Genomic DNA, 68838 nt, shown 5'->3' with positions numbered 1-68838 from the left:
CCAGTGGAGCAAACTGTGCTAGCTTGAAGTCCCTGAGTTCAAACTGCAATACCATTAAACACACACACACACACACACACACACACACACACACACACACACACACAATTATTCCAATAAATCTACATCTTTCAAATAGACACGCCATTCTTTTATATCCTCTAGGAAATAAAATGCTATTAAGACCCAATATATTATCACTTAGAACTTTTAACTTTAAAAATTTTGTGTGTGTGTGTGTGTGTGTGTGTGTGTGTGTGTGCTGGTTCTGGAGCTTAAACTTGGAGCCTGGGCGCTATCCCTGAGCTTTTGTGCCAAAGGCTAATGCTCTACCACTTGAGCCACAACTCTATTTCTGGCTTTTTGGGGTTAATTGGAGATCAGTGCCTCACGGACTTTCCTTCCCTGGCTGGCTTTGAACTGTGATCCTCAGAGCTCAGCCTTCTGAGTAGCTAGAATTATAGGTGTTTGTGAGCTGCTGGCACCCAGCAAAGTTTATAGTTTTTTTTTAATTTTTATTTTTTTATTATGAAAATACTGTATAGAGGGTTTACAATTACATGGGAAACTTTATAGTTTTGTTTGGGATGGTGGGGCTTAAAACTCAGGGCCTGGGCACTGTCTCTGAGCTCTTTTGCTCAAGGCTAATGCTCTACTACTTGAGCCACAGCTCCACTTCTGGCTTTTTTGTTAGTTGATTGGTGATGAGAGTCTCATAAACTTTCCTGGCTGGGCTGGCTTTGAATCTTGATCTTCAGATCTCAGCTTCCTGAGTAACTAAGATTGCAGGCGTGAGCCACTGGCACCCGGCAAAGCCTGAGCTTTTTCTTTTTTTTTTTTTTGGGTCCGGTCATGGGGCCTGAACTCTGGGCCTGGGCGCTGTCCCTCAGCTCTTCAGCTCAAGGCTAGTGCTCTACCACTTGAGCCACAGCACCACTTCTGGCTTTTTTTCTTTTTGCTTATGTGGTGCTGAGGAATCGAACCCAGGGCCTCAGGCATGCAAGGCAAGCGCTCTACCACTGGGCCACCTTCCCAGCCAAGCCTGAGCTTTTTCATACAATGTTTTCTTCTATGCCAGCCAAATGTTGGTAGTTAATTGGTGATAAAAGTCTCACAGATTTTCTTGCCTGGGATGGCTTTGAACTATGATCCTCAGAGCACAGCTTCCTGAGTTGCTAGGATTATGTGTGAGCCACCAGTGTTTAGCCCAGGTTGGCTAAGTACCAGAGGATGAATGCTGGAATTACAAACATGCGTTGACACTCCTAGTTTCTTGCCCTTTTATTTATTTATTTTGGTTGGTCCTGGGGCTTGAACTCTGGGCTTGGGCACTGTCCCTGCACTCTTCAGCTCAAGGTGAGCATTCTACTGCTTGAGCCTCAGCGCCACTTCCAGTTTTCTAGTGGTTTTTTGGAGGTAAGAGTCTCACGACTTTCCTGACTGGGCTGGTTTTGAACCACGATCCTCAGATCTCAGCCTCCTGAGTAGCTAAGATTACAGGCGTGAGCCACTGGCGCCCGACTCTTGCCCTTTTAAAACTGGGTAATCTATCTATCTATCTACCCATCTACCCATCTATCTATCTATCTATCTATCTATCTATCTATCTATCTATCTATCTATCTATCTATCTATCTATCTATATCTGTCTGGGTTATTGACTAACACCATCATTATTTGGCCAAAAAGAGTTAGAAAGGTATTTATGACCCAAAGGCAAAGTGAGGAAGAGAAAGCTCATGTCTGCACCCCCGGGGGAGAGGAGCTGCGCCCCCACCCAGAGGAAATGAATGGGGGCGGGGCCCTGGACACTGCACCTGCCTCTGCCTGGGCTGTGAAGCTCAGCCAAAGGCTCCAGGGCTGCTCTGCGCTGCACCTGGCTACATGGGAGAGGCGCCAGGCCTAGGGCTGGAGCAAGGCCCAGCCGGGAAGTGGCTCAGTACCCCCATGGGCTGGGGATCTGGGTGGGGGAACTCCTCTTTTTTGGGGGGAGGGCTGGTCATGGGGCCTGAACTCTAGGCTTGGGTGGTGTCCCTCAGCTCTTCAGCTCAAGGCTAGCACTCTACCACTTGAGCCACAGCACCACTTCCAGCTTTCTGGTGGTTTATTGGAGATAAGAGTCTCATGGACTTTCCTGTCTAGGCTGGCTTTGAGCGGTGATCCTCAGATCTCAGCCTCCTGAGTAGCTAGGATTACAGGTGTGAGCCACTGGTGCCTGGTGGAGCCTCCCTGCCTCCCCGCCCCCTTTTTGCTTCAGGGACTCCTTACCCACAAACACGTGTCTGGGAAGAGTAGGGGACAGATGGTTTGTCCTGTGCTGTCTATTGGGGCTATCTGTTCTGGACAGGACTCTTCTCAGGCTGTCCCCTCCTGTGGCTGTCCCTCGCATCTGGTGCGTGTGTGTTGGGTGTGCCGTGCTGAATGTGACGCGTCCCACTTGCCCATCCTTGCTGATGTGTCGCTCGATTCCAGAGGTGACTGTCCCGGCTGAGTCTTCCCCAGGAGCTCCTGGGCGACCCTCAAAGCTTCCAGGCTGATGTGAAAGTCCTGGTGAGCAGCAGGGGTCCTGTCTCCATCTCCTCCACAGACTAGTGCTACTTCCCCGGGCACTGGCTGCGGCCGGCCGCAGCGGCCCTCACTCCAGGGTGAGCCCGGCGCCTTCGTCAACATCAGAGGGGCTGGCTGTGGCCAGGTGGCCCTTTATCTTCTGGATCTTCCAACCTGTTCCTTTGGTCTTGGTGTCTGGTTTTGTTTCCATGGCCTTGTGGTATAATTTGAAGTCAGGTATTGTGGTATTTCTTGCATTTACCGTTTGTACCCAGGGTTGCTTTGGCTATTTGGGGTCTTTTATACCTCTATATGAATTTTAGGACTGACTTCTATCCCTCCTTTCCTCCCTCCCTCTCTGGCTCTCCCCACTTCTCTCCCCCCTCTTTTTCTCCCCTTTCTCTCTCTCTCCCTCCTTTCTTCCTTCCTTCCTCCCTCCCTCCCTCCCTCCCTCCCTCCCTCCCTCCCTCCCTTCCTTCCTCTTCTTTCTTTCTTTCTTTCTTTCTTTCTTTCTTTCTTTCTTTCTTTCTTTCTTTCTTTCTTCCTTCCTTCCTTCCTTCCTTCCTTCCTTCCTTCCTTTCTTCCTCCCCCCCCCCCCCGCCTTTGTGCCATTCCTTGGGCTTGAACTCAGGGCACTGTCTCTGAGCTTTTGTGCTCAAGGCTCTCTCACTTGGGCCGTAGCTCCTCTTCTGTCTTTTTGCTGTCTGCTTAGAGAAAAGAGTCTCACAGACTTCCCTGCCCAGGCTGGCTTCAACTTATGATCCTCAGATCTCAGCCTCCTGTGTAGCCAGGATTATAGGCGTGAGCCACCGGCTTCTGGTTTAGGACTGACCCCTAGTCCAGTGAAGGACGTTACGGGGATTGTGATGGGACTGCACTGGATCTGTGGATTGCTCTCAGTAGTGTAGTCATTGCCACCACACTAATTCTGTGCCAGCAACCCTGGAGCCGCTAGAGCTGATTGTACATACACATGCGTGCACGCACATGCATGCACACGCACACACACACACACACACACACACACACACACACACACAAAGTATGTGGGTGTCCATGTCCTCTATACTGCCTTAAAATACAGAAGTCAGGGATGGACTCCTTGTCAACAAATGAGTCAGGTGTGCTGGTGAATGCCTGTGATCCCCGCTACAAGGAACAGAGAGGAGGATCACACACTGAGATGCTACGCAAAAAATAACTAAAGCTACAGAGCTGGGAATATGGCTCTGTAGTGAAGGGTTTGTCTAGCAAGTGCAAGGCTCTGAGTTCAAATCCCTGTACCACCAAAGAGAAAGAAAGGAAGAGAGAGAGAGAGAGAGAGAGAGAGAGAGAGAGAGAGAGAGAGAGAGAGAGAGAGAGAGAGAGAGAGAGAGAGAGAGAGAGCACCCAAGGAAAAGCATGAACAGAGAACCTGATAGGCAGGAAGTGTCCTGGGAGACGTGGCGTGGCGTGGCGTGGCGTGGCGTGGCGTTGGGGCCACCTGCTGGCGCTCATGGTCAGCAGACCCATCCTGGGTCATCTCCTTGGAATAATGAGAGGCTGGCCGTAGGCCCGCTCCGGTTCTACCCAACGCGAGGCACTCACGTGTGAACTCCCTCACACGAGTCTTCCCCGAGTGTCGCTTCCCCGCTCCTCCACGACCTTGGGCTTTTCAGTGGCAATGGAGGGCATGGGGGCTGCCTCAGCAATGGGGCACTCAGGATTTTCATCTCTTAGAACTGTGATTTCTCAGAATGTGGGGCTCTGAGGACCATGAGATGGGTGATTTCAGCATCTGGGGTGACGGCACTGAGGCTTGTGTCTCGGGGCCCGAGCAGCTCCTGTGTTCATGGACAGGGTGCAACAGACGTGGGCGATGGGGAATCTGGTCGCACGTCTTCCTGATCTTCCGGATCTGTCCACATCCAGATGTGGGTCTTGTGCCCATGGAGGTTGCGGCCCACACATGGCACTCGCGATCGGCTGAGCGCGTCCCTGGGCTGCACGGGTGTGGACGGTGGATATGTCCACATCCCTGGGCAGACATCTCCTTTCTGTCATGGACAGCTGCACGGAGACTGTGTGGATCTGCGCTGGGAGCTGTGGCCGGCCTAGCGTGGCACACAGGGAGGAAGGAGGGCCGTGTGTACCGACCTGCACCCTCCTCCAGGAGGCCCTCCCGACTGCCTCTTCCAAAGTTGCCTGCACGTTGCTAAGCTTCCTCCCTCAAATGCTCTAGTCTTAGTGTTTTTGGTCCAAGACAGGGACTCAAACTCAGTTCCTGATACTGTTTTTGCTCATTGGTGAGTGTTAGCGAAAGGAGCGAGTGCTCTACCAACCGAGCCATGCCTCCAAACCTTGTTTTAGTTTCATAGCACTTGCGATGATCTGGAATCATGTAATATATCTATCTTTGTTCATAGCCTTCCTCCCCTCTGGCATGAGCTTTTGTTGTTGTTGGTGGTGGTCGTGGGCCTCGAACTCTGGGCCTGGGCGCTGTCCCTCAGCTCTTCAGCTCAAGCCAAGAGCTCTACCACTTGAGCCACAGCGCCACTTCCATTTTCTGGTGGTTTATTGGCTAAGAGTTTCACAGCTTTTCCTGCCCGGGCTGGCTTTGAACCACCATCTTCAGATCTCAGCCTCCTTAATAGCTAGGATTCCAGGTGTGAGCCACCAGCGCCGGGCCGGCATGAGGTCTTTGGGGGCTCCCCGAGTCCTGATGGGGTGCTCAGCTGCCGTGTGCTGGAGTGACAGTCTTCCTCTCAGGGAGAATAGAGGGAAGTTTGGGGCTTCGTGTGGAGCATCCATGCCAGACGCCATTTCTGGGGGAAGTCAGGGGGTAGGCCAAGGTGGGCCATCTTCCTGGTAGCTCCCCCCGGGCCCCTCAGCCCCTTGCTGGCTGTTTGTCTTGGTGGGTCTGGCACACGCCTCAAGGAAACGGAACATTTTAAATAAAACCTCCAAGTCAATAGAGGTGGACGGTCTTGGACGGTCTCGGGTGCCCTCCCTGCCGGGCTCCACTGTTGACTTAAGAAATCAAAAGGTTGGGGTGTTGCCAGGCTCCCTGTAGGCCAGGGAGATACAAGCTAGAGAGGCCAGGAGCTTCCAAAGGCTCCCCAAAGACTAGCCCCCATCAAAGGTCCGTTCAAAGCCACACCAGAGCACTGGAACCAACCCAGGGCCTCTGAGCGTGTCCAGGGCCGGTGTGGAGTGCCCGCCACCCGGCCACCCTGCTAGCCTCAGCAAGAACCCCCCAGGTTAACGTTGCTTTATGAGGATAGGGCCTGAAGTTGTTTTCATGGGGCAAAACATAAAAGCAGAAGCTATCTGGGCAGACACCCTACCATGTGTGGGGGTCTGGGTGAGGACGGGGATGGGTGGGCTGTGGTGTACCCAAAGGAGCCAACGATGTGACTTTCCATTCAATTTCCCACTTTGTGGAATCCTAGAACCATGCTTCTGCTTTTCAGACGCAGAGTAAGCCGGGCACTAGTGACTCACGCCTGTAATCCTAGCTGCCAGGGAGGCTGAGATGTGAAGATCACTGTTTGAAGCCAGCCTGAGCAGAAAAGCCCATGGAGACTTGTATCTCCAGTTCACCACCCAAAAGCCAGAAGTGGAGGTGTGGCTCAAGTGGTGGAGTGCCCGCCTTGAGTGAAAAAGCAAGCCTGAGGACACAAGGCCCTGCGTGCCAGCCTCAGTACCGAAAAGAAAAAAGCCAGGTGGAGAGCCACGCACACGATGTTCTGAGGCCAGAGCCCTGCCAGGGAGCCGCAGCCCACCCTTCCCGAGTCCTTTCTACTTCTGCTTCTAAGCAAAGACGCGTTCTCGCTTCTTCTTTCTCCTCTCCTGATGACGGCCATGGCAGAAGATTGGGTCACAGAGCGTAAGCACGTTCCCTTTCCCCGCCACCTGGCGCAGAGCTTACTTCCAGCTCCCGCTGGCTGGAAACGTAAGCCTGCTGTCTCTCACTACTGCTTTGCCTTGGCAGGATTGGGGTGCCCGGGGTGCACCTGTGCCCTGCTCCCCGGTTTCTTCTCTGTGAGATGATTAGGACTCAACGCACTGAGCTAACAATGGGAAAGTATTTGGATTATGACTGGCAGGCATTCAGTATTAACTATCACTGCCATTACGATTGGCACACCTGGAGTTTGAACTCAGGGCCTCGAGCTTGCTAAGCAGCTGAGCTACGCCTTTAGTCCCGCTGGCTTCTCCTTTTTCTTCCCTGCTGTCCTTCGCAGCTTGGTCCTATGCCAGGTTCCTGGGCGTTTGTATGGGAGAGCGTCTATTCGCATACCTGCCTGATGATTCTTTTGTTTTTTAGTTTTTCTTTTTTGCCAGTCCTGGGGTTTGAACTCAGGGCCTGAGCACCGTCCCTGAGCTTCTTTTTACTCAAGGCTAGCACTCTACCACTTGAACACAGTACCACTTCTGGCTTTTTCTGTGTATGTGATACTGAGGAATGGAACCCAGGACTTCATGCAAGCCAGGCAAGCACTCTGCCACTAAGCCACATCCCCAGCTCTGCCTGCTAATTCTTAGATTTCTTTTCTTTTTTTTTTGGGGGGGGTGTCTGATTGTGAGGCCTGAACTCTGGGCCTGGGCTCTGTCCCTCAGCTCTTCAGCTTAAGGCTAGCGCTCTACCACTTGAGCTACAGCGCCACTTCCAGCTTCTTTTCTTATGTGGTGCTGAGGAATCGAACTCAGGGCCTCAGGCTTTATGGAAGGCAAGCGCTCTACCACTGAGCCACCTTCCCAGCCCCTGCCTGCTAATTCTTAACCTGATCGTTTCCTACTTTTTCCTCCCCATCCTATCTGAAGTGTGCCCCCCCCCCCCCACGGTGCGTGCCCTGGCCCTCGCTGGGTCTACCACCTGTCAGTCCAATGGCTGTCCTGTGAGCATCGGGCTATGGCTTCCCTAGCTCTTCCCGGCCTGGTAAATGGAGCTGGGTTTCTGGCCTTGAAGAGAGCAGCATGGGGCTGTGGGGCTCAGCAGCTGCCCTGTTAGGACCAGGGAGGCAGCTCTGGGAAGGGACTGAGGGCTTTGGCCCCTTCGCAGGCCAGCTTAGAGAGATGCAAATACATAAAACACACAGCACAGGGGCTAGGAGGCCGGGATCGGCCCCCAGGTCCTCTCACTGGGACCACACAGGTGGGGCACAGGCCCCAGCCCCGCCCCCCCCCAGGCCTGGCAGGCTTTGGTCACCACATCCGCTCCTTTCACCAGCCCCCCAGCCTGGCCCCTTCCACGGCTTCGTTTCTGACAGAGGATGAACCTGCCTCCGCACTGTTTGCATCCCCAGGCCCAGCTGGGGTGCTTGGTGTGGTAGAGAGTGGCCCAGGGCCGGGCCAGGGGCCCTGGGTGCCATTTACGGGGCGCAGTCTGGAGCAGGGGAGGGGTCTGGGCTGAGGAGTGAAGCAGTCAGGGTCTCCACATTTCCTCCTCCGTGAGTCACGTGACACGGTCTCCTCTGACCCTCAGTTTCCCCTCAGGTAAACCCTGCTAGGACAGCCATTTCCCAGCGTAAGAGCCTCGTGGCCCCTTGGTGCCAGCTGCTGTCCCTTCAGCCCCGTCTCCCTCGGGAGGCGCCGGGCACAGCCCAGTGTCCAGGCGGCCACCCTTCCCCTGCCCCTGGGCCAGCCCCAGACTGCCCACCCCGGACTCAGGGACCCCAGGCTGGGAAGCCGATGGTCTCCCCACCCCAACGGGTGCTCCAGGCCCTTGATTCTGGGGCAGCCCAGGGGAGGTGGGCAGCCTCCCCGAAGCTGGGCTCATCCCACCCCAGACAGCGGCCCTTCCCTTCAGCCTTAAGTCCCTGTCCAGCTGGGCCTTGGGATCAGGGCCTGTCACCCTGCCGTGCTCCGAGCGGGGTGGGGCTGGCTCGCCCCAGTAGTGAGGACTGGACTGTCCAGGACTGTCTAAGGTGACAGAGGACCGGAAGTTCTTTCTAATACCTCTGCAGCTCAGGCAGCCCTCCCCACGCCCGCCCCCACTCCCGCTGCGCAGCCAGGCCCCACCCACCGCCACCTGCAGGCCACTGCCAGTACTGCATGCTTCCTCACGGGCTCACGGGGGTGCTGGGCTAGACAGGGTCTCCATTGCCCCTTGGCAAGTGGGGTACAGGTGCTGGCAGCTTCAGCACAGGCTCCAGAGGCCACAGCTCTCCTGCCAGCCGTGGGGGCCAGGCTTCATTACCAGGCGACTCCAAATACACACAAATACAAGGAGGGCATTGGCCACGGTGGCACTGCTTCCGGGTCAGCTCTGCAGATGCCAGGGCGATCCACCCAGGGCCCACCGAGGAGAGGCTGCAGCTCTGGGAGATCCGCCCAGGGCTTGTTGTGGAGGGATCCTATAGCTACAGGAGATCTGGCGCAGACCCACTGTGAAGGGATCTCGGCTGTGAAGGACCCACCCAGGGCGGCTCACCCCGTGACCTAACGTGGCCCGGCCCAGGCTGGGGGCGTGGGGGGCAGGGGTCGCACGGCCGTGCCATCACGCCCATCTCCTGGCTGTGGTCCAGCTCCGCCCTGAGCAGCTCTAGCTATGGAACCTGACGCCTTGATGGCATCTCGGTGGCTCATCTGCAAAATGGGCGTGAAGGCAGTTGTGGGGCTGTGGCCCGACTTCCCAACTGCCAACATGTCACCCCCTGGAATCCAAACCCGGAGGGACGTCTGCATGGCCTGCTGTCACTTCCACCTCTGACTCTGGTAGGAAGTAAGTGCCCTGCCGCGCGCTTCCTCCTCTGTGACCTCTCTGATGTTCATCTGGGGTCCTGGGCATGCGTGCGGGGGGAGGGGATCTCTCCAGCTGTCCCTGGGCTGCGATCTCTGGCTGGATGGCAGAGCATCTCTGTCACAGCAGGCTCAGCCCTGTCCCCACCCCAGGCCCTGCCGCTTCGGCTCCTGGGCAGGAGGTCTTCCGCCCATCCCTCAGACACACAACCCTGAAACCTGGCACAGGATCCTTTAACACATTCAGTTTATATTATTGTAACAAATCGGTCAAAATTCCACTTTACAGTTAAATAGTACAGAAGACATTTACTGTACAAGCAAGTTGTGCATCAGAAACACACCAAGCGGACGCTAGTGCAAAGCAGTTCCACCCTCCCTTCCCCTGGGCTCCAAGCGGCTTCTGGACAAAGCCACGGAGGATCCGAACTGCTCACAGCAACACTGTGTCAGAACTTTTTGCTCTCTGGTGCTTCCTATTCAGTGCACTGGCCTACCATGACTTTAAAGCAGCCTTGCAAATAAGGACCCATTTTTACCAGCCCGGCTGCTGACACTGTCAGGCCTGAGGGGGAGGGGGAATTTTACTTCCTGTCCCACTAGGGCTTGGGTACCAGGAAGGGGTAGTCATTTCTTCTGGGGTGGGCTACAAAGTGCTGGGTACCAGGAACCCAGATGCCTCCCTGGCTGGCCTGGCCCAGGTCACAGCACAGACTGGGAGTAGCGCAGGCAAGAGGGCAGTGGCCTTGCACCTGCTTCCTGAGACGGGGCCAGAGAGCCCGCAGGTCACCCCCAGCCACCAAGTTAAAGAGGCGGCCAATGCTTTGCCCAGGGAGGGCAGGACAAGAGCAACTACAGCAGGAGAGGTGTGCACGGATCAGGACCCCCCAGCCTGCCAGGCACGTAACGTGGCTGTGACCACAGTTGGGGGTGGCATGGTGGCCCTCACTGAGGAATACTGAAGGGGAGATTTCCACAGCCACGGAGCCTGGCCAGCCCTGGGCTTTCCAGGACTAGAACTGAGACAGGACCCCCAGCCTGAGCCCCTGGGCCAGGTCTGCTCTCCCAGCCACGATGGTCAGGTGCCTCCCTCGGTCCCCTGCACGTAGAAACGTGAGTCTGGGGGAGGGAGGTGGGGGTCCCGGCAGTGAGCTGCTCACAGTCAGAGAGCTTTTATCTGTAAAGAGGCCTTGTTTCAAAATGTCTGGTGAAGCTGCTTTTCCTGAAATCAGTTTTAAAAACTGGTTTTGGTTCTCGTTGGCTTTTGGAGTGAAGAACAGGGTGGAGAGGCGAGCGCAGGGGTCTGGAGGCTGCGGGTGAGAGCAACAGCTCCAGAGAGCGAGGGGACAGGGACGTCCCCTTTCTGCTGGGACCTGTCTGGCCTTCAGGTTCTCTCTCAAAAATGGCATGGGTCAGACCTTCCAGGAAGACCTGTGGGGCGGGCGGGAGGAGCAGTGGGGTCTGGGAGGCACGTAGAGGGCCCGGGACAGGGGCCGCGCGGGTCTGCTGTGGGCTGGCAGGAGCTATGGGGCAGGCAGAGGACTGTCTGGGGGGGCGTCCTCACCCCCTCCACAGAGAGAGGGTGGGGGTTGGAGGGGCTTCCAGTTCTGACTCAGTGGGTGTCAATGCAGAGGGTGGGCGTGGCCCATGGAGCTTGGGGTGGTGGGCGGACCACAGGGGTTCCCTGGCTTCTTCCCAGCTGGGCAGCGGCCGGGTCTGGGCTGGGCAGTGTCCTGGGGACGTCAGTACATCCGTGAGGCCGGGCTGCCACGGGAACCTCTGGACCCAAGTCCTGTGGGCGCAGGGTCGCCGGGCGGAGGGCTGGGGTCCGGGCAGCCGCGAGGCCCCCGCACGGCGGGCAGTCAGTAGGGCCGCCACACGGCCTCGTCCATGCGGCCCGGCGTGCTCAGGGCGGTGGGCGAGTTGCTGTGGCTGCCGTCGGCCTCCACGCCGTCCGCCTGGCCCAAGCCGGGGTTCATGAGGTGGCCCGCGGCCACGGAGGCGGCGCTGCTGGGGCAGGAGGCCAGCATGCGGGTGGGCGAGCGCTCGCCGCTGCCCGCGGCCACCATGGAGAACTGGTAGGAGCCGGAGGAGGCGCTGTAGTAGAGGTGGTAGGGCGCGGGGTTGGCCTGGAAGGGGCCGCTCTGGCTCTGCGGGGCCCCGGGGTAGGGCGGCGGGAGGTAGGTGTGGTGGAAGCGGCTGGCGGCTGGCATGCCCGCCACGCCCAGGCTGCCCAGGCCGGTGCCCGAGGGAGAGGCGCTGTAGGGGAAGGCAGCTGACATGGCGCCTGGGTAATGCATCCTGGGGTCGGAGAAGCGGCTCTCGGTGAGGGTGGGCAGCGCGGGGAAGGAGCGGTCGAACTGGCGGGGGTCCGGGAAGGTGTTCAGGTCCGAGGTGCCTGGGGACACAAGGAGGGAGTCAGGGCAGCCCGGGACACCCCAGGGCCTCTTTGTAGGGGGGCCTTGGGGTCCTGGCGCTGCCCCTTTCCACCCAGCCTGGCAGGCAGGGGCAGGCTGAAGACGGGGTGCGAGGTCTGGACGTGGTGTGAAAGGGCCTTTAGGAGGCGCTGCACCCCCCACTTCTGAAGACACCATGGAGGTGGGGAGAGAGGACTGGTGCTTGTTGAACGGGCAGTTGTGAACTCGCCGCGGGGGGGGGGGATGGGGGGTGGCCATGCGTGAGGGGGCGCAGCAGCCTCCCGCCCCCAGGCCCTCCCATGCCAGCCCAGTGCAGCCTGAGAGCTTCGCAGCCTGCACCCACACTTTTGTAATCACAGCATTGAGTCTCATCGCGTGAGTGGGAACACGTGAGGCCCAGAGACAGCGAGCGTGAGGGGCCACACTGGATCTAGGGCAAAACCCCATCATCTCTCTGCCCAGCCGTGTGGCATCTGGAGCAAGACAGCTACCCGCGTTTCACCCTCGCTAGCTGTGCATCCTCGGGCGAGTCATATACCCTCTCCGAGCATCTACTTCCCGGGGGCGACACCAGTTAGTAAGAATCAAGTCCCCACAGGTTTCCAGTGGAGCTGGGCACAGCGCAGTCGTTGCTGCAGACACGATGCCACTCAGGATCCTGGAAGGTGAGGTCCCGACCCCTGTACTCTGGCTGCGGTGGGGCTCAGGTGATGCCTGCCTGGCCCAGCCCCATGGTCTCTACCCCGTCAAGGGCCGAGGGCCAGGGGAGGACGCTGAAGACCAGCCAAGCGGCTGAAGCCTGTGCCAGTCCTGGTCGGGCCCGCTGGCCATGGTGGGGTTTGGATGGCCTCCAGCTGCCTCACCTCGGCCTGAGTGCTAGCTGACCTTGGGGAACACCTGTTCTCCTCGGGTCTCTGGTCCCGGCTGGTGAAAAGCCTTGGTGCCTGCTGTCCCCAGACACCCCGGGAAGAGGAAGCCCAAGCCCACCGGGGGCAGGGCAGAGAGGGATTCTGCCCACCTGACGAAGGACCCCAGAGCGGGCAGGAGGCCCTGAAGTGGAGGACCCAGCCCCCTCCATATACTTGGGAAGTACCTACCTCGGGCACTCCCCAGACCCCCGGCCGCTTCCGCAGTCCCGCGCCCACCCCCGGCCGCTGCCCCAGGAAACCCGAGCTGCCCGGGCTGCTGCTGTCCAGCAGCCAATCCCAACAGTGCAGGAAATGTTTATTTTCTTCTGCGATCGGCCGGGCTGCTACATGGTGGCTGAATGGGCCCTTTGAGTGGTGAGAAGCCCCCATTGTGGGGGCTGGGGCGGGGGGGGGGGCACAGAGGAGCTGGGCTTTGACTTTGCTGCCAGTGACCAAAGCCAGGGGTTCAAAGCTATTAACAGGCACCCAGGGGGATCCCTGGGTCAGAGCTGCTCCCCAGGGGCAAGGGCAGCCTGCTCAAGCCCCCTGTGGCAGAGAGGCCCGAGGCTCAGAGAGGTTCTGTGACTTGTCTGAGATGGCGGCACAAGGCAGAGCCAGGGCTCCCGGCAAGGCCCTGCGGACAGCGAAATGCCGTCTCCTCTCCTCCAGCCCAGCGACACGCAGAAACTCTGCCTGCTCCAGCCCCCGAGGGCCCTGGCCCCCCACACTACGCCGGCTGCGAAGGCTGGGTGGCCTCTCCCTGCACAGAGCTGGAGGAGCGGAAGCCGCGGTTCACTCCGGGGCTGGATATTCGGGGGGGGTCCCTGGCTGGGCCCCACTCCCCACTAGACCTGGCTCTGCCCGGGGAGACTGGGTGTGATGGCCTGGGTGGGGGTCAGAAGGGGAGCAGTTCCTGGGCGGGGGTGGCATGAGCCAAATACGGGACACCGCCCATCTCCGGTGAGCCCCGCCCACAGCACCTGAGGGCTGGAAAGCGGAGTCTCGCATTCCACGTCTCTGGGGGCCCGCGGGCTGGGCCTGGGAGCTCTCCCACCCAGGGCCCAGTTAGAACGGGCATCGCCAAGCCCCTACCACGAGGACACCCCGCGTGGAGCGCGTGACAAGGGCCGGGCAGGGCCCCTCGACTGCCTCAGGGGCCTTCAGGCTGGGGGGAGGAGGGGGCCTGGCCCCGGGCACAGTGCCAGCCAGTCTCCCAGCCAGGGGTCAGACCTGAGGCTGACCACCTGCCCCAGCCTGCGTACCAGCCGCATGCAGCCTCCTGGAGGGCAGGGCAGGCTCGGCAGCCAATGGGACTACTGGCTCAACCCCACGCGTCCCAGGGGACTCAGGGTGAGGTGGGCAGGGGCGTTTCTGTGGTCCCAGGGGACACCTGCAGGCCAGGAGGGTTCTGGCTGGGCCTGGCTGGCTCTGGGAAGGGCCCTGGCCTGCGTCCTCCGCGCCCCCTCCAGCCTTCCTCCCCCAGCCCTCCCCTGCTCCATACCTTGGACCGGGGTCTGGGCCTGGCTGCTGAAGTGGCTGGCGGTGCTGAGCGAGCCGCGGGGGCTAGGCGTGCTGGGGGTCACCCGCATGCGCAGGTCCCCAAAGCGGTCGGGGAAGGCCTTGGTCTGGTCTTCCAGCTTCTGCCGGTGCCCTGCGGAGCACACACAGCTCATCAGCCACTGCTTCCCTGGAGTCTCAGGGGACACAGCGATGGCTCACTCTGCTGGGAAGTCCTTCCTGAGGTCTAACCTTAGACCTCTGTGGGGAGAACCCTGGGATCACCACCGACCTCCCCTGAGGTTCCCAGACGTTCTGAATGCAGAATGGTGGTTAAGGCCCCTCCCGGGGTGTCCCCTGCGGACATGGATAAGATTGACACCACAGGCTCCTGGTCACGGGCAGGGAGCAGTCATTGTGCTCAAAGTCAGGGCTCAGCTCCAAGTCTGTCAACTCCCACAACAGAGGGGAAACTGAGGCAACAGGCCTGGGAAAGTGGCCCTAGGAGGCTCTAGGAAGGCAGGGAGGCCGGGAGGCCCCTTCACCTGGTCTGCGGGGAAAATGAGAGGCCCTGGGGAAGGAGGCAGGCTGCTCACGCTGAGCCGGCCCGGCACCCATCCCACCCCTGTGGCCGCAGACGCCAGGCTGAGGCGCGGCACCGGGCGAGGAGCTGAAAGCTGGGGTTCAGGGCCAGCATGCCGGCCTGGGAGGACAGTGCTTCCTGCCTCTGCATGGCCCACAAAGGGGGGGTGACCTCAGCCTTGTGCCCCCCACCCAGTCACACCCTTCCAGCTACTCATCCTGCACTCTCAAGCAAACTGCGTTTACCAACATCAAAGCACCATGGCAGCCTGGGGTCCCCCCGCTTAGTATGTCTGTGATTGTGTGTTTGTGGAAAATAAAGAGGGAACCTCTCATGGAATCTTCTAGAATGGTGTCACTATGTAATGACTTGGCTGTCTTTGGAGCTTGATGAACACTGCAGGGACGGCCGTGCCATTAAAGAGCCTCGTTCTTGCTTATCCTCTCTCTTGGAGGGGTGATGACCCCTGTTCCTCTCTGAATGGACGCCTGGTCTGGTTCAAATGTCCCCTTTGGTTCTGCATGGCTCCCAGGAGCGGCCCCGTCTACACTGGGATCTGGGGTTGTCCAGAGCCCATGGCGGCTGCACACTCCTGGAGTCTAGCCGTGAGCCGAACACCCGGCCAATGGCCAGTTCTGCCTCCACGGTCTCCAAAGGAACTACCAACGGAGAGGCCTGGGTCTACCGCGACGAGGGGTTTTCTAGCCTGACAGAGAGGAGAGGAGCGGGCCGGGGGCCATGGAGTCCCACGACGCCTGCGGGGTAGACAAGTGAGAGCGGCCCAAGTGTGACGTCACAGGTGTCTGGGGGAGGGGGGCAGAGCCAGGGCCTCAGAGGGGGCCAAGCTGGGGGAGGGGGGCAGAGCCAGGGCCTCAGAAGGAGCCGAGTTTCTTTCAAGGAGGGGATATGGCGGGCTGGAGTGCAAAGTCCTGAGTTCAAACCCCAGTACCACCAAGGAGGAAAAAAAAAGCACACACAGAATCCGGGTATCTCCGCTCCCCACACCCTCGCCTGGGTTTGCGTGGTATCCGAGAGCCGCAGGGGCGGTGCGGGGACCCACAGGAGCCCCGAGACCACCTGGCTCCTGCTGCCAAAAGGGAAAGAAAGTGGGCTTGGGCGCTGGGGCCGTGGGAGGCCGGGTCAGGGAGGCCCGAGGGAGGGGAGGGCTGCGGCAGGTGGAGAGGCAGTTCCATAGGGGGCGCGGGCTCGGGCCGCCCAGACGCCATGGGCCCCTGCTGCCTGCTTTCCTGTTCCTGGCTCAGTGCCACCTCTGCCAGGCCTGAGAGGAAATGTGGCTGCCGGGCTGAGGCCACTGGAAATGGCAGGGAGATGGGACAGAGAATTCAGAGTCATCTCAACGGGCAGGAAGCCGGCCGGATGGCGGTGGAGCCATGCAGTGGCCTGACAAGGGTTTGGGTGTGAAGGACCTGGGCGTCTCAGTGAACCACAAGTGCCACGCGGCCAGCGGGGCTGCTGAAAGCTGCCAAACCCAGCCTGCACCGAGGTGTTTACACCCTGCATGCGCGCACGCGTGAGCATGCACACACACACACCCGCGCACACACACACACACACACACACACACACACACACACACACACACACACACACACACACACACACACACACACAGAAGCGAGGCGGATCACACGCAGCATGGGGTTTGAGAAGGGCGGCCTGGCTCAGGTCCCAGTCCGCTTCTCCCGGGCTGCTGTGCCCATCACAGCGCCAGCCCGCGGAGTCCTGGTCTCGCAGCCTCTGTGCGCTTTCCCACGGTCACCTCCGCACCCTGCTCCTGCTCAGGGACACAGACATTGAGCCACCATGGTGACATCTCTGTAACAGAGCCCAGCGAGCAGGGCAGCATTCATACTCAGCTCTAGGACTCCATGTCCAGTGCTCGTGACTCTTTCCAGCCCCTATGGTTCAGATAAGGCCAACAAAGGTCCCAGGATGCTGCCACATGGCTGGCCTGGCCAGGCATAGCCAGTGAGGGGGGAGGTGCCCCCCCTCCGGCCCCTGCTGCTTTGCCCTTGGGAGGGTGGCTTCCTGGGGGAGGGGCTGCCACAGCACATGACAATCGCTTCCCTTTGACTGTGGAGAGCTGGAGCCACCACCAGGGAGGGGAAAAGGGGTGTCCGGCTGTCCCACGTGGCCAGGCGCCCGAGAGTCTCAGTGCCCTGGGCTGGGCACTCACATGAGGAGTCAGACCAACGGAAGAGCCCGTGCCCGAGAGGAGATGGGCTACAGAAGAGGCCTCTCATCGGCGTACCACAGCAGGAGCCGGTCACAGGTCACCTGGTGCGCTGCCTGCTGCCTCAGTGACTCAGTTTCCCTACTGCACAGGTAGTGCTCCAAGTCCCTTCTCAGGAAGTCCCAGACTTAAAATCACAAGAATCCAATGCTGGTCAGACTGGCGGAAGGAGGCAGCTACTCTGCCCAGTCTCTGCCAGGAACGTTGCCTTGTTCTTGGGGCCTGCTGAAGAGCTCCCCATCCCCCCTCCAGAGGTCCTGAAGCCCCCTGAGTGCTAGCGTCCCCCATGCCAGCTCCACTCCCTCTATTTCCCCTTCTGCCTCTCCCGGTGAGAAGAAGGGCCTCTGCACCCCCTCAGAAAACTGAGGATCCCCAGGCCCAAGGGAGGTACCCCACTTTCCCTGCAGCCCTGCTCAGAAAAATCCAGACCTCCTCATGGTGCAAGGCTCAGCCTGGTGGCAGGGCGGAGGGCTGCTGTCCATGGGGCAGGGGGGAGGGGAGGCTCTCCGCGAGGAGCGGGAGTTGCCACATCTACAAGGTGGTCAGCGCCCTGGTTGACCCTGAGCAGGTGGACTGGCTGGTGGACAGATCACAAGCTTTTGAAAAGTGGCATCAAGACGGAGACCACCAGGGGAAAGCCGTCCTGGGTCTGTGGGCCTCACCTGCCTGCTGGTGGGGCTCAGATCACAGACAACCAACTCCCCAGCACCGTGTGGGGGAGCGTCCAGGTCCCTCCTGCATAGAGGACACAGCCCAGCCTGCCCTACCAAGCACCCAGTGGTCCTAGGCCCCTGAGAGGCAGCTGTCATGCCCTGGTGGTCCTGGGTAGAGTGGGGATCACACGCTGGGACCCCAAGGCTAGGGCAGGGTTGAGAAGTATACAGGCCTGCAGGGAAGGCCTCCGGACCAGCTGCTAGCTGGGGAACAGCTCCTCTCCACTGCCTGAGCAGCAGACAGCCACCTGCCAGCCTCGCGGGGTCACGGCTGCACCCAGAGGTTCAGTGCAGGGCCCAGGTTGGAGCTCCCTCAGGCCCAGCCATTCCCCCCCCCCCCCCGCCCTCCCCCCCTGCCCTGTCCCAACCTGTAGGACCGTGAAGGCCTCAGAGAGTCAACCTCGGGTCTGGAGCTGCCCAGGAGAGGAGGGAGGGGCCCCTAGGCCCCTGGGCTTTGGCTGGCAAGAGGCCGGCTCCGGGTCAAGCCCCAATCACCCGGCCCTTGGCCGCCTGCAGCCGCTCAGCAACCTCTGCGGCCCAGACACAGCGCCACTGTGCACCTCGCTGGCCCGCGGCGGGCGGCTGAGCGCCGGCCCTCTGCGGTGTCAGGAGATTTACACCGCATGCACTCCAACCAGCCGCGTGCGCGCGCAGAGGTAGCCGGCACTGGCCCGGGGTGGTCTGCCGTGAATCGGCCCCCTGTGAGCAGATGAAAGGCAGCAGTGGCCAGCCAGGGAAGCGGGCTGGCGGGGGGCCAGCGCGGAGGGAGAGGCAGCCGCTCCCTCCCAGGTCTGCAACCGGGGCTTCCAGGCCTGGCCTTGATTAGAGTGCCAGCCCAGACCGCCGCACAGGGAGGTCTGAGGTTAACCCCTTCCCGCCTGCCGGACGGGCTCCCCTTGGCCTGCACCCCTCACCCCTGGGAGCGCTCCAGGATGGTGGGGCCGGGACGGCAGCCCCCCACAGCCTGGCACCCTTTCCTAGGCTTCCGTCCACACACCTGGAACCAGAGCCCAGCCCAGCTGCAGCTGCGCCCAGTCCATGTTACAACCACCCTGCTGCCACCTAGCTGCCCTTGGGCCTCCTCCGCCCCCAGCCTCTTGGGGCGGGGGGTGGGAAGCGAGGTAGATGGCTCTGACCACTCGGGCCTCCTTGCACATCTGCTGGCCTCTACTGGACTTCTCACCACCTGAAGCTAAACTGACTAGTTATTTGTTTACTCTGGGTATTCCTCAAATACACACTGAGCCTAGCACAGAGTGCTTGGGAAAATGGAGAAGGGACCGGAGCAAGGAGCAATCCCAGGCGTGAACCCCACACCTCAGAAGGTGGGAAGCGCTGGAGTTTGCTGGGCAGGAGGCCGCGGGGGGCCTGAGTGGGGTGAGTCTCCAGAAGGACCTGGAAGCTGGGTGCCAGGCCGTCAGCACCAGCATCTGCTAAGCCTACAGATGGGGTTCTCCATTTCCAAACTGTGGGCACTCTCCCTCCCCCCCAGCCCTGGATCCAGCTCAGCAATCACCAGCCCCAGCCACTCAGAGACACCAGGCCACACAGGCAGGAGGCCACCACGCCCGCGCCAGGCCGTGGCCGCTTGGCTGCAGGCTGGGCTTGGGCGCACTTTGCAAGGCATCAGAGGGGAGCCACCCAGCCAGGGAACGCCACGGGCCTCAGGGACCCCGGGACCAGCCTGTTCCCACCCACCTTACCCACAGCTGGGTGCAAAGCAGGGAAAGCCTGGAGAGGAGACGGGGAGCAAGTACAGGCGCCAGGGGCTCCCAAAGGGCTGGCCGGCCCGGCCTACGGAAAACTCGGAAAGCTCGCTGACTCCCACAGCACCCGACACGTCACAGGAGCCATCCTACGTTCTAGACGGGCTTTCTAAGCGGCCACTCCTCCCAGAGCCCCAGAGGGAGCGAAGGGTGTCCAGAGCGTGCGCGAGCGGCTCTGCCCTGATGCTCCTGGGGCTGCCCACGGCCCAGAGCCCAGGACTGCGCAGGGAAGAGCGGCAGCACCGCCGCCTCTGCATCCGAGTGCTGGAGGTGTCTCAAGTCCCGACTGAAGGCCAGGCTGGGGCTGGAGTCCATTTGCCCTCCACAGGCAGCCACGATGCCCAGGCCTGCAGGGTGGGTGGGGTCACCCCCTCATGAAAGAAGAGGCTGAGCCGGTGGCTCACGCCTGTAATCCTAGCTACTCAGGAGGCTGAGATCTGAGGATCCCAGTTCAAAGCCAGCCTGGGGAAGGAAAGGCCAGGAAACTCTGATCTCCAATAAACCACCAGAAAACCGGAAGTGGTGCTGTGGCTCAAGTGGTAGAGTGTTCACCTTGAGCTGAAGAGCTGAGGGACAGCACCCAGGCCCAGAGTTCAAGGCCCACAACTGACCAAAAAAAAAAAAAAGGAGGCTGAGGCCCAGAGAGGTCAGAGAGTCTCCCAAGATCACACAGTGCCGGCCATGCACACTGTCACTTGTCAGCTCCCCTGTAAGAACTGCACACCTCAACCTCTCTCTCCTCACAATGGCACTCCCAGGGAGCAGCCGGATAAACCCAGTTTTGAGATAGGAAAACTGAGGCAGAGGTGACTTGTCTGAGGTCCAACAGCCAGGCTGCCTCAGGATCTGGGCTTTGCACCCGAGGCCTGTGGATGACAATGTCTTCCGGCCATCCCTACCTTCTGGATGCTGGGCTCACAGAGGGCAACACTGAGGCAGACAGGAGGCGCAGCTGGCCGGGGCCATCGATCCCCAGGGCTGGATCATGGGGTCCCAGCAGGAAGGAGTTTGGCTAGAGCAAGTACTTTGGGGGAGAAGGGGTGACGGCGGACGCTGCCTACTGGCTGATGGCAGAGCCCGGGCCCAGAGGATGTGGGCCCTGTTGGTCAGGAGGGGATCGCCCCAAAGCCACGCAAGCCAGTGCCCAGCCATGAGGAGGGGCTCAGAAACCAGGAGGATGGAGAGCCAGGCCCCTCACGCCAGGGCCCGTCTCCCATGTGCCTCCGTGTGGCTCTCCTGCCCAGACCTGCTCAGTACCAGCAGTGCCTCCTCGGGGAGCCCGCAGCCCACGGCAGCCCCCCACAGCATGGCGTGAGGGCCCCCCAGGCACCCGGCTCCTCGGGAGGGGAGCTCTCACCCCAGGAGCGAGGTCCCCCTTTGGCTCCCGGTGACAGGATCCTGTGCAGTAATAGGTGCGAAAATTTTTTTCTCTCTCTTCAAGCATCAGGGAGAGCAAGCGAGGGACCGGCTGGCTCTGGCACGCAGGCTGAGTGCCTGTGACGAGCTCCGGACGCTTCCGGAAGCAGAGCGTCGGCGCTGGCTGCCTGGTCGTCCCTCCCATCCTGCTTTCCCGTCCCTTCCCTCTTACTCCAGGCCTTCCCCAGGCAGAAGGAACCAGATACGGACTCTTAAGACAGGGGATGGCCCTGCATAGTAGGTGTTCAATCCACACACGAGCCAGTCCCACGCTCCAGGGAGCTGGCCTCACAGGGCAGCACAGCCTACTGCCCACTGCCCTCCACCCGTCATCCTCAGCCATGAGCGGGAGAAGCTGGTGCAGAGTGACCCTGGCGCAGTCATCATCCCAAACACCCCCAGAGTCCCACGCACCCGACGCTGCTGCCCCTGGGAGCAGTTACCCAAAGGAGAGGTGGGCTACCCAGCTGGTACAAGCCCCCCCCCCGCCTCTCACCGTCCTCTCCACCCAGGGGTGAGGACCAGAGGGCGCGGCCGCAGGTAGACGTGGAGGCTGGAGACCCCAGCAGCGCGCCTGGGGCCAAGGGCACCCCTCTGCCCTGGCCTGGGGCGTGGTGGCACTTACGTCGGGGCTCCCGGGGTCCATCCACAGTGACCTTGATGGCTCGGTGGTAGGTGGCCACTTGAGTGGGGTTGGTGAACACCGTGATGGTCAGCGTGAAGCTCTTTCCTGGGGGATAAAGGCAGGAGGTTGGGGCCTGGCATCTGCAGGAAGGCCGGGTCTCTCCCCTCCCAGCCCCAATGGAAGAGGGGGCTCGGGGTGAAGGTCAAGCTGCTGAACTTTTTTTGGGGGGTCCGATCTTGGGGCCTGAACTCTGGGCCTGGGCACTGTCCCTCAGCTCTTCAGCTCAAGGCTAGCACTCTACCACTGAGCCACCTTCCCAGCCCAAGCTGCTGAACTTAATGTTCCTGGAGATCTGGTAAGGATTCTGTCCCTCTCCCCCCCACTCCTTCCCCACCCCTTCGCTTTATTCCTTCTTCTTTTTCAGAGCTGTTCTTTCTTTTGAGAAATCCATATGATTTTGGGGTGGGAGGAAAAAGGGCTGCATGTATGCATATGTGTGTGTGTATTTTTCTAAAATGAACTGACTTTTGTAGAAAAATCCAAGAATACAGAAAACATAAAACAAACAAAATAAGTTCATAAAGAAGGGGCTGGGAAGGTGGCTCAGTGGTAGAGTGCTTGCCTTGCATGCATGAAGCCCTGGGTTCCATTCCTCAGAACCATATACACAGAAAAAGCTGGAAGTGGCGCTGTGGCTCAAGTGGTAGAGTGCTAGCCTTGAGTAAAAGAAACATAGGGACAGTGCGCAGGCCCTGAGTTCAAACACCAGCACTGGCGAAACAAAACAAAACAAAAATCCATAAAGAAGAAAGTTCCATCCCAGTTCCACTAGCCAGAGATCAACACCATTACCACAGATATTTGTTTTACATAGTTGCAAGAGTATAAAATGTTTTTTTTTCCTGCCATTTTTTTCATTCAACACATCAGAAGGACTCTGCCATGTTATTAAAACTTCCTTGAATTTTTTTTTTTTGATGCCAGTTCTGGGGTTTGACCTCAGGGTCTGGATGCTGTCCCTGAGCTTTGCTCAAGGCTAGCACTTTACCACTTGACACACAGCTCCACATCTGGCTTTTTTTTCGGGGGGGGGGGGGGAGGTGCTTAACTGGAGGTAAGAATCTCATGAACTTTCCTGCCTGGGCTGGCTTTGAACCCCGATCTTCAGATCTCAGCCTCCTAAGTAGCTAGGATTACAGGTTGAGCCACCAGCACCCGGCTTAAACTTCGTTGTTGTTGTTGTTTTAATAGTTAGAGAAAAGCAAGTGTCTCACTGTAAAGGCCTCATCTTCTATTTGCCCGTGTCCTGACTTTGTGGCTAATTTCTCACTGCTGTGCACATTGGAGCTGGAAGAGGACGGGTCCGGGAGCTGTAGCCATTTTACTTTGTAGGCACAACTGTTATTTCCAGAACTCTGTTCTATTTTTAGATAGACACTTGGCTCCAAAGACTCCATTCAAAATTCCTGAGAGGGGAAAAGCTTTTAAAATAATAATACTTATTTTTTTTTTTTTAGCCATTCAGAATGAAATGAATATGACCTTCTGTTCAGAAAAATCTCGGTCTGCATCTGGAGTTATTTCCTCAGAATAGATTGCAAGAAGCGGGGAGCGGTGGCGGGCTGGGGAGGGGCTGCTGGGCTGGGTCTGTGGGTGCCGGTCTCTCAAGGCGTCACCACCCAGTGTCACCACCCTGGCGATGTGTCTATCAACCTGAGAGATCTCCAAACTCTCTTGATTCTGTTTGTCTCACTTCCATTATTAGTGAGACTGAAACCTCTGCTGTGGTCACTTCATGTCACGATCCAACTCAAGTGACGCCATCGGCTTCTTTTCTACTTTCCTGGGAGGAGAGTGTGTTTGTGTGTGTGTGTGTGTAGGTCCTGGGGCTTGAACTCAAGGCCTGGGCACTGTCCCTAAGCTTTTGTGCTCAAGGCTGGCATTCTTATCACTTGAGCCACAGCTCCACCTCCGGCTTTGGGTGGTTAATTGGAATATGAATCTCATGGACTTTCTTGCCCAGGTGAGCTTTGAACTATGATCCTCAGATCTCAGCCTCCTGAGCAGCTAGGATCACCGGTGTACATGAAGTGGGCTAGCACTCGGCTCCCCAGCACTCTGGCCTTGTGCCTTCTGACATTGAGCTGGTCTTCATGTTCTCTTCTAGCTCTTGCTGGCTACTTCTATGCTGCCTTGAATGTTCCAGCATGTTCCTCCATGCAGGAAGGAGATAAAGGTTTGCTTGCAATCTAGCATTTTCTCTGCCCTGGGGCTGAGTGGCAGGCATGGCCCTGGCTAGGGGTTTGCTGGAAGGGCACCTGAGGAGGAGCTGCCTACACACACACACACACACACACACACACACACACACACACACACACACGCATGCATGCGCGCACACACGCATGCACGCGCACACACACACGCACACACACATACACACACACGCACGCACACGCACATGCACGCACACAAGCACGCGCACGCACACACGCACGCACGCACACACACACACGCACGCACGCACACACACACACACGCACACGAATGCACTCACAGTCCTTCACACCCCTACAGCTTCTTGCTGTTGGGCTGGAGGTTCCGCGTGCCCACCTCGCCTGTCAGTCCTCATTGGGATCCTGGGGCACTGGCCACAGTACCTGTCATGGGTGGGGGGCCCTCGGGGGTGGGCCCAGTGAGATTGGATGCGCTCTGCGCAGGTGAGATTCTAGCCCCGGCCAGGGATTACACCAGCCCATAGCAGGGTTGTGTCAGAGAGCCCAGGGCTCCTGGAGGCAGAGGGGGCTGAGAAGGGCAGACAGCAGCTGCACCCCGGGACCCAGTGCGCACCCCACCCTGAACCCCAAGGTGGAACACACCCGGGCCTCACTCTCAGACTGGAGAGGCACCTGCGTGACTTCTGGACACAGAAGCTGCAGACCTGCAATTTCTGGGGAGCCTGGGGGCAGGTGACCTCCCTCTGAGTCCTCCCCTGTCCTCTCCAGCCAGCCAGCATGGCTGACCCTCCACGGCTTTCCAGCACCTCCATGCTTAGGGGCCATGCTAATGCAGGGGTCAGGCCGACTCAGGACACGTGACCAGAGGACCCCTGCAGCCACAGCCCTGACCACGCCACAGTCCAGCAGCTACTAAAGGTGGACTGGAGCCACCTGCTCTCTGAGGCTTCACGTGGTCCCTTGAGTGGCCATCTGCAGGGCCGGGGCTGTGCTGAGCGGGGAGGTCCTTGTCCACCACCAGTACTGGGCCTCTACGCCTGACACCATGGAGGAAGAGGGGGAGGGAAACAGGGGGAGAGGAAGGGAGGAAGGGAGGGAGGGAGGAAGGGGAAAAGGGAGGAAGGAAGGAAGGAAGGAAGGAAGGAAGGAAGGAAGGAAGGAAGGAAGGAAGGAAAAAGGGAGGCAAGAAGGGGAAGGAAGGAAAGAAGAGAGGGAGAAAGAGGAGGAAGGGAGGAAGGGAGGGAGGGGGAGGAAGGAAGGAAGGAAGGAAGGAAGGAAGGAAGAAAGAGAGGGAGAGAGGAAAAGAGGAAGGGAGGGAGGGAAGGGGAGAGAAGGGGAAGGGAGGAGGAAAATAAGGGAGAGAGGGAAAGGAAGAAGGGAGGGAGAAAGGGAGAGAGGAATGGAGAAAAGAGGGAAGCGATGGGGAGGGCTAGCGTGGCCTCTGTGGGGACTCCTCAGCATGGAGCCGGCCTGTGACCAGCAACGGTGTCCTCACCTCCACGGAAGCCAGGGGTGTCTGGGCCAAACCTGTGACGGGGCCTGCAGAGGCTGGGATATTCACATTCACATTACAACCCTTGCAAGTCTCTAAATATCTTTTCTGCTGGTCACAACTTGAACTCGCCTTCCTCATTAGACCCACGGCTGGATCTTGTTATTTCATGCGCTAAACAAAGCAGCACATTTATCACAACTTCTCCAGCATTCTGCGGCCGCGCTGAAGCTGGCTCTCACCGCAACCCTTCAAGTTCGTTTATGCCCAGCCCTCAGGGCTCCCTCTCCACTCCCGGCCCCTGTGAAGTTCCCAAGAACCCTCCCCATTTTTAATGACTCGTCTACTTGTTTATTTTGTCTCTTACTTACTAAATGGTAAGCTTCCCAGAGAAGGACACAGCTGGGTCCCCAGCCCCTAATAGCACAGCAGCTGGCACACACACAGTAGGCGCTCGATGAACCTGCTCCTTGCAGTGAGCAAGCAGACACTGGGGTTCTCGTTTACAGATGAGACCACTGAGGCCCACAGAGGGGCAGCAAGTGACCAGCGCACACAGTACCCTTGCTGGCTGCCCTCCACTGGCACGGGAGCCCCGTTCCTGTGGGGTGAGACCTGTTCCACCAGGTCATGGCCTGCCTCAACAGCATCCTTCTAGCCCCCAGGCCCGCCACCAGCTCCCAGGTATCCACAGAGAGGAGAGAGGAGGTCAGGAGGGTGGAGGGTTAAGGCCTAGAAGCAGGAGTGGAAGGGAAGGAGAATGGTCTCCCCGAACGCCCCCCTTCTGTCTCCCTGGCCCCACTCAGCAATGCCATCTCCCCTGGACAGGACGCAGAGGAGGTGAGAGGCTGGCAAACACATGAACCCCCAGAGCTCCAAGTGTGGGACAGGCACCCCTAGTCAGGGCTCAGCTGGAGGCAGGGGCAGGTCTTAGGTCGCTGGTTGTCCACGGGAGCCCGTGTGGCTGTGGAGAGGCTACATGTCAGGCTCCCAGTTCCTCTGAGTCTACTGAACATTGGCAAAAAGCAATGGAGCCCCTAAACCTGAGACCAACATATCACCCCAATACTCTCCACAGACAGCTGTCTCAGCGAACCACTTTCGTTCAGGTGCTCCTGAGTCTCAGGACTAGCACAAAGGATTTAAAAAAAAAAAAAAAAAGAGGTAGTTTTCAGCCTGTTCAATATTTACTGAATTTCTAGAAAGGAAGATTCTTTTTCTTCTTTCAAAGGAAAGATCCTCCCTCCTCCTCTCCCTCCCTCCTGTCCTTCTCTGGGTGGTAGAATGCTTGCCTAGCCTGCATGAGGCCTAAAGTTTGATACCCAGCATCACAAATAAGGGGGGGGATGCACAGAACTTTGCCAGGTGTGTTGGCATCTTCAGTGTGGCAAGGCCACATTCAGAGTGCCACTCCTTAGGCCACGTGCTGTTTGCTGTAGCAGCTCCTGCCTGGAGGCCACTGCCCACCAGGAAGAAACGTCCTTTCACCTTACAGTTACACGTTTGGTTAGAAATCACTTGCCCTTTCCTCCTCCTACGTACCATGGGACTTGACAGATTTGAGGGTGTAGGTAGGTAGACTGGGTGCGCACATATGAGGTGCAGAAGATGGGGACAGCTTACTAGACATTCCCAGAAAGGAAGAAAAGGAGGGAGGGAAGGAAGGAAGGAAGGAAGGAAGGAAGGAAGGAAGGAAGGAAGGAAGGAAGGAGGGAAGGGAGGAAGTTAGGAAGAAGGAAGGAAGTTAGGAAGAAGGAAGGAAGTTAGGAAGGAAGGAGGGAAGGAGGGAAGGAAGGAGCCCTGTGTCTGCTTAGGACATCTAGGCCTGCCTCATTGCTCAAGCCCTGGGGTTAGACTGTGTGTGTGCATATCCGATATTTAATTTTATTTATTTACTCATTTATCTTTGTGCCAATCCTGGGGCTTGAACTCAGGGCCTCGCTGTCCCTGAGCTTTTGTGCTCAAGGCTAGCAACTCTACCACTTGGAGCCATAGCTTCACTTCTGGTTTTTTTGGTGGTTAATCTGGGCTGGGCTGGCTTTGACCCATTCGCCTCAGATCTCAGCCTCCTGAGTAGCTATATTACAGGCCACCAGCACTTGGTATATTATATTATTATATTGTACTGGGTCTTGAACTAAGGGCCTCACACTCATGCTTGGCTTTTTCACTTATGGCTGTCACTCTACCACCTGAGCCACACCTCCAGTTCCTCAAGGAATTTCTTTAAAAAGGAAATAAGCAGGAGTTTCCACCTGAATTCTCAGTCCTGGCAGAAGCAAGGAAGGGACTCAGGTTTCAGACCCACCCTGTCCTCACCTAAGCGGCCTGGGTGCTCTGTGTCAATCACAGGTGTGTTCTCTGGTGGGAATTCTCCAATCAGCAGCATGGGCACAGCAAAGGTGGGGCTTCACACCCCAAGACCCCCAGCCCTCCTTCCTCACCCCAGCCGCCTCCTCCTCTCTTCCTCAACAATTCACACCTTCTGGGTTTCCCCCCACCCCTGCCAAAACCACACTGTAATCACACTGTAATCAGAGAATCCGTGACTGTCACCGCTCAAAGGGACCTCAAAGATTCTTCCAGTCCCCAGCATTCGAAGTAACAAAATCTCTAACATGTACCCAGCCCTGAGAATATGCAAACGGAATCTCTTTCCTGAATCTTCCCCACGTCTCAAGAGGCAGCACCTTTACCACGACTCTATTCCAGAGGACCAGGAAGTGGAGGCACAAAGTTGGTTAAATGATTTTCCTCCCAATGCCATTCAACAACAAGCAGGCCAGATGGTGCTGGACTCTGAATGACCAAGAGCCTCTGAGCCAGGTCTGACCGTGGTCCCAGGCATATGCGTTTATAATAAAGACTTAGCTTCCTGCATCCCCCAGAACTGCAACCCCAGCTTCAGCTTTGCAAGCTCCAAGAACATGCAGTCCAAGATACTCTGAAAAACCTATCTTCCTCGCTGTGGGCTCTACAGGCTTACAGAGCAAACCACCAAGAAACCATTTGTGCCAGGCGGGGTAGTGCATGCTTGTATTCCGGGCACACAAGGTGCTGAGGCAGGAGGATCTCCAGTGTGAGGCCAGCCTGGCTACATTGTGAGATCCTGTCTCGGGACACAGACAGGCCCGCAGAATGGGGCTCACTACCTGTCTTGGCTGTTTCTCTAAGTCACCAGGGAGGAGTGCAGCTGGGAGGAGGGGAAGCCCCAGGTTCTCCACGCCTTGCTGGGGCTCCAGGACCCCGCCCACTTTCTGCGGGTTCCGCCCTCCCCAAACCTGGGCTAGTCTTGTCAGCCTGCCACCAACCCACACCAGTAACTCTCCACTCAGGGCCGGGGATTAAGTTGCAAAGGACTTGAGAGATTGGGGATGACAAAAGGAGCTTGGAGACTAATTAGGAGCAGCAATGAAAGCTTAATTCATAAAAGCAAACATTTTCCATCCATCAACCTGCAACCAGTTACGGGCAACGTTTGAAAGAAAGCTGCGCGTGGGGAAGGGAGCCAACAGGAACAGGAAATGTTTGAAAGAATGTAAACTATTTCAGTTTCATAAAAAGTAACAAGTAAACAGTTATTACATGCAAATAATGCCCTGGTTTTAATTAATGCTGAAAAGTCAAAATATGTTTGACATTTGTATGTATACACTGAAGGGCTGGAGGACAAAATGGTGCCCAGATGCCCGTTCGTGAGCAGGGGCTGGAACTGTGTTTATTGGTGATGAAAAGCACAATTCTGCCCCAGCAGCTCTGGAGTCTGAGCCGGGAGCTTTAGCTCCTTTTCTAACCCAAGGGGCTGTGTGTGTGTGTGTGTGTGTGTGTGTGTGTGTGTGTGTGTGTGTGTGTTGTGTGTGTGTGTGTGTGTGTGTGTGTGTGTGTGTGTCTCTTTTGGGTGTGAAGGTCTTAAAGGGCCAGCAACTCACAAGTGTCTCCACTTCACCAGGCAGGGTTTCCCGGGCTCCTCCGCCCAGGATGTGAGTGAGGATGGCTCTGGGACCAGCAGCCTCCCGCTCCACAGCTGTCCGTCGGGTCGGGTGTGGCTGCGGACCCTGCCCTCCGGCCACAGCCTCAGTATGTGGGCCAGGCTGGGGAGCCACCCTCCGGGCAAGAGGTGGTCTTGAAGCTGAGCTCGCTGACATTGAGTGCGCCACCCTTTCTCTTCAAACCCCCTCGGAGCATCTTTGGTGAGACCAAAGGCGCTTTGTAAAAAGAGAGCCTCAGGGAGGCTTTCGGAGACAGGTAAGACTCCAAACTTGGGGAGTCTGACAAGCTACCATGACCCTCCATCCTCGCAGGGGTCTGCAACACCCCAACAGCCGGACCTGGGAGCTGTTTCTGGGGGCTTCCATGGAGACCCCCAAGTCTCTCTCAGTCTCCTGGGCCCCGCCCGGCCCTGGGCCAGCCCACCAGGCGGGTGAGACCGCCCTTCTGCTCACCTCTCCCGCTGCGGCCCACAAACCGCAGGTCGTTGAATCTGGCCACCTGATTCTTCATGACAGCGGAGGCGTTGCGCAGTTCAGCCGAGTAGTTCTCGTCGTTGCCGGCCATCACCGTCACCACAGTCCCGTCGGGTACATCCCCCAGCGCCACCACCTGAGGACGCAGAGCCCGAGCCACTGCTTAGAAAGGCACAGGCCAGGGGGACGAGGGGCGGGGCGGGCAGCTCCCTTAGGTCCCAGGCGCACTGCGGATTTCTCCGGTGCAGGGATTCCAGGAGACAATAAAGGGCTTTCCCGCAAGAAGTATACAGAAAGCAAAACGGCGAAGTCGCTGCCTTCCCCGCTCTCATCCTAGATCAATCGGTTAACCCGGGTCCCAAGAAATCACCCTTCTCTATTAACTGAACTAAACCTAAGCAGTGACAACTGAGGGGGAGCCGGTCACCCCAAAGGGGGACACCATTCGTTCCTGTCCTCTTCTGGCTGGGGCAAAAGAACAATCAAGACCACGGCTCCTAGCAGCCAGGTTTCCAAGTCAAAAGCACATCACCAACAATAGTAATGACAGGAGGGGTTCCTGGCACTCAGTTCACACAGGGGCTCTTTCGAGAATGGAGTCTGTCCTGCGGCGTGGCCCGGGCCCAGTCTTTTGGCTGCTACCAGGTCTGAATTCGTTAAGCAGAGAAAAAGGCACAACGCAAATCCGTTGTTTTGAGAGCCAAAGCCTCCATGCAGAAGGGGGGTGGCTGGGATAGGTGGAAGATGCGTCCTTGTCCTCGGGAACTGCCTGATGGGTGGAGACGCCCTTCCTGGCCAGACCCCTTCTCCCCGTTGGAGGATCACCCCCCCCAAGGGGGCACCCTTTGAAAAGGAAAACAAAACAGCCAGCAAAAATAAAGCAAGCAGACGCGACCCAAACCAGAGTCCCCCAGTCATCCGAACGTGGCTGCTGCCGCCAACGCCGCGTGCCGACTGGGGGCCCAGATGGTAAAAATTTCAAGGAGAGCATGTTCGGGGTCTGATTAAAAAGGCCAGATTTCCTGTCAACATCCTGTCTTCTTCTAATTTCAAAGATCCCTTTTAAGCTCCGAGTGACAGTAAAACCCCGATCTGCCGATCGCGGTCATGCGGGGCCTCTCCCGGCTCCTCCCCGGGAGATTATTTTAAGATGTCACCCGGGAGACCTCAAAGAGCCTCTCCTGCTCTTCTTATATTTTTTTTTTCTCCCTCCTTCCGATCTGCGGTCGTTTTAGTGGGAGCGGGAGCGAGGACGGCTCCGGCTGCGGCCCGGCCGCCCCGGGCCCCGCGCTCCCCCAGCCGCCCCGGGCCCCGCGCTCCCCCGGCCGCCCCGGGCCCCGCGCTCCCCCGGCCGCCCCGGGCCCCGCGCTCCCCCGGCCGCCCCGGGCCCCGCGCTCCCCCGGCCTCCCCGCGCTCCCCCGGCCGCCCCGGGCCCCGCGCTCCCCCGGCCGCCCCGGGCCCCGCGCTCCCCCGGCCGCCCTGGGCCCCGCTCTCCCCCGGCCGCCCCGCGCTCCCCCGGCCGCCCCGGGCCCCGCGCTCCCCCGGCCGCCCTGGGCCCCCCGCGCTCCCCCGGCCGCCCCGGGCCCCGCGCTCCCCCGGCCGCCCCGGGCCCCGCGCTCCCCCGGCCGCCCCGGGCCCCGCGCTCTCCCGGCCGCCCCGGGCCCCGCGCTCCCCCGGCCGCCCCGGGCCCCGCGCTCCCCCGCCGCCGGCCCTTCCTGCCCGGCCCTGGCTCGCGGCAGCTGCGAGATTTCGGGGAAAACCGAGGCGTTTTCGTTTCATCTCGCTGCCCCCCCGCTTTTCTCTTCTTTAAAGAAAGAAAGAAAAAAAAAAGACAGTAAAGCACTCGACTACTCCCTGGCCTGGAGAACGAGGTGGGAAAGACGGGGGGGGGGTGCCCGGGGTGGAGCACCCCCAATCTCGGCCGCCATTCGGGATGCAGAGCACCCCGGCTTCCGACGCGGAGGGCTTGAGCAGGAAGCGAGGGCGGCAGTGCCGGAGGAGGGTGCCGGGCCCGGCCTCGGGAACCCCCACACCCGCTGCCCACGGGGCTGCAGCAGGGGCGCGCGGGGCGCCCTCGCCCCGGACTCCCGTTTCCGCGTCTGCGTCAGGGCCCCACCGAGGCCAGGAGGCACGGAGGTGGGGGGTGAGGGCGAACCCCAAAAGTGCTGGGCTCACGATGCGTGCCCAGCGGGTCGCCCCGTCCCCGTGCCCGGCGTGCGGCTCCCTCGGCCGGTCCTGCCGGGGAGGAAGGCGCGCACCCACCGCGGGAGGGCCCCCCCGCAGCTTGCGGGACCCCCCGGAGCTGGGGCCCCCCGTGTCCCCCCCCTCCCGTCCCCCCCACACGCACCTTGAAGGCGACCGGCAGCGTCTTGTTGCAGCGCCAGTGGGAGGGCAGCACGGAGCAGAGGAAGTTGGGGCTGTCGGTGCGCACGAGCTCGCCCGCGTGGTCCGCCAGCACGTCCACCATCGAGCGCACCTCGGGCCGGGCGCGGCCGGGCCCCACGGCCGCCTGCGCGCTCAGGGCGCCGCCGCCGTCGCCCATCTTGCCGCCGCCGCCGCCGCCGCCGCAGGGGAAGGCCGTGGAGGGGGGAGTGAAGCGGCGGCTGGTGCTCGGGTCTACGGGAATACGCATAACAGCGGCCGTCAGGGCGCGGGCGGCGGCGGCGGCGGCGGGCGTGGGCGCCCCCGGGGGTCGCCGCTAGCCGCGGGGAGCGGGAAAGCGGACCGGCGGGCCAAGAGCAGGGGGCCGGGGGCCGGGGAGGGGGGGACGGTGCCCGGGGACCCCCCCCTCCCCGCGAGGGGGCCGGCGGGGCCGCGAGGTCCCGGTGCCCCGACGGATGGACGGCCGCGCGCCGCCCCCACCCCCTCGCTAGCCCCGCATCCCGGGCGCACGGCCCGAGTGCGGCGTCCCGCTGTCTAGGCCGCGGCGGGGCCCGCGCGGGCTGAGCCGCCACCGCCGCCGCCGCCCCCCGTCCCGCAGCCCCCGGCCGCCGCCACCGCCGCCGCCGCCCCAGGCCAAATCCTAGAGAATCAAGTGGCGGGGCCGCGGCGGCCCGCGCGGGGTTAGTACCCCGGGGCCCGCGGGGCGGGGCCGCCCGAGCGACGCGGGGCGCAGCCAATCGGAGCCCCCGTCGCGGACCCCGCGCGGCGCCGGCCGGGGCGGAACGGGGCCCGCGAGGGCCGCGCGCGGCGGGGAGGAGGGGCGGAAGGCCCCGCCCCGGCCCGGCCCGCCCCGCCGAGGACGCCCGGGTCGCGGGGTCCCCCCGCGCGACTGCCGCGGCCCCCGAGAGTTGCAGGTTGCGAGCAGCCGCGGCCGGCGGGAAGACCCCGAGCGCGAGCCCGCCGTCCGGCCTTCCCCGCCCGGCTGGCCGCGACCCGGCTTCCCTTCAGGCCGGTGACGCCGGCACCCTCAGCTGGGCGCCTGGTGAGGGGGGCCCCAAAGCCGGGGTCACCGCCCCCCCCAGAAGTTCCTCTCCCCCTCGGCCCCACAGTCTGTTCTGATCCACGAGCCTCCGCCGCACAGGGGGCTCCACGTGCCCGGCCGTCCGCCCGGGCGGCTCCCGGCCCCGCACGGCTGCGCCCCCGGCCTCCGTGGCCCCCCGCGCCCGGCGTCCGCTCCCCTCGGTGTAAAGCCGCTTTCCGGATCGTGCAGGCCTCGGGGCGTCGTTCTTCGTTGCGGGGGGCGGGGGCGCGGGCCGTGGCACCGGGGAAAACGCGGTGGGGCCTGCAGCGCGCGTGCTTCCCGCGGCGGGGCATCGCGGAGCGGCACGCTGGGCGAAAGGCGGCTGCGGGGCACCGCGAAGGGTCACCGCCCCCCACGGGAGGGTCGGCTCCCTGGCTGTGGGCGGAAAGCGGACCCCGCAGGCCCGTGGCGCGACGCGCACGCGCCCGGAAAGCTCTTCCCTGGGCCCCGGGGCCTTTGCTCCGCGGTCCGGCCGGGTGCGGACGCCTGGCGCTCACCCCCGCGGCGGGATCCGGCCGCTCCTGAACTCCACCTTTCCCTCGCCCCTCTCCTCGGCCCGGTGAGGAGCCGCCGCGGCCGAGCGCCCGTTCGCTCGGAGCTGTCGCCCCGCACGGGCTCCCAGGACCGCGAGGAGCGAAGGCCCGCGAGTTCCCGGGCGCTCGGGGCATTCGGCTGGGTTTTCGATGCCTCCCACATCGGACAGGTGCACGAGGACCGATCCCCCCCACCCCGGGAACAAAACGTGCGGTGAGACCGTGGGGGGCGGACGGCCGGGCGGCGAGACCGAGCCCCTGTCCCGCCTCGGACCTGGGCTCGGCCCGCCCAACGAAATCGAGCCCGGGCCGCATGCCGCGGGGGGCGGGTTCGAGTCCGGCTTCCACCACCCGGAGAAAACCGCCTGGTGTCCGGTTCTCCGGCCTCGTGCCAGCCCCGCGGGCCACCCCGTTGGCCAGGGCCCCTTCCCGGGCTGTCCCCCCGCGGGCCGTCCCTCGTGGGGGCAGCCCGCGCCCTCGGAAGCGCTGGCCCCGGGCCGCGGAGCGAGGAAACCGCGGTACCCGGGCCTTGGCGCTTCCCACGTCGGGAGCTTCCCGGGAAAAGTCCCCTGCTGGGGGGCCCGGGCCGGCGTGCTGCCCTCCGCGGCGGAGGAACCGGGGACCGCCGATCTTCCAGCGGTCGCCCTTCCCGCCCCTCGCCAGGTGCACAAACGGGGCTCCGGACAGCGGGGCTCCGCGCCTGGCTCCCGCCCGGCGCCACTCTAGCCCCGGGGAACGCGCGCGCTGCTCCCGGGCGCCCCGGGCTGGGGAGCGGGTGGCGGGCGCTGGGTCCCCCGCGCGGAGGTCGCGGGGCCACCGGGCCGCCCCGGGGCGGCGGCAGCGCCGGGAGCCGCCGCTGGTGGGCGCCCGCGCTCTGCCCATGGAGCCGCCGCGCGGCCCGGCCCAGCGCACAGATGCGCGGCAGCTGCGGGCACCGGGGCCCGGCGCGGGAAGCGCGGCCGGTTCCGCGCCCTCGGTGCCCTGTGGCCCGCAGGACCCCCTCCCCGCCTGTGATCCCAGCTACTCAGGAGGCTGAGACCTGAGGATCACGGTTCGAAGCCAGCCTGGGCAGGAAAACCAGTGACACTCTTGTCTTCAGCCAGTCACCAAAAAAGCCAGAAGTGGATCTGTGGCTCAAGTGGTAGAGCATTAGCTTTGAGCAAAAAAAAAAAAAAAAAAAAAAAAAAAGAAGCTTAGGAAGCAACCAGGCCCTGAGTTCAAGCCTCATATTAGAGGAGGAAGAAGTGGAAGGAGAAGAAGAGAAAGAAGAAGAAATATATATATATATATATACTCCATTCCCCTACTCTTTTGCAGGATGGGAGGCACAGAATTTCATTCACACTTCTAACCAACACCTAACCAGCTTCTCCTGCTCGGGGACTGACGGCCCAGGGCTGGCTGCGCTACTGTTTTTGTCCATTGCAGTGACAGAGGAGAGTTCTCATCCTGAGCCATGCCATACACGCTCCCCTCCCAGCTTGGAAACAACTGCTGTCTCCTCTCCTTGGAGGCATTCTCCTCACTAGCTTGGTCCAGAGCTTCTAAGCCAGGAGTAACTGAGGCAAGGCTCCTCTGCTTGCTGGGGAGCCCCCATCCAGGAGGGGGCCTCAGGCTGTGAGCTGGGGGCCCCCCATCTGCAGCGCTGCCCAAGGCAGGTCTGTGGGCCGGGTCCTTAGTGCTGGCCTGACAAGTACAAACCTCACTGGCAGGTCAGTGCCGCTGTTATTGCAAAAAACCAAAAAGATGTCCAGTCCTCCCACCAGAGCTTGCTGAGACCCAGGGCCAAGTTCATGACCATGCTGGCCCCTCTTGGCTCACCTGGGCGCTGCCTGGGGTGGTAAGGGCAGCCCGGGACTTGCCTTCAGGTAGATTGACCCTAGTGTTCCTCGCAGAGGCGCCCCCCCCCACCCCAGGAGTCCTGAGGCTCTCAGACCCTCATCCCCCTCCCTCACCCACACAAGCAGACACTTTGATAGGATGCCACTGGGCTGGTTCAGAGCCAGGGCCCTCCCCCTCCTCTCCCCCTCCACAGGGCTCTATTTCCTCCCTCCCCACCCAGGAGACTCTTCCAGAACCAGCCTGATCCCCATACTCGCTCCAAAGGGATCCAAGGTGGAACTTGCCTCCCTGGGAGCCCCTGGGAGTTCCAGGGATGGGTGGCTTTCCTAGTCTGACAGTGGAGGTTGTATCTAACTGTGGATTTTACAGTGGGGAGGGTGGAAGAGAAGGGCAGGGGAGGGGAGGGGGAAGGAGGGGAGGGAGGCAGAGCTCCAGTCCACCCGCAATGCCGTCAGTCATTTGCTGTGAAAGAAAAGTAAATGACATGGCCTTGGCAAAGGGATTTTAGACATGAACGTTCGCAGACGGTGACTTACACTAGACAGAAAATATAGTTCTATGACGAACCTGTGCATGCACATGTAAACCAAGAGGCCGAGTCATGAAAAATGGTCACCTTAAGTGGAGAAGGAAGGGCCTTTGAGAGGGAACCCCCTGTGTGGAGAATCCGGCTCTGGGGCCCTCCTTCCCGGGCAGGCAGCCTCTCTGGAATGGGTGTGTGTGGTCAGGTGTATTTTGAATTACAGGGTGTGTGTGTGTGTGTGTGTGTGTGTGTGTGTGTGTGTGTGTGTGTGTTGAAGGGTCAACTTGGTGGGGGACAGAGTGGGTGCAAGGGAGCTTGGGGGCTGGGGTACATCTATCAGCAGTGCCAGTGACTGTCTGTGTGGCTTCCACCCGATCCTGGCACCCCATTTGGCCCCACACATGGGGTGAGCACACTGGGGAGACAGTAGCCTAGGGTTTAGGGCATGTGCCAGGCTTTGGAGCCGCTAAGCAAAGGCGGGTCAGAGCCAGGTTTAAAGCCTGCAAGGTGCCGGGCGCCGGTGGCTCACGCCTGTAATCCTAGCTGCTCAGGAGGCTGAGATCTGAGGATCGGGCAGGAAAGACCACGAGACTCCTATCTCCAATAAAACCACTAGAAAACTGGAAGTGGTGCTGCAGCTCAAGTGGTAGAGCGCTCGCCTTGAGCTGAAGAGCTGAGGGACAGCGCCCAGGCCCGGAGTTCAAGCTCCATGACCAACAACAACAACAACAAAAGCCTGCAAGACTTCCAGATGTGGGGAGCAAGGCACCCCACGGCCATGAGGCACCAAGCTCTCCCCACAGCCAGGTGGTGGTGGTGGGCAAAGAGTGGTCAGCGAAGTGGAGGGGACGCTTCGCTGGTGGCCAGGCGACATCTCTGGGATGTCTTGGGAGTTGGGCAGGAGGGGTTGGCCAACCTTCCCGGGTTCTGGGCTGGGGTCCACCACCTTGGATCCTCAGAGCCACCGATGAGAGCGGATCTCTGGATCCCTCAGCTTCAGGACTGGCCTGGCCAGGGAGCGGGGGGGAGGGTGAGGGGGGATTGCCTAGCCCAGGGCCACAAGGCAGGGCTGGCCCCTAGCTGGGGGCAGCAAGACCACAGTCCTGTGAGTTCTCCCCTGCAGCTGATGTCACCCCAACATCCAGTGCTTAGGGGACCGGCCATTCCACCCTCTCTCCCTCTGGGCCTCGATGTCCCTCTCTCAGCACTGGCCAGCTCCCTGGGGGACACCAGGCAGGGTTTCCTGCACCCTTGGGCAGGGGCCCGCAGGCCCTTCTAGCACACGCAGGCTGTTCTGCTTTTGGGGGGGGGACACTAGCAAGCCCCCTCCCCATTCCTGCCCCCACATTAGGCCAGTCTCTGGGGAATGCGGGACAGGAAGGGAGAAGGAGGAGGGAGGGAGACCCCAGCAAGCATGTGGGCTCCATCAGTAGCCTGAGTCCCAAGGGGGGGTCTTCTCTCTCCCCCTCCCCCCTCCCCCCATCCCCCGCTCCTCCCTCCTGTCATCTATAAATGGAGTCCATTCCCTCAGGGAATGACTCGGTCGCCTGTGACTTCGATTCCTGGTCTGACTGATAATTGCCCTGGAAGTGTGTTGGCTGCTGTGTGTGCGGGGCGCTTTTCTCCCCGCGTGGCTCAGCCTCATGGTGCCTGGGCGCGCAGGGGCTTCATTCTTTTATTCGCTTCATTTCGTGGAGGGGGAAACCCTGGCTCTAGGAGGGAAGAGCATCCTCTCCACACCCCAACACAGACAAGTCCATCTGAGCACGGCGGGGCGGGGGGGGGGGAACCCACGCCTCCCACCAGGCAGCCGTGGATTGGGGGGAGAGGGAGAGGCTCCAGTGGGGAGAGGGTCCTGGGAAGCTGGAGCCCCAGGCTTCTAGCAAAGAGGAGTTCAAGTTCTTACCCAGGACCTGATGGGGCTTTGGCTTTGGCAGGGAGGGACAGAAAAAGCTCCTCTGGCTGGACACTGGTGGCTCACACCTGTCATCCTAGCTACTCAGGAGGCTGAGATCTGAGGATCACAGTTCAAAGCCAGCCCTGGGCAGGAAAGTCCGTGAGACTTATCTCCAAGGAGCCACCAGAAAACCAGAAGGGGCACTGTGGCTCAGGTGGTACAGCGCTAGCCTTGAGCTGAAATGCTCAGGGACAGCACCAGGCCCAGAGTTCAAGCCCCACGACTGACAAAAAACAACAACAAAAAGGCTCCTGAGTCTTTGCACACTGGTCTTCAGCATGCTTAACGAGCAGCTATAATGATCTCCCCCCATTTTCCAAGTGACAAAAATAGAAGCAGGAGAAGTAAAGGATCTTGCTGAGATCCCAAGCAGGCCGCCCAGCCCGAGCGCAGACAGATTCCACAGCATCCCATTCTGTTCTCATGGATCAGAACCAGATGCTTGAAGTTACAGCCATGGACCCAAACTAGACTTGGCACAAGAATTATGGGCACCCTGGGTGCTGGTGGCTCACACCTGCGATCCTGGCTGCTCAGGAGGCTGAGAGCTGAGAATCACAAGTTCAAAGCTAACCTGGGTTGGGAAAGTCCCCAATGAACCACCAAAAAGCCAGAAGTGGAGTTGTGGCTCAGGTGGAAGAGCGCTGGCCTTGAGCAAAATAGTTCAGGGACAGTGCCCAGGCCCTGAGTTCAAGCCCTAGGACCAGCACACGCATGTGTGTGAGCACAGGTGTGGTGGGAAGGATTTAGCATCTTACAGTGCCCCTCTAAAAGCCTCTGAGATCCCAGCCCCAAACCCTTGCCCATCAAATAGCAGAACCAAGGCCTGGGGAAGGAAGGGTCTGGGCTGAGGCCGGGGCAGAGCCTGAGCCCCTCCCTGCCGCCCCCTCCCAGGGATGCAGCTTGGAACCTTCATTCCTGGGAAGCCCTCCCCTCCCCTAGCCCACCCGGCAGCTCCTGGGACCGGCTGGTCCCATTAGGGATTTTCCACCCTGCCTTAAAAGTTCCTAATGACTGTCAGTCCTTGTGAGGCCTTAATGAGTCTCAGAGTCCGGGGCTCCGCAGAGAGCAGCTCTGGCCTTACACGGCTGCAGATTACGGCTCCATTTCATGTGGCGGAGGAGGAAGGCCTGTGACATTCCTGCCGGCAATAAAAGCCACATGGCTTTCTAGTGTCGCCCTCGGAAAGGAAAGCCAGCCAGCCCTTTGCAGAAAGGGATCAGCTGTGGACCGCATGCATGGCACGATCAATACGGGCAGGGCGAGGCGGAGAACAGCCCGTGTTTCATGCCACCTCGCGGGGCCACCACCCGGTGTGGCGGGCGCCGCGGTCACCATCCGGGCCGCTGGACCCCATCCCAGGGGAGGCCTGGCTCGAACATCTTAAGAACCTCATAGCGATCTGAAGTCGATTTCCCCATTCCACAGCTGGGGAAACTGAGGCTCAAGAAGAGCCCAGGGCTTGGCCAAGGTCAGACAGGGTGCTGCACCTGCTTCCCCTCATCTGCCCGCCAGGCTTCCTTCCCCCACCCACCCCCGTGCCCAGGCTGGAAGTTAGGTCCATTTTAATGCCCTGGTGGGCATTAAGAACCCCATGTTCCCCAGGGTCTCTCGTTGTTGAGCCTGACTCCTCTGTGGGGTGGCACTGGGGGGCGGGGACTCTGGGGAGTTGTGGCTGGGTGACGGGAGCTCCAGCTCACAGAAGGGTTGCTGAGAACCAGCGATCATCCTTTCTGCCCTTCCACCTTGTGAGGGCATAGTCGGCCCTTTTGGAGGGCACAGTGACACCCACCATCCTGGAGGTGGCGACCTGGCCCGGCTGTAGGTAGCACCCTGATTTAGACTTAACAGTTCCAAAGTGTCTAGGAAAAAGTTCTCCTAGAAAGGAGCCAGCCTCAGGCATTCCGTTATATTGCCATAGAATGGAGGACCGAGACCCGCCTTTAGATAGAAATGTGTCCGGTGGCAGAGCACTGTGTCCCTGTCACATTAAGCCAGTGTCTCATCTCCGTAGAAAAGGCACCTTTTGAGCCAGGCACCAGAGGCTCATGCCTGTAAGCCTAGCTGCTCAGGAGGCTGAGATTCCAGGATCAGGGTTCAAAGCCTGCCAGGGCAGGAAAGTCTGGGAGACTCCTCTCCAATTAATCACAGAAAAAGCCGGAATGGCATTGTGGCTCAAAGTGGTAGAGCGCTAGCCTTGAGCAAAACGGTGCTCAGGGACAGCATCCAGGCCCAGAGTGCAAGCCCCCGGATTGGCAGAAAACAAAGGCGCCTTTCCCAGGACTGCAAAGAGCCAGGAGAGCGGAAGGGCGGAGCTGGAAGCCAGGGCACAGGATGCCGCACGCGGCTCACGGGCTTGCTCACGAGGGCTGGCGGGGACACACCTGTGTGTGTACGCAGACAGGACCTCCCTGACGCCCCGGCGGTGCTGGGATCCGCACATGTGGACAGTTAAACACAGTCACGGGTGCTGCATCCCCCCCCCCCCCAGCCACGGTGGCCATGCGCAGACCCGGCGTGCAGACACGCGGGGCCAGGCTCCTGGCAGCCCCTCCACCCCAGGCCGCGCGTGCCCTGGGCAGGCTCAGTGAGGGCGAGGCTCTGGCATCGGGGCTCCGAGCTCTGGGGGCTGCCGGTCCCCACTTCTCCCAGCTGGTGAGCCCAGTGGGGCTGGCAGACCCTCCTCCAGCACCTGACTTCTCCACACCCCACTGTGCTGTGGGGTGACGTGAACCCCACTACCCAGCTGCCTGTGTGGCGGGTGAGCCAGCCCAGACACCAGCCTGCTGGCTCCTCCCAGGCTGTGTGACCGGGCTGCCCGCACCCCCCCCCCAGCCTCCATGTGAAATGGAGAGGGCAGATGACCCGCCCCTGCCCACTCCCAACACAGCCTCACTCGCGGCACACGTCCCCTCGTACTGGCCTTTCAGTCACCCCAAACTCTCCTTTCACAAGCAGAAAATAACATTGAGAGCAAAGAGGATCCAGCCGAGCGGGAGTTCAGTTCATATGATGAGGAAGCCGGGTGTCGGTGGCTCATGCCTCCCATCCTAGCTACCCCGGAGGCTGAGATCGGAGGATCGCAGTTCAAAGCCAGCCTGGGTAGGAAAGTCCGAGAGACTCTTTTTTTTTTGGGGGGGGTCCGGTCGTGGTGCTTGAGCTGAAGAGCTGAGGGACAGCACCCAGGCCCAGAGTTCAAGCCCCACGACCGACCAAAACCAAAACAAAAACAAAATGGATGGGGAGTGTGGCCACAACTGTCCGGCCCCAGGCAGAGGCAAGGGGAGGGTTGTGATTGGACAGGGGGACCCCACATACGCACATTTGTCTTGCTAGTAATTTCTTTTTCTTTTTTTTTTGTGGAGCAGAGTTCCACAAAGGAAGGACGGGGGCACTTGGCGTGTCGCTCAGGGGTTTCACGCCACCGCCCACGGCCGCCACCACCGCCCACGGCCGCCACCACCGCCCACGGCCGCCACCGCCCACGGCCGCCACCGCCCACGGCCGCCACCACCACCCACGGCCGCCACCGCCCACGGCCGCCACCGCCCACGGCCGCCACCACCACCCACGGCCGCCACCGCCCACGGCCGCCACCACCCACGGCCACCACCGCCCACGGCCGCCACCACCGCCCACGGCCGCCACCGCCCACGGCCGCCACCACCCACGGCCACCACCGCCCACGGCCGCCACCACCGCCCACGGCCGCCACCACCGCCCACGGCCGCCACCGCCCACGGCCGCCACCACCGCCACGGCCGCCACCACCCACGGCCACCACCACCGCCCACGGCCGCCACCGCCCACGGCCGCCACCACCGCCACGGCCACCAGGGCCCACGGGAGCCGCGGCTCGGCGGGGCAGCAGAATGCGTGCGAGCTGATTTACAGTTCCAGTTCTGAAATTGTTTCTATCTGTAAATTTATCATTATTATTATTTTGTTCTTAGGTAAAACCATATGTAATAAATAGCAAAAAAACAAAAAACCTTTGGGGCTGGGAAGGTGGCTTAGTGGTAGAGTGCTTGCCTAGCATGCATGAAGCCCTGGGTTCGATTCCTCAGTACCACATCAACAGAAAAAGCTGCAAGTGGCACTGTGGCTCAAGTGGTAGAGTGCTAGCCCTGAACAAAAAGAAGCTCAGGGACAGTGCCCAAGCCCTGAGTCCAACCTCATGTGTATGTGTTTGTGTGTGTGTGTGTGTGTGTGTGTGTGTGTGTGTCTGTCTGTCTGTCTGTCTGTGTCTGTGTCTGTGTGTATACCAATGCTGAGACTTCATGGCGTGGCGCTGTCCCTGAGCTTTTTCACTCAAGGCTGGCACTCTGCCACTTGAGCCACAGCTCCACTTTGGGCTTTTTTGGTGGTTCATTGGAGATCAGAGTCTCATCATCTTTCCTGCCTGGGCTGGCTTTGAACCGTGATCCTCAGATCTCAGCCTCCTGAGTAGCTAGGATGACAGGCGTGAGCCATCAGTGACCGGTAGGTTGATTGTATTGTTCAATTTCTTCTATATTTTATTTATTTATTTGTAGGTCCTGGGGCTTGAACTCAGGGCCTGGGCGCTGTCCCCGAGCTTCTCTGTGCTCAAGGCTAGCACTGTACCACTTGAGCCACAGCACCACTTTCAGCTTCTTCTGTGTATGTGGTGCTGAGGAATGGAACCCAGGGCTTCATGCATGCGAGGCAAGCACTGAGCCACTGAGCCACCTTCCCAGCCCCCTACTTATATTTAAAGGAAAGCAAAAGATATGAAAAAATAAATCCAGCCCCAGACTTGAAAGCAAATTGGGCAGAAGTGCTGGATGTGCCTGGCCGTGGCGGACGCTGCACCTTGCGCTCGTGGTCTATGGCAGGCTCAGCCGGGAGCCAGCCCTGGATTCAAATCACCCACGCTACGTGGATCGCCACAGCGCTTCTCGCTACGTCTGCTTGGCTGGCTATGCACTCCGTTCCAGGGCCAGGACCCCCATGAAGAAGGAAAAACACAGAAGCAGATAGTACCTTGCTCAAGTTCACCTCCAGCCAACCAGAGGGCTGTCATTGCGGAGTGCAGACGCCAGGAAGTGGGCTGCTCGCGTGTGTGCATGAGTGTGTGTGTGTGTGCGTGTGCGTGTGTGTGTGTGTGTGTGCGTGTGTGCCTGTGCAGGAAGTGGTGGCTGTTCACCCCTGAGGTGCTACTTGGGAGGTCTGGGGCCCTGTCCCCAGGCCCCTGGATTTGGAGATGGAGGTGGGACAGAGGTGGATGTGGGTGGAGCTAAGCTTAGGCTGGCTCCTATGTCCTGATCCCTTCACCCCCCCCTTCTCCCCCTCCCCCTCCCCCTTATACCCCTCTCCCTTCCCCCAACTCCAGCTACAGGGTGGGACATGGACACCTCTTTGCCATTCGCTTTTTTCCCTGACAGAAATGCCACTCTAGCCAGGTGCTGGTGGCTCACGCCTATAATCCCAGCTACTCAGGAGGCTGAGATCTGAGGATCGTGGTTCAAAGCCAGCCCAGGCAGGAAAGTCCGTGAGACTCTTATCTCCAATAAACCACCAGAAACCCGGAAGTGGTGCTGTGGCTCAAGGAGTAGAGTGCTCACCTTGAGCTAAAGAGCTGAGGGACAGTGCCCAGGCCCTGAGTTCAAGACCCACGACCGACAAAAATATAAGGCGCCAGGAGGCCCAGCAAGTGTCCGCAGACTCCGCTCCCCAAGACCCAGGCCGCGCTTGGGGGCCTGAGCGCCCCTGGGCTATCCTCACCCCTGTCCCAGCCCCCTCGGGCCAAGGTTCCCAATCCTGCACTTGGAGAGGGAAAGGAGGAGCGGAAAAGAAGAGGAGAGCAAGAAGCAGAGGAGCCAGGGGCCCTGGGTTCATGCAGCCAGCAAACACTGAGGACCTACTGTGTGTGGTCAGCAAGGACTTACTGAGCACCTACTATGTGCTGAGGATGATCTCAGGTTCTGGGAGTGGGGGGGCAGGAAGGGACAACAGAGCCATGAAGTGGCATGACACCTTCCTTCCAGCGGGAGAAAGAAAAAGCCATAGAGGACAAGCAAGCAAACGCGCTCCCAGGGCAGTGTGGGGGGCAAGGGGGCAGTGAGGGACGCAGGGGTGTCCACCCAGCCCTGCGGCGGTCCGTGTCACCTGTCCCTCTCTGTTCTCATCTCCTTCTACCCCGTCCCTCTCTCGCCTAGCTCCAGCCGCAGGAGTCCTACAGCCACAGGGCCTTTGCACACGCAGTTGCCTGCTGCCCACCTGTTTAGGAAGCAGAGGCTCCAAGAGGCATAAACAGTGAAGCCCACATGCGAATCCCCAACATGGTGACTCCAGCACCTTAGGTGACAAAAGGGACTTTGTAAGGTGGCATCTTGGCTTCCCAGGTGAGCCTCAAGTCCTTTCTTTCAAGTGGAAGAGGGAGGGAGATGAGGGCAGCCAGGGGGGAGGCGGTCATGGAGAACAGGCTAGAGGCCAGGGTGATGGTGGTATGCAGAGACCTGGCTCTCGGTACTGGCCTTAAAGGTAGAGGCAGGGCCACAAGCCAAGGACACCAGAAGGGCACTCCTGCGCATACGCCAAAGCCCTATCCTGTTTGCCCTTCTTGGTGAAGAGGGTCACGGCTTCTCTCCTCTCGGCCCTTGTCCCAATCACCTTGTCACCAGTCTAGGGACCATGGCAGGTCACTTCCAGCTCCTGAGACCCTAGCCTGGCTTTTGGGGAGATGGGTGGGTGGGAGCTGCCCAGAAGCTCCTTTCAGAAGAACCAACCCACAGAAGCAGTGCTGGGGGCAGGGGGTATGGAACTCAGGGTTAAAGCCCAGCGTCTCGGAAGGCAAGAACAATTCCAAATCCAGTCTCTTCACACAAAAACACATCTTTTTCCCGAGTATGAAAATAATACACATTCATTAAGGGAAAATTGGAAAATAATAAAATTATGAAGAAGAAAATTAAAACCACCCACAAACCCTGCCACCCAGAACAGTGAGTGATGTTTGGGCTCCTAGCCTGCTCTGCTCCCTCCCTCCCTCCCTCCCACCCTCCTTCCCTCCCTCTCTCCTTTCTTTGGCCAGGCCAGGTCCAGATCCGGGACAGGATGTGCAGTTTGAGATCTGCTTTTGAGACCCCCGCGGTGTATTGTGTGTGTGGAGAGTGTCACCGCGTCCCGTGTCCCCTCTGCCATGCAGGCCCTGTGTGGCCGGGGGCTGGACCACCGCTGCGGTCCCTTGGGCCGGCTGTGTGGTGGCTTGGGGTGTTTCTGGGCTTCTGTCCATGTGAGGAAGTGCAGGTCTCAGCCAGATCCCCCCTCCCCCCACGCGAGACGAGGTCTGGGCTGGTCCCCTCACCCTGCGGTCCCCTCTCGCTGGGCTCTGGCCCAGCCCTGCCCTGGCACACACCCTGACCCCCTGGGGGCGCGGCCTCCCCCTTTCCTGACAGAGCATGCCCACAGCACTCCAGGCTCCACCCAAAGCCCCACATGCTAGGTGTCCAGCCGCTTGTCCATTTTGCTCGGGGTGTTGGTATGGGGGCTTGAACTCAGGGCCCCAGGCTGGCTCACCTGGCTTCACTCAGAGCTAGAGCTCCAGCATTTGAACCACACCTTTACTTCCAGCTTTTTGGGGAAGTGACACTCTTTCCGATTTGTTTGTCTGAGATCCTCAGACCTCAGCCTCCTGAGCAGCCGGGCAGGAGTCACCAGCACCTGGCTCTTTTTCTTTTTCTTTTTCTTTTTCTTTTCTTTCTTTCTTCCTTCCTTCCTTCCTACCTTCCTTCCTTCCTTCCTTCCTTCCTTCCTTCCTTCCTTCCTTCCTTCCTTCCTTCCTTCCTTCCTTCCTTCCTTGGGCTTGAACTCAGAGCCTAGACCCTGTCTCTGAGCCTCTTTGTATTCAAGGTAAGCACTCTACCACTTGAGCCACAGCGCTACTTCTGGCTTTTCTAAGTAGTTTACTGGAGATAAGAGTCTCACAGACTTTTCTGCCCAGGCTGGCTTTGAACCACAATCCTCAGATCTCAGCCTCCCGAGTAGCTAGGATTATAGGCATGAGCTACAGTGCCCAGCCTTAGATGTTCAGCTCCCTATGGAAGAGTGGACCAGGGAGGTCGATGCTGCGGGACCCGGGGGCCTGGCCACAGCTCGTATGTGTTCATAGTCCACCCGCAGAGGGCCAGGCTGGCCGCTGTGCGCCACCTGCCTCCGTCTCCCTGGGTTCTGACGTCCGGTGGCGTGGCCTGGGTCTCGGGTGCGCCGGCTCCTGGCCACCCGGAGGCCACACCAGCCCGTGGGCCCAGGCCCGTGGCAGGGTCTGGGGCCTCGGCAGGACAGGAGGGGTTTCTTAGCTGGTTGTGTGAGGCTACTCTGAGGGGCGGCCGGGACCCCACAGGGGGGCCCCTGAATAGTGGATGGGTGTTACAGCCACGGACTGTGTGTGTGCACCTGTGAGGTTGTGTGTGGGCCTGTGTGTGTGTGTGTGTGTGTGTGTGTGCGCCTGTGAGGTTGTGTGTGTGTGCCTGTGTGTGTGCGTGCGTGTGTGTGTGCCTGTGAGGTTGTGTGTGTGTGTGCCTGTGTGTGTGTGCGTGCGTGTGTGTGTGTGTGCCTGTGAGGTTGTGTGTGTGTGTGTGCGCCTGTGAGGTTGTGTGTGTGCCTGTGTGTGTGAGGTTGTGTGTGCGTGTGCATGCACGTGTGCACGCACATGTGCATGCGTGTGCATGCATGTGCATGCGTGCGCGTGCCTGTGTGTGTGTGCGTGCGTGCGTGTGCGTGTGTGTGCCTGTGATGTTGTGTGTGTGCCTGTGAGGTTGTGTGTGCGTGTGCATGTGTGTGTACATGTGTGCACACGCGTGTGTGTGCGTGTGCTTGTGTGCCTGTGTGTGCCTGTGTGTGTGTGTGCGTGCGTGTGTGTGTGTGTGCGCCTGTGAGGTTGTGTGTGTGTGTGCCTGTGTGTGTGTGTACATGTGTGTGTGCCTGTGAGGTTGTGTGTGTGTGCGTGCGTGTGTGTGTGTGCCTGTGAGGTTGTGTGTGTGTGTGCCTGTGAGGTTGTGTGTGTGCCTGTGTGTGTGTGCGTGCGTGTGTGTGTGCCTGTGAGGTTGTGTGTGTGTGTGTGCGCCTGTGAGGTTGTGTGTGTGCCTGTGTGTGTGTGCGTGTGAGGTGTGTGTGCGTGTGCATGTGTGTGTGCACGTGTGCACGCACATGTGTGTGCGTGTGCGTGTGTGCGTGCGTGTGCGTGTGTGTGCGTGTGTGCGTGTGCGTGTGTGTGCCTGTGTGTGTGTGCGTGCGTGTGCGTGTGTGTGCCTGTGTGTGCGTGCGTGCGTGTGTGTGTGCCTGTGAGGTTGTGTCTGTGCCTGTGAGGTTGTGTGTGTGCCTGTGAGGTTGTGTGTGCGTGTGCATGTGTGTGTGTGCGCGTGTGTGTGTGCGTGTGCGTGTGCGTGCCTGTTTGTGTGTGCGTGCGTGCGTGTGTGTGCACCTGTGAGGTTGTGTGTGCATGTGCGTGCGTGCCTGTGCGTGTGCGCATGCGCACGGGTTTCAGGATGTGGCTGGAGCTTAGCTTTGGTCATGTCCTCTCTCTCTCTGAGCCTCAGTTTCTCCCCTTCTGCCCTGGTGAAGGAGAGGGCCAGCACACCAAGGCCGTGTGTGTGTGTGTGTGCGCATGTGTGTGTACACATGTGTGCGTGTATGTGTGCACATGTGTGTATGTGCATGTGTGCATGTGCACATGTGCACACGCGTGTGTGCATGTGCGTGTGTGCACGTGTGTGTGTGCGTACGTGTGTGTGTGCATGTGTGTGTGCGTGTGTGTTTCCAGCTTTCCCTGCCTTGGTCCCCAGACGCTGGCCTTGCCCCGACTCACGCACAGCGAGCCCCTGGCTGTCCAGGCCGAGCCCCGCTGGGCCGCCTGGGCAGGAGAGCCCAGCTGGGCCTGGGCAGGAGAGCCCCGCTGGGCCGCCTGGGCAGGAGAGCCCCGCTGGGCCTGGGCAGGAGAGCCCCGCTGGGCCTGGGCAGGAGAGCCCCGCTGGGCCTGGGCAGGAGAGCCCCACTGGGCTGCCTGGGCAGGAGAGCCCCGCTGGGCTGCCTGGGCAGGAGAGCCCCGCTGGGCCTGGGCAGGAGAGCCCCGCTGGGCCTGGGCAGGAGAGCCCCGCTGGGCTGCCTGGGCAGGAGAGCCCCGCTGGGCCTGGGCAGGAGAGCCCCGCTGGGCCTGGGCAGGAGAGCCCCGCTGGGCCGGCCGGCAGGAGGCTCAGCCGCTGGCATCTCAGTTTCCCCATCTGTGCAACAGGCCTCACAGCAGCTTCGGTTCTGGGGGAAACGCATGTGGGTGCGCAGGGAGAGTTGCACGCCACAGTGCCACTCATCACACACGATGGCGGCCCAGAAGGAAGCTTCTAGAAGAGATTTTCCATGTCTGGACACTGCTAATATGGTATAGCTGTTTAAGACTTCAGTCGTCATAATTTATCCTTTCTAGACAGTTTTCTACACATTTTTTTTGGAGGTTCTGAGGTTTGAACTCGAGACCTTGCGCTTTCTAGGCAGGTGCTCGACTGTTGAGCCACGACCCCAGCTCGTTATTTTTCAGGTGGGGTATGGAGATTTAGCCCTGGGCTGACCTCAGATCAGGATCTTCTACCTATAGCCCACTTATGGGCTTTTCATAGCTGGGACTACAGGCTTGAGCCACCATGCCCAGCCTACAGCTTATGATGAGGTCTTGCTAACTTTTTCACCCAGACTGGACTTGAACAGAGATTCTCAGGGATTACAGGAGTGAGCCACCCGGTATGCTTGGCTCAATTAAGTATTTCTTAATTTCATCTTTTTTTTTTTCAGTATTTAGAGGCCAGCAAAATTTTCTTTTAAGTCTCACACAGTTTCTCGAGTCTTTGAACAGATCATTTGGCTCTAGAGTGCCTTAGTCCAAGATATGGATTTAATAGCTTTCCATGAAGCAGTTTACCTTGCTGTGTTTATTAGAGATGTCCGTGTTTATGAGGACATGAAAGGCCCTGACAAGTCCTGCACCAGAGAGCCCTGTTGCTGGTACTGTTGTTCTCAGGTTTGTCTGGCTTCTTCATCTCTGCCTGATAACATCTGCGGAGCACCCAGGGAAATGCCACACTGGTTTCCTGGTTTCTAGGAAACAGAGGAGGTGAAGAAGAGCTGTGATTCAAGGGAGGGGGGCATAATGAGGAGACCCCTCCCATGCCCAGCCAGCCCGGCATCCGCACCTCACAGGCCACGAGGTCAGGAGGCCGCAGGGCCAGCCAGCCAGCGGTGGTCTGGTGGGGAAATCTGCAGCCTCTGGTTCTAAGCCCCATCTTCCTCCTGCCCCTCCTGCAGGTGGCATGATTCGAGATATGGAAGATTCTGGGCTTCTCCCGTAGCACTCAATGTAGTAAACCCAGACTCTTCTGTAGCACAAACGTCTCCAGGAACTTTCTGTTTATGTGCCGGGACTGGGGCTTGAGCTCAAGGCGCTGTGTTCTCTCTTGGCTTTTTTCTACTCAAGGCTACTGGTGCTCTACCACTTGAGTCATGGCTCTACTTTGGCTTTTTGGTAGTTTTTATTTTTGGTCGGTTGTGGGGCTTGAACTCTTGGCCTGGGCACTGTCCCTGCGTTCTTCAGCTCAAGGTGAGCGCTCTACCACTTGAGCCACAGCGCCACCTCTGGTTTTCTAGTGGTTTATTGGAGATAAGATTCTCACGGCCTTTCCTGCCCGGACTGGCTCTGAACTGTGATCCTCAGATCTCAGCCTCCTGAGTGGCTAGGATGACAGGCCTCGTGTCATTTCTTATTTTTACGTTGTGGGCTCGAAGCATGAACAGCACTGGCGCTGGGGGAATGGAGCAGGAAGGAAGGAGCAGGGTCTCCAGCCTGGGGCCTGGGGCGCCTGGGGGTGGAGCCATAGCCTGAGCCTGGGACCCCGCAGCGCACAGGGTCCCAGCTGAGCATCCTGCATCATCTACGCGCCTGAGACCAAGGTCATGTGGCCACACAGCTGTGTGGGTAAAAATAGGGCTGGTGAGCCCAGGTGGAGGCCCTGGGGCTTTCATTCACTCACTCACACTCACACACACACACACACACACACACACACACACACACACACACACGTGCGCTCAGAGCGCACACCTGCCCTGCCCAGTTCAGCCAGAGCTCAGCTCTGAGCGCCATGAGATGCTTGATCCCCACTGTCCCTTTGAGATCCAGCCTATTCATCCTGAAGGCACCAGCCCTCCCAACTCCCTGCTCTCCTCCCCAGCGCCGGGCTGTGCCCCACACCCGCCTGATCCCAGCCCCACCCAGACTCCAGCTTTCTAGAAACCCTTCTGGAAGTATTTATCTGAGCAGGGCCTGAAGGGGCATGGAAGGTGGCAGGGGAGGCGGAGGTCACCTCTCCCGGAGGGCTCCCTGGAGGCGGTGTGTCTTCATCTTAAGGACCAGGAGACCCCTCTAGGTCGGAGTGAGAGTTTAACCAGGCAGCCCTGGTGCCAGGCAGGCCCTGGTCTGAGCCTGGGCCCCACCGGTCTCTCCCGATATGACCGTGGGTGGAAGTCACTTGCCTTTGCTGACTCTCAGTTCCCATTGGTGAAATGGACACCGAGGTCACACCATGATTTGGCTTTATGGAGCGCTTGGCATTCTGGAGCTGGCATATGGAGCTGGGTGAAGCACATCAGCCATCAGCTCCGTAAAACTCACCCGACCAGCCTTGTAGGAGCACTGTTTGGGGGCAGCCGTGGTCCAAACAGATCTGCCCCCCATTCTCTCTCTTCTCCCAGCACCTGCTGCCTCCCCCCCGTCAGCCCAGGTGAGGCCAGCTCCATGTCCCCCGCCCCCCATGCCCAGGGCTCCGAGGCCTCTCCAGGCACGCGCATGTGCAAGCGCGTGTGCTGGGGCACGCGGAGAAGGGCGCTCCCGAGGGGCACCGACGGCAGCCACCCTGCAAGCCATACGTCAGTTACACGTCTGCCCTTTCCGACCACACGCAAGCCCGAGCCTTGTGCCAAAAACACTTTTCCCAGACTTGAAAGAAAACCCCAAAGAGGAACCTAAACCTCCCAGCCGTCTGCGCAGCGCAGCCGGGCAGCAGCCCGGACAGGGCTTCGGAGAAAAACCAGACAGCAAAGGGGAAGTGGGGGGCTGGGGGCCGCCTGGCCAGCAGTTGCTGGCCTGCTCGTCTGTCTGTCTGTCTGTCTGTCTGTCTGTCTGTCTGTCTGTCTGTCTGTCTATCTATCTATCTATCTATCTATCTTCTATCCATCTACCCATCTTTTTTTTTTTTTTTTTTTTTTTTTTTTTTTTTTGGGTCCGGTCGTGGGGCCTGAACTCTGGGCCTGGGTGCTGTCCCTCAGCTCTTCAGCTCAAGGCTAATTCTCTACCACTTGAGCCACAGCGCCACTTCCGGCTTTTTTCTTTTTGCTTATGTGGTGCTGAGGAATCGAACCCAGGGCCTCATGCATGCAAGGCAAGCGCTCTACCACTGAGCCACCTTCCCAGCCCCATCCACCCATCTTCTATCTATCCATCGTCTATCTATCTATCTATCTATCTATCTCTCTATCTGCCTATCATCTACCTATCCATCCATCTACCATCCATCTATCCATCTTCCACCATTTATCATCCATCCATCATCCATCCACTAGTCACCTATCCACCCATCCACCATCCATCATGCACCCACCATCTATCTATACATCCACCATCCATCCATCCATCATCCATCTATTCATCCAACATCCAGCTACCACCCATTAACCTACAATCCATATACCCATCTACCATCTTTCCATCCACCTCCCCATCTATCCACCTAGCGATCCATTCATCCCTGTGTTCTTCTTTCCCCTGCCAAGGTCACCTTGCACCTGCCTCTGCCACCAGGTGTGCACAGGAGAGGATCCGCCCTGCACACCCCGCGGCCCCCCCGCCCCCCCCCCCGTCCCCTCCCTGGGCCTGGGGAGAGGGCCAGGCCCAGGGCAGACTCTGAGAAGGAGTGATTGTAAAACTGAGCTAGAGAGGAGAGCTCGCTCGCTGTGGCTGGCTGTGGCTGGCTGTGGCTCGCTGGCCATCTTTTGCGCACACCCGGGAAGGGACGTCTGCCTCGGTTTTCTGGCTTTACGCAGGAGCTGGCGAGTGCACACCTCCCCTCATCGCTGTAAACGCACCCAGGGAGCCTCGGGTGTGCACTGTTAGTCTCACCATTCTACAGATGGGAAACTGAGTCTGGAGAGGCGGGGTGAGCACCCCCCATGTCACGAGGAAGCAGGGGTGGCGTCTCTGCTCCCAGACACCTTTCTGGGGTGCCCTCCACCTCCACCCTGTCCACCTCGGAGCCCGCAGCTCAGTCTGTCCAGCTCCGAGACCCGGCAGGCAGCTGCACTGGGCTCAGGAGGGGACACGTCCCCCTTTCCCTCTTTGCACCCCCTCTTTGAGGCCTACCCCGAGGGGCCCTGTCTACGCAAGAGGAGTGGGTGGTTTGCAGGGGTCCTTCGTGCGTGGGGGGGAGGGGGGCGGGTCCTGGCCCCCAGGGGGGAGCCCTCCCTCTTCCCTTCCTTCTTCCCTCCTCCACCCTTCTCTACCTTCTCCTTTCCTCTTCCTCCTTCCCTCCCTCCTGCCTCCCTTCCCACTGTGGCATGGGGGAGCCGAGGACAGGGTCCCCCAAGTGGCTCCCTGGAGACACTGGTGGGGTGCGATGGAGCTCAGCCTGGACGGCCCAGGCCCCAGGAGACACACGAGGCGGGGGGGGGTGCAGTGAGGTGTCCCCTGGAGACAGGAGCAAGGGGGGATGTTCCTGATGTCCCGCGGGACCCCGAGCCCCGGTGTGTCTCCCCGCTCCTCAGGAGAGGCCAGCGTTTCCTCCTAGTGGCTTTCTTCCCGCCTCACAGAACTTTCTGGAAGGTCAGGCTCCGGGCTGTCCTTCCCGGCCCCTCCCCTGCAGGTGAGGGAGCCGGGCTGGGCTTTGATGTGGCCATCTCCGGCCGGGTGTCAATGGGTTCTCTATATGTCCAGCGGGGCCCTGGACACACAGCCCGGGTGTCAGGCCTCTGTGGGCAGCGGGGGCTCCCAGGAATGCCCTCCCAGCCTGGGGTGCTGTGGGCAGGCAGGGTGGTCCAGGAGACGGGCGTGTGCACGGCGCCCTCAGAAGCCGCCATCAAAGCAGCCGGGCCGCCGTGGCACCCGGAGCGGGGCAGCCACGGCGCCCAGGGCTGCGGGGGGCCAGGGCTGCGGGGGGCCAGGGCTGCGGGCGGCCAGGGCTGCGGGGGGCCGGCGCGCACCTGAGCCCGGGTGGGGCGGGGGGGGCTGGAATCTGGAGGGTCCCCTGGTGCTCGCCACCGGCCGGGGCCCGGGGGAGGGCCCGGGGCTGCGGCCCCTCCCTCCCAGGCAGCCTCTTCTCCGTCCAGTTCTGTTTCCCCAGCCTCCCAGGTGTCCGTGGGGGGGGGTCAAGGGCCTGGACCCCAGTTGTCCTCCCGCAGGCTCCCCTGGGACACGCCCCCCCACGCTGCCGCAGTGGGAGTTGCTCAGCAATGAATGAATGGGCAAAAAAAAAAAGCCTGGTGCATAGAAACACCATGGAATAGTATACAGCCATGAAGAAAAAAACAAAGGTGTGTTATTTTCAGGAAAATGGATGGAACAGGAGAAGCCCAGAAAGTTGAATATCATATGCTTTTACTCCTAGGTAGAAGCCAGCCCCCAAGACACATATTTACAGATATGCCCGTCTGTATAAAGCCCCGTGCGCAACAATGTGTGGAGGGACGCACGGAACAGGCTTCCAACTGTGGGACTGTGTGGGGGGGGGGAGGGAAAAGGGAGAGGGAGGGATTAACAAACCGACGGCACCTCGGTGTGAAGATGGCTCGGGGGATGTCCCTGGAACTCATTGACTACTGGGGATGGGGAAGGAGAGAGCAAGCCCTGAGAGCGGTGATTCCGAGCAGAGTTTAATACGTGAGTCTGGAATACCAAAGTGAAGCCCCTTAGTGCAGTTAATACCCTTTAAACAATGACCAGCACATAAAGCAGGCGTTGCTTACGTTTGGACCCCAGTGGGAGGAGAGGGTGAACGGGAAGGGTCCATGCGGACAGCTACCGTCCAGGCCGGTGGCTCACGCCTGTCATCCTAGCTACTCGGGAGACTGCGACCTGAGGATCACAGTTCAAAGCCAGCCCGGGCAGGGAAGCCCGTGAGACTCTTATCTCCAATGAATCGCTAAAAAGCCGGAAGTGAAGCTGTGGCTCAAGGTGGTAGAGTACTCGTTTTGAGCACAAAAAGCTCAGGGATGGTGCCCAGGCCCTGAGTTCAAGCCCACACAAAAGGAGGAGGGGGGTGTGGAATGGGGAGAGGGACAGAGCAGGTGCGGCGCTGCGAAGTGTGGAAAGATCACGATAAAACTCCCCACGCCCCCACGGGGAGACACTGGGCATCACTAGCTGGCGGGGAGCGCAGTCACACACACACCCGCACACACAAGGAGAGGGTCGCACACCCCTGCACGCACGAGGACCACGACAAGTCCAATGACAGACGCGCGCGTGTGTGAACACACAAGCCCAGCACCGGGGCACCTGAGGGCCGCCGCTCTGAGCCTGCGTGGGTTCTTTGGTCTCTTGGTCACCCCATGAGATCCGACAGATGAGGAAACTGAGTCACAGAGCAGCCGCCCCCCCCAAGCTAGCTAGGGAAGAGCCCAGTCCACACTTCAGCTGGGAATGCTGCGCTCCTCCAGATCTCAAGATGACAAAGTTGAGAAACAAACACCTCTTCCTCCCCTCACCCCCCGCCCCGGGCTCCCCTCAATCCTGAGTGGGGAGTGTGGGCGCCACTATGCCCTCCTCTCTGAGGTCCGCCTTACCCTCTGCTATAAAGAGGGGGTGGGACATGGCCCAGCTGCCAGAAGGTTCTGCCCAAGTCCTGACTCTCCCCAAGATGGCAGAGCTGGGTGACAGCATAGGGGGGGCTCTCTCTGGAAGCAGGGTAGGGGACACAGGGATAGGCCTTGGGGAAGAATGTGGATCCCAACTCCCTCCTTTCCTATACCAACGAGACGAGGGCCACCAGAGATGTCAAGGGACTCGAAGAGCGTCACAGCACTTGGGCCGTAGAGGGTAGAGGACGGGGCTCCAGGCAGCAGCTCCCAAGCCTGCCATCAGAATCACTCTGGGGAGAGGTTTCAAAAGCTCAGACCCCGGATTTAAGCTTTGGGGGTGGTGAGGTCTGCTGAGCTCACCTGGCTGAGGGACTGGGGTGCGGCAGCATTTGGGGGGGCAGGGCAGAGGGAGGGGAGCCGGTGGAGGATAGAAGGTCCTTTCTCTCTACCAGGTGCCGTGGCTCAGGCCTGTAATCCCAGCTACTTGGGGGATGGAGACTGGGGAAAGATCACCAAGGCCGGCCTTGGGTAAAAAGCACACCGTCCTCGAAGTGAAATAGTAATTAAAGCCAACAGGGCCTGGAGGTGTGGCTTGGGTGGTAGAGCCCCTGTGAGGCCAGCTAGCACCCCGAGGCCCTGAATTCAAACCTCCCAATACCGCCGAACCCAACCCAAACCCAACCAAAACAACCACGGGGACGCGCACAATCCCACCAGGAAAGCGGCAAGGGCCTAGCAGTCTTGGGGTTCTCGACTCGTGGAGAAATTGGGGGGCGGGGGTCCACGAACTCGGGCTGGAAATAATGAGGTCTTCCCTTTCGTCAGTTCTAACCGCAACGCGCCTCTCTTTCCGTGTGTCTGCGTAGGGGAAATGGCAGGTAACTAACTTTTCAGGGCGGGACAGTGGGCAGCGCTCAGCCTGCAGTACGGCGGGCCGCCCTGGGCTCGCCCGCCTGTCCTTGGCTTCTGGCCGCATCGCCAGGATGGCCGCCCAGTCCAGTCTGAAGCGCAGCTGCTTTTGGACTTGGCTGACAGCAGTCGGTACCTGCGGCCCACGGGCGTCCTTGGCCCTCTCCCCCTGTGCCCCAGAGGCCGCCTCCCCACTCCATACCAACTCAGCAGCGCCAGCCCAGGCTCCCAGGCCTCCTTTGTTTGAAACCCTGCATTTCTCCATCTTGCTCACCGAGAGAGAATGCAGATTACAAAGGGCCAGCAAATGGTTTTTATAAACTCTTATTTTCTTGCCGCAGCCCTGCCTTTAATTAGCTCTAAGGACGACCAGGGCACCGGGTAAGAATGGCAGGAGGGATGGGGGGGGGCTGGGGCTTGTCAGCGGCCACTGCCAGGTTTGGGGGTGGGGAGTCGGGGGGTTGGGAGTCCTCCACGCCAACTCCCTACCGTGGCCTGACCAAAGCGGGCGCTCAGGCCAGCCTCCGCTGAGCCTATACAGACAACGCCCAACCTGCCCTGGGTCAACGGCAGCCAGGAGCCAGTGGCAGGGCAGACAGACAGACAGACTGACAGGCTTCTGACCAAGACTCAAAAGTCATCTTCCCCACCCAGCCCCCTGCCCCCACCAAGCCCTGGGGTTCTAGATCTTCCTTAGCACCCCCTCCCTCCCCTCCCCCTTCTAGTGGAGAAACCGGTCCCTGGAAGAAGCCGGAGCTGCTGGCCCTGTGCACAGCTTGCCTCCAGCCTCAGACAATCACAACAGCACAGCCAGCACCGCTCTCTTGGGAGCACAGAGAGGTGATGCAACCCATGTCGGGTCACACAGCAAGGTGGGAACAGGACTCTAGATCCCCAATCTCAGAAGCCACAGCAGCTCCTTCTGGGGAGGAAGAAGGCAGCGGGGGAGGGAGGGTCTGAGGCTGAGGAACGGCCCCCCTGAGAGCCACAGAGAGACAGGAGTCCCCCCTTCAGTGAGAGGCCTTCCACGAGGACCCCCCATACCCATCCTTGCTGAGGGACACAACCCAGAACTCTGGGTCCCTCCAAGGCCGCGAAGAGACAAAATCAGCCACCCCCAAAACACTCAGGTCCCCGGCCCCCGAGCCCAGGGGTCTTTTCCCAAACCCACCGTCCTCCCCCTCAGCCTCCATGCGGGCGCAGCCTGCAGCCATGAGTCCCCACGCCCAGGCTCCCTTCTCCTCACTGGCTGCCACTCCCCAAAGATCGCCCAGCAAAGCCAGGACCTCGCAGAGATCGGAGCCAGAGGTCCAGCCTCAGCCCGCCTGCCTCCCCGCGCCATCCCAAGAATCAGCCCCAGATCTGCCTGCACCCAAGCGGTCGAGTCTGAGGTTCAAGGCAGGAAACAGAGGGGACCCCACTGGTCCTGGCCCCCCAGGGCCTCTGAGCTCCAGCGAGAAAGTGCCACATCAAGAGACCACGGCGGCGGCCAGCCCTCCTCCCCGAGGCTGCCGGAGGCCGGCGGGCAGCCGGGGTTGGCGGGGGAGGCGGCTGGAGGGGGTGGGGGGTGGTCGGGGGCCTCTTGGCCACCGCTCCCACCCCAAAGGGCCACCCGGGGGGGTCACCGCTTACTCACCGCGGATGAAGGTCTGGGAGTAGGACGGGAAGGAATCGAAGATGCTGTTGGAAGCCATGCCCTGCTCGGAATTCTCCAGAATTCTGGACTTCGGGGGGTGGGGGGTGGGGGTTGAGGTTGACTGGGTTGGCGGCTGCTTTATGGTTGGGTCCCCCCTTTCTTCCTTGAGCTACTTTTGAGAATGAAAGGCGGTGGGGTGGGTGAGGAGGTGTTGCTGGGGGTTGGTTTTGCCTCTTTTTTTTTTCTCCCCCCCTTGCTGCTACCAAGAAAGAAAAGAAAAGAAAGGAAAAAAAAAAGCAAGAACACGAGAATGTCAGAAGGGTAAAAAAATCCCCAAGGAAAGTAAGTTGCTGTTTGTACCCAAGAATCTGCCTCTCCGGTCCCACAGGAATGTCTAGCCACAAGTTTTCAACAGGAGCCCAGGCCGAGTGTATCATTAGAGGACGGGAAGGGGCTCGGGAGGCCGGGCTGGAAGAGCCGGAGGCCCGGGCAGTGAGGCTGGCCAACCCTCCCACTGGGCACCCACTGACCGACCGACCGATCGGTGGTGTGGGAATGAATGAATGAATGAACGAGACTCACCCTCTCTCCGGGGGGGGGGGGGGAGGGGAGCAAGGTTGCAGCCAGAGGGCGGCCAGGGGGTGGGGACGCCGGGGACCAACCAGCTCCTCGCAGGGCCCCGTGGGAGGGGGGGCCCGAGGCCCTGGCCTTGTGGTTGTGTGGTTGAGGGAGCAGACCTGCTCAGTGCCAACCCAGCCCCAGGCCCAGCCCGCCGCCCGCGCCCATTGGCTGGGCTGCTGTCACCTGGTGTGAGGTCACGGATCTTAGACTTGTGGCTGCCTCGTTCTCTTTTTTTTTGGTTTTGGAAGGAAGAGGAGGAGGAAGATGGCTTTTGCTGGCCCTGCGGGTCCCTCTCCAGGCGCCTGAGGCCTGGTCCACCAGCGGGCAGATGGTTTCTCGCCCTAGCAGCTGCGGCTGCCACCCTGCTCTCCGCCTCCTCCACCGGCTGCCAGGGAGAGGCGTCCTCCTGTGTGGCAGGGTGGCACTTCAGGGGCTTTTATGGGAGCTGGGATTACGTGCAAATGGGAAACACATGAAGTGGCCTGGGCCTGCCCCTGGGGACAGGCCTGTCCCGGGATTGCTGGTGGCGTGGCGGTGCCGTACCACAGGCCCTCCCCCCGCCCCTGTGGAGCTGGGCTTCTGCTGTCTAAGCTTGCTGCCCTTCAAAGCCCAGTTCTCATCTGGCTCACCTGAGCCTCCTCTTAGTAGGGGGAGAGGGGGGGATGGTTCTCTGAGCCCTCTGCCTCAGGGCCTTTGCTCATGCTGTTCTTCTATCCCATAGAGCCCTTCCCATCCCAGGGAGGGATTGGAGGCCCAGAGCGACTCAGCACAGAAAGATGACCCGACCCCACATTTCTGTTCCCACGCACCAGGTCTGCCCTAATGGTGGCACAGGCTGGTGGTGGGGACGTGGCCTTGGCCATTTCCCTGGTAAACTTGACTGTTCCGTGTCACAGGCCAGCCCTCCGGGGCCCCAGAGGGGAGGAGCTGTCACACATGGTGTCCTGACATGGGATCAGAACTTCCGCCACCCCAGGCCTCCGCTCTGACCCCATGATGCCCTCTGTTGAGAAGTAGAACAGAGGAAAGAGCCCCCCGTTCTCTAGTCCCAGGGCTTGAACTCAGGGCCTGGGCCTCTTGGCACTCAAGGCGAGTGTGCTCCCGTTTAAGCCACAGTGCCACCTCCAGCTTTTTCTATTTTATTGAAGAGTCTCACAGGCTTTCCTGACAGGCTGGCTTTGAGCTGCGATCCTCAGATCTCAGCCTCCTGAGTAGCTAGGATTACAGGCGTGAGCCACCGGACCCTGGCTTCACCTCCAGTTTCTAACATCCCGCCAGGCTGGGGTCTCCACACCCACGGGTGCCCTCCCCGCCCGGATCCTATAACTTGCTCACACTGAGGGCCTCCCCCTCCCCGGAAGCTGAGTCCGGGCCTGGGACAGGGGACGTGGGGAGCCCCAGGGACTGAGCTGAGCCCCGCTGGGTGGGCAAACTGGACACCAGGTAGCCCAGTGCATTCTGGGGAAATGAGCAAGTGTGCACCGAGTACTTGGCTTGGTCTTTGCCCTGGAGGGATTAAAATCCTCAGGCCCCCTCCTAAGACTGTGCTAGACTTCAAACAAAGCCCTGGACACTACCTGGGAAAGCAGGAAGAAGGTGGAGGCTGGAACCAGCCATACCGGAAGCCAGTTTTTGGCTTTATGGAGCTACAAAACTGTGGGGGAAGAGGCTTTACTTTTCTGGCCCTCAGTTTCCCTAACTGAGAAATGCAGCCAGTTGCAGTACTTACCTCCAGAATTGTGAAGAGGATTAAGTAGAAACAATTGCTAGCATACTTAGCTCTCTGTAGGTGCTCAATTTTTTTTTTTTTTTGTCGTGGGGCCTGAACTCTGGGCCTGACCGCTGTCCCTCAGCTCTTTAGCTCAAGGCAAGCGCTCTACCACTTGAGCCACAGCGCCACTTCCAGTCTTTTGATGATTTATGGGAGAGAAGAGGCTCACAGACTTTCCTGGATGGCTTTGAACCATGATCCTCAGATCTCAGCCTCTTGAGTAGCTAGGATTACAGGTGTGAGCCACCAGCACCCGGCTCAATGCTCATTTTTTTCTTTTCTTTTGGCAGGGGCGGGGGCCTCCCTTTCTTTCAACTTCCCACGATGTGTCTTCTAGGCTACATGGTCAATTAAATCTCCTCTTAAAGTCATCTTAGAAAAATAAGTTCAGTTCAATAAAACATTTTTTTTTTGAAGAAGAGAATCATTAACTGGCTATTACTATGTAGTGAAATCTGTCCTTGAAGATTCTCCTACCACAACCTCCCGAGTGCTGGGATTACAGGCGAGAGCTACTGGGCTCAGCTAAGAAAAAACATCCTCAGCCTTTTATTCTAACTTCAATTACAAACAGCTAAGAAGGACTCTCTCTCTTAGTGTCCAGTTTGGGTGTCTTTAAAGGGGACCGTGGAGGCAAAGGTGTCAGTGAAGCCACCCACATATGTGGCTTCTAGATTGTTCTATTTTCCCCTTATCTTTTCCAACCTCCCTCCTCCCAAGTGCAGCATCTTGTTCGCAGCTCTCCCCCACCCCCAGTGATCCTTGTTTTTTTCCTAACAATGGAGCCGAAGTCCAGTGAGGGAGGTGAGTCCAGAGATTACTGGTGCCACATGGGTGATGGGGGGGAGGGGTCTCAGGAGCCCCCCAAAGCCGGGAGGAGCCCCCAACTGAGCTCCGGCAGGAAGCCGCTGTCCCCTTTTGGGGGAGCGCATGGAGAACCATTTTGCCAGGGCCCACCGAGGAAGGCGGGCTGTGGTGGCCCCTCTGGCTCTTGCTGAAGCCATCTGAGACACAGAACGGAGGATGCAGAACGGAGGATGCAGAACGGAGGATGGAGACGGCCCCTTGTCCCTTGCTCTCTCCTTCCCCTGGCTCTCCGCACCTCGGGGAAAGGCCTACCCTCCCTCCACCCCAGAGCACAATTGGTGACCTCGAGGGACAGCAATGGGCAATCGTGTCACCTCGCACGGGCGTGGCCTCATGGCTGGCGACGTGTCAAATGGGCATTGGGAAATCTCCCCAGGACTGCCACCTGCACATGGGGCAGAGTCCCCAGACGCGCCGCGCTGTGTGTGATACCTGCTGGAGGCTGGCCTGGGGTTCACCCTTAGGAGCAGGGGCAGAGGAGCCAAGATGCCCCGTGCCAGCAGACCTGCCAGCCCCCCTCCCTGCAGGATGGCAGCGCAGGGCCAGGACACCAGGCCAGGCCAAGGCCACGCGCTGAGGGCCTGCCGTGGGCAGAGCGCACGTGCACAGAGCTTTCACAAAGCTTCTCAGAGAAGGGCTCTCAGGACAGTACCCTGTGCAAGCCACATGTCCTGACTTCCTTCCTTCCTTCCTTCCTTCCTTCCTTCCTTCCTTCCTTCCTTCCTTTATTGTAGGACTTGAACTCAGGGCCTGGGCACTGTCTCTGAGCCTCTTTGGGCTCAAGGCTAGTGCTCAACCACTAGAGCCACAGTGCCACTTCCAGTTTTTGAGTGGTTAATTGGAAATAAAAGTCTCAGGGGGACTTTTCTGCCCAGGCTGACTTTGAACTACAATCCTCAGATCTCACCCTTATGAGTAGCTAGGATTACAGGTGTGAGACACTAGTGGCTGGCTCCTTCCTTTCTCTTTCTTTCTTTCTTTCCTTCCTTCCTTCCTTCCTTCCTGCCTGCCTGCCTTCCTGCCTTCCTTCCTGCCTTCCTTCCTGCCTTCCTTCCTGCCTTCCTGCCTTCCTGCCTGCCTTCCTGCCTTCCTGCCTTCCTGCCTTCCTTCCTTCCTTCCTGCCTTCCTTCCTGCCTTCCTGCCTTCCTGCCTGCCTGCCTGCCTGCCTTCCTTCCTTCCTTCCTTCCTTCCTTCCTTCCTTCCTTCCTTCCTTCCTTCCTTCCTGCCTTCCTTCCTGCCTTCCTTCCTTCCTGCCTTCCTGCCTGCCTGCCTGCCTGCCTGCCTGCCTGCCTTCCTAGTACTGTGTTGAATTCAGGGCCGGCACAGTGAGTCTTACCTCCAATGAACCAGCAAAAAGCCAGAAATGGAGTTGTGGCTCAAATAATAAAATACTAGAGGAGTAAGCTCAGGGACAGTGCCCAGGCCCTGAGTTCAAGGCTGCATGCATGCATGTATGCATGCGCGTGCACACACACACACACACACACACACACACACACACACACACACACACACACACACACACACACAGAAAAGAGATTTGGTCTGATTGTGCCACCCCTCCCACCTTCCCTTCTGAGCATAATGGCCCCTTTGGCAGGGGCGGGTCGGCCAGCAAATTTGCTGAGGCAGACAGAAGGAAGGGGCTGTCATTACGTGGTTGGGAAATGGTGGGGCATTTCCATGCCACGATCGGGCGTCCCAGGAATCTCAGAGGCCTTCCAGGAAATGAGAGGATCGGCTTCCAGCCAGAACTGTGGCCGCCCAGGAGAATGCTGGGGGGGGGGGGGAGAGGGGCTGCCCGGGGGAGGGGGTAGCCGGGTGGGGGTGGGGGAGGGGGTAGCCGGGTGGGGGTGGGGGAGGGGGTAGCCTGGTGGGGGAGGGAGCCTATTCTGGGAGTCTTCAGGTGAGGCTGACCCTGGAGACAGCCCCTCCCGCACCTCCTGCCTGGGCGCTTCCCCATCCTCGTGAGAACCCCCAGACTCAGAAGTACCCCTAAAGAAAGGGTACCATCCAGCTAGGCCACAACCATGCGTTCACAGCCTGGACCTAGAACCTGCGATAATCACCTTAATACAGCCAAAAGTGAAAAGAGACACACTCGGGCAGATATTTCCAGAACATTCCTGCCGAGGGCCAGTGCAGGTCCACAGAGCAGAGTGGAGGTGAGGGCAGACGGGAACGGGGGGGGGCTGGGGGCCAGGCCCCTCTGCCCGTGCTGTCCGTGTGACCCCACAGCCAACACCGCACCCCGAGTCTAGGCTCCAGACGGCCGTCACCACGTCACCACCGACCAGGTGGCAGAGGGACACCCGCTGGGGCCCCCGGAGGACGCAGCCAGCTGGACACCCTGGCCTCTGGGGTCTCTCTGGGGTGCTGCTGTCATTTGGGGGGGGTCTGGGGGCGGTCAAGTGGCACATGGCCCCACCAGCAGCTCTGGATCCCAGCCAACAGCACACAGGCTCCAGCCCCCACCCCGGGGCTCCCCTTTGCCTTGTCCCCCCTCCCTGTCCTCAGAGCCCCTCTGGAGCAGGTCTCAGGCCAGGCTGGAGGCCGGCGGGGGGGGGGGGGAGGGCAGGAGGGCACTGGGGGCCCAGCCAGCCCCAGACACACAGCAGTCAGGACAGGAGAGAAATCAAGGCGCCTGCCTGAGGGCGCTTCCCCAAGCGCATCAGATAAGCCTCTGCTCTTCTATGTGGTCTAGGTGTCAGACAGCCGCCCGCGGCCTGGCCTGTTCCCTTCCGAGGTTCAAGGTTCTCAGCAGGGCCTCTGGGAAGCCTGCAGAGGGCCTGGCAGAGCCCCCAAACCATGGAGCCTGGGCAGGGTTGGTTCTGAGCTCCATCGCCCTCCCTGGGGAAGAAGGTCTGTGCTCTGCCATGGCTCCTGATGTCCTTGGCATCACTGCTACGCCCCCCCCCCCCCCCGCCCGGTGTTCCTGCCTTCCAGGGAACATTTGCTGCCTTGTCCCATGTAGTCACACGGTGAGCTTTGGGGTCAAAGGACTTCACCTCCTGGCATTACCTTCCCCCACCTTTTCCAGGGGCTAAATCTGGGGCTCAGCCTTCACAACCCCTTTCCACTTCTGCTCTGATCTCATCAGTCTATTTTCTGTATGTGCGTGTGCGTGTGTGTGTATGCGTGTGTGTGTGTGTGTGTGTGTGTAAAAATTATATATATATATATATAATTTATTTATTTTTGGTCCTGGGGCTTGAACTCTGGGCCTGGACGCTGCTTCACAGGGACCTTTCCTGTTCAAAAATGACCTGGTGGTGTCTGCCCATCCCTCCATTCTCCATGGCAGGAAACCCAGGCACAGAGCATCAGGGGGAGAAGAGGTCAAGGTCACGCCACGGAGCATCAGTGGCCAGAACCGGCCGAGCTGTTCTGCGCTGACTCAGCTCCGGCCTTCATGCCCAGGCTGCCTTCCCCGTGCTGGCTCTCAAACCAGAGCTCGAGGAACAGAGGAGCCGAGCGGCCTCGTGGTCCACACAGACCTGGCTTTTCACGGACTCTTTCCCCTCTCTCGCTTTTTAATTTCCTCACAACAAAAGGAGTTTATGTCCAGCTGTGTCTCTTGAATCTGGAGTGGCGTCCCGAGCTGGAATGCGCTGGGCAGGGGAGCTGCTCTCTAACTCCTGTCTCCAGGCAACTGCAAGGGCAGGCTGGACTCTCTTGGTTACTCTAAGGATGGAAAACCCAACTGTGATGGGTGATTCTCCTTCTCAATTTGGCCAATCACCCTAGTTACATGGTTAAATATAGCCTGGAGGATACAGGGAACATCACTCTCTTTCATTCTCTCTTTCAGATGAGATAAACATTTAACTCAGTAGACTCTTGGCACCAGTGGCTCATGCCTGTAATCAGGAGGCTGAGATCTGAGGATCGCGGTTCAAAGCTAGCCGGAGCAGGAAAGTCCATGAGACTCTTACCTCCAATAAACCACTAGAAAACCAGCAGTGGCGCTGTGGCTCAAGGGGTAGAGCACTCACCTTGAGCTGAAGAGTGCGGGGACAGCGCCCAAGCCCAGAGTTCAAGCCCCACGACAGACCAAAAAAAAAAGTCCGAGGACTCTGAGTGAGTCAGACTACCTTCCATGATGTGGGTGGGCCTTGTCTAATCAGAAGAAGGCCAGAAGAAGAAAAAAAAAGACTGACTTCCCTGGGGAAGAGGGGCTTCTCCCCCTCCTTCTTCCCTCCCCCCAGCACCATGTCGGTTCTCCTCTGATCACCATCCTGCAGCTTGACCTGTAGTTCCAGATGCCGATCTCCACGGTGGAGTCCACGTCTGTGTCCATGTCTCTTCACCCTGTGTTCATTTCGGGAGCTGTCTCCATGAATGGCAAAGGACGAAGCTGCAGTTCTATCTCATCGCCTGAGTTCAGTGCACTGTAGCAAGAAAACAACAACAACAAAACACAGCTGGGTGCTGGTGACTCACACCTGTAATCCTAGCTACTCAGGAGCCTGAGATATGAGATTGTGGTTCAAAGCCAGCCTGGGCAGGAAAGTCCATGAGCAGAAAACCAGACGTGGCTCTGTGGTTCAAGTGGTAGAGAGCTTGCCTTGAGCTGAAGACCTGAGGGACAGCGCTCAGGCCCAGAGTTCAAGCCCCACGACTGACCAAAAAAAAAAAAAAAAAAACCCAACCCAACCCAAAACAACAACAATAACAACAAAAACCCAACAAACTCCTGAAGGTGCTGGTGTCTCATGCCTGTAGTGCTGGATATTCAGAAGGCTGAAATCTGAGAATCAAGGTTGGAAGCCAGCAGGAAAGTTGGGAAAGTCAGTGAGAGCCTCATCTCCAATGTAACACCAGAAGTGGAGTTGTGGTGGAGGGCTAGCCTGGAGCACAAACGCTCAGAGACAGCACCCAGGCCCTGAGTTCAAGCCTCAGAACTAGCACAAAATAATAATAATCACGATTATTATTAACAACCACAATAATAATTCCATCTAAAGCTCTCGACAGACCTTCACTGGCTCAGCTGACGAATCAGAGCCATGGTTCCCTTTTCAAGGCCAGGCCAAGGCAGGATGGATTCTTTTTAATTTGCTTTTTTTTTGGGGGGGCGGTCAGTCATGGGCTTGAACTCAATGCCTGGGTGCTGTCTCTGAGCCTCTTTGTGCTCAAGGCTAGCGCTCTACCACTTGAGCCACAACACCACTTCTGGCTTTTTCTGAGTAGTTTATTGGAGAAGAGTCACTCGGCCTTTCCTGCCCGGGCTGGCTTTGAACCGCACGTTTCAGGTCTCAGCCTCCTGAGTAGCGAGGATGACAGGCGTGAGCTGGAGCTTCTCACATACCCGGAACGCAGTCCCTGGTATCCAGAACTGACTGAACGAGACCAAACTCCAGCCCAGCCAGCCCCACGCGCGCCCCTTCGGAATGTGATGCCGCACGCCCCCATCACCATTGAATACCACATGAGCACCTGTAACCTGTCACCTCTCACCCCTGCCCTCCCAGGGGCCAGCCCTCTCCCATACCAGATGAGGAACCCTGGGTCTCCAAGGTGTCACACAGCCAGGGCGTACAGAGTGGTAGATGAAGGATATAGGAAAGGCCTCTCTGCTGAGGGGACATTAGAATTAAGCCCTGAGACAGGTAAGCCCATGAGCTGAGCTGTCATCTGGAGGAAGAGCATGCTGGGCAAAGGAAGAGCATATGCAAAGGCCCTGGGGTAGGAACAGGCTTAGCATGTTCCAGGAACAGCCAGGAGGCCAGTGGGACTAGGAAGGGTGACTGAAGCAGAGGATGGAAGGAGAAGAGTGGGAGAGGAACTGGAAGCCCAATTCCTCTTTCCAGGGCAGTGAAAGCCACTGGGGGAGTCTAAAAGTAGAGGACTGTCCTGGTGGGCAGATAATCAGGTGGACCATCCCAGCTGCTGCTGAGGGTGCAGGTGTGGAATCAGGGAGACCCCGAGGAGACCCCTACAGTGTGCAAGCTGTCCGGCGACACCCACAGGACTATCTTCCTGCATGCAGGGGTGGGCAGAAAGGAGAGGAGGGGAGGGAGGAAGTCCTCTGCCTCAGCCCGAGGTGGGGAAGTGACCGGAGCAGGAACAGCAGACTCACCTTGTGTTCAAGGTGTCAAATGGAGACGCAGGGTGTATCTGAGGGGGAGCGGGGGCTGAAGGACCGGGCCGCGGTGGGCACAGGAAGGAGGGAGGCTGAGAAGCCATTGGAAGGCAGGGAGCCCACCTCACATCTCACCACCAAAAAGATACCTGAGCCAGCGCCCTGCAGCGCGGTCTCATGGGTGATACGGTGAGGCGGACGGGGGGGGGGGGGGTTTCCTACCCATCTTCACACGAGGAGACGGCCTCGCGTGGCTTTCCGATGGCCAGTCAACAAAGCCCGGGTCTGAGTCCGGAAAAATACGGGGGGTCATAAGCAAGGGACAGGGCTGTCACCGTGTAAGTCAGGGACTTGCTTCAGCATGGCTGAAAAACCGAACTTTCAAACTGGCTTGAATGAAGCCCAGCGAAACAGGCAGCCTGCGCGGCTGGAGTGGATGGGAGATTTTGTACGTCCAGAAGTAGCGTGTGCTGCAGGCCCAGATGGATCCGGGGGCTTGCGTGCTCTCGGGCCCTTCCTCCTCCTGTCCTGCTGTGCTTTGCCTGCAGCCGGCTTTTCCATCTCCATCTTGGCTCTCCTCCGATGGCCCCAGCGTCCAGGTCCACCCAGGAGGAAGGGGCTGGGGCCTGGGGCTCACACCAGTAAAGGGAAGGAGGGTGGACGCTGGAAGTGGCCACTGCAGAGGGGCCAGTGCCCAGCTCTGTGGGGGAGGGCTGCGGTACAGACAAGGGGCGACAGAGGACGGGGCTGGCGTGGGGACCCCGGCCTCAGCCACCTTCCTCCTCTACTTCCTCTCTTCTGCCCATCTCGCCAGGAGCTGTGGGGTGCCCTGTCCCAGCTGCCCAGGCCTCTCCTCCCGCCACTCCGCCTCCCTACTGCTTTGCAACGCATGACCTGGGCGTTATCCCCACCAAAGGTGTGAGTGTGAATGGGGGGGACAGGGAGAAGAGGAAAAGGGGGAGGGAGGGAGGGCAGCTCAGCTCCCCATCCTCCGGAGCCTCCCTTAATGTTTCCAAGCCAGATGTGATTCTTTCTCTCAGTCATTCCTGGCGATGTCACCTGGCCTCCACTTCCTGTGTGTCCAGGAAATGCAGCATGGTCACTCCCTCGTCTCCTCCCCCTCCCGGGCACGAGGTGCCCGCGAGGTCTGGGGGACCCGGGCCTGGAAATGACCACAGCCTTCCTGCACGTAAGAGCAGCGTCTTCCACGAAGGAGGCAGAGAAGGCCTGGCATCCCAAGGACCGCTTTCTGGGGTCCCGGGGAGCGAGGGGGGCCTGGGTCAGGCACCTGCTGCAGGCCCGCCTCCCAAAGCAAGGCAAGTGCTCATCCTTCCATCTTACAGACGAGAAAACCACCAAGGCTCAGAGGTGGAGGGACAAGAACAAGGCCCCAGCCATTAAGAGACACGGTTATGCAGCCACACGCCCGTGAACCTCGCTGCTCAGGAAGCCGAGATCTGAGGATGGTGGTTCGAGAGCCAGCCCAGGCAGGAAAGTCCATAAGACTCTTATCTCCAATGAGTCACTAAAAAGCCAGAAGTAGAGCTGACGTACAAGTGGTAGAGTGCCAGTCTTAAGTAAAAAAAAAAAAAGCTCTGGAACAATGCCCAGATCCTGAGTTCAAGCCTCAGGAATGGTACACGTGCACATGTGTACACACACACACACACACACACACACACACACACACACACACAAGGTTAGAAGTAGACCCTTAGCAAATGACATACAGGCATTAAACAGAAAGAGGAATAGGGGAGGGAGACAGAAGGAGAGGAAGGGAACAAGGGGCTGGGGGTTTAGGTTAAGTGGTACAGTGCCTGACTAGCAAGCCTAAGACCCTCAGTTTAAACTCTGGTATTGAGGGGAGGGGAACGGACCCTGGTTTGTAGTCCCTGCTCTGCATGTGTGTGTGTGTGTGTGTGTGTGTGTGTGTGTGTGTGTGTGTGTGTGTGTGTGTGTGTGTGCCAGTACCAGGGTTGGAACTCAGGGCCTCCAGCTCTTACCTGGCACCCTACTACTTGAGCAATACCTCCAGTCCAGCTTTTTGCTGGCTAATCAGTAACAGAATCGCATGGATTTTATACTCGGGCTGGCTTCAAACCATCATCCTCCAGGCCTCAGCCTCCCTAGTAGCTAGTT

The 68838-nt window shown here is 59.4% G+C and overlaps 1 protein-coding gene across 3 annotated transcripts; it reads right to left on the bottom strand.

Annotated features, from left to right (window-relative positions):
* Window positions 1-9508: 9508 nt before the first annotated feature.
* Window positions 9509-57860, bottom strand: Runx3 (RUNX family transcription factor 3). Of its 3 annotated transcripts, XM_070037611.1 has the most exons (7): window positions 57713-57860; window positions 57353-57524; window positions 31989-32257; window positions 29621-29777; window positions 21450-21554; window positions 14097-14246; window positions 9509-11668 (listed from the first exon to the last, which is right to left on the bottom strand). In XM_070037611.1, the coding sequence occupies exons 2-7, from the start codon at window positions 57408-57410 to the stop codon at window positions 11133-11135; spliced, it is 1275 nt and encodes a 424-aa protein (XP_069893712.1). In that variant the 5' UTR covers window positions 57411-57524; window positions 57713-57860; the 3' UTR covers window positions 9509-11132. The 3 variants fall into 3 exon arrangements, with proteins under 3 accessions (XP_069893712.1, XP_069893713.1, XP_069893714.1); XM_070037612.1 differs by lacking the exons at window positions 57353-57524; window positions 57713-57860 and having other exon boundaries at window positions 31989-32429; XM_070037613.1 differs by lacking the exons at window positions 31989-32257; window positions 57353-57524; window positions 57713-57860 and adding an exon at window positions 31376-31513.
* Window positions 57861-68838: the final 10978 nt, after the last annotated feature.

This window comes from Dipodomys merriami, unplaced genomic scaffold (assembly GCF_024711535.1).
Source record: "Dipodomys merriami isolate MVZ:Mamm:240054 unplaced genomic scaffold, mDipMer1.0.p SCAF_28, whole genome shotgun sequence".
NCBI lineage: Eukaryota > Metazoa > Chordata > Mammalia > Rodentia > Heteromyidae > Dipodomys > Dipodomys merriami.
Note: the sequence above shows the minus strand (reverse complement) of the source record. Positions and strands in the feature narration are given on the sequence as shown.

Excerpts from the sequence above, each read along its gene's own strand:
- Runx3 (XM_070037611.1), bottom strand. The coding sequence starts at position 57,410 with ATGGCTTCCAACAGCATCTTCGATTCCTTCCCGTCCTACTCCCAGACC. Across the intron at positions 29,778-31,988 it reads CGCTGCCGGTCGCCTTCAAG|GTGGTGGCGCTGGGGGATGT; the intron begins GTGCGTGTGGGG and ends CTGCGTCCTCAG. Across the intron at positions 11,669-14,096 it reads GGCCCAGACCCCGGTCCAAG|GCACCTCGGACCTGAACACC; the intron begins GTATGGAGCAGG and ends TTGTGTCCCCAG.